General features: G+C 37.2%; 6 protein-coding genes across 6 annotated transcripts; all 6 read right to left on the reverse strand.

Annotated features, from left to right (window-relative positions):
• Nucleotides 1–1,934: 1,934 nt before the first annotated feature.
• Nucleotides 1,935–5,442, reverse strand: LOC135642471 (anthranilate O-methyltransferase 2-like). The gene is made up of 4 exons (XM_065158651.1): nucleotides 5,347–5,442; nucleotides 4,841–5,248; nucleotides 4,302–4,565; nucleotides 1,935–2,525 (listed from the first exon to the last, which is right to left on the reverse strand). The coding sequence occupies exons 1-4, from the start codon at nucleotides 5,425–5,427 to the stop codon at nucleotides 2,115–2,117; spliced, it is 1,164 nt and encodes a 387-aa protein (XP_065014723.1). The 5' UTR covers nucleotides 5,428–5,442; the 3' UTR covers nucleotides 1,935–2,114.
• Nucleotides 5,443–13,953: 8,511 nt separating this feature from the next.
• On the reverse strand, nucleotides 13,954–15,161 carry LOC135642937 (anthranilate O-methyltransferase 3-like). The gene is made up of 3 exons (XM_065159418.1): nucleotides 14,769–15,161; nucleotides 14,408–14,680; nucleotides 13,954–14,301 (listed from the first exon to the last, which is right to left on the reverse strand). Exons 1-3 carry the CDS (start codon nucleotides 15,159–15,161, stop codon nucleotides 13,954–13,956), a joined length of 1,014 nt encoding a protein of 337 aa, XP_065015490.1.
• A 10,841-nt stretch (nucleotides 15,162–26,002) lies between these two features.
• Nucleotides 26,003–27,556, reverse strand: LOC135642739 (anthranilate O-methyltransferase 3-like). The gene is made up of 4 exons (XM_065159136.1): nucleotides 27,401–27,556; nucleotides 26,899–27,308; nucleotides 26,544–26,816; nucleotides 26,003–26,474 (listed from the first exon to the last, which is right to left on the reverse strand). Exons 2-4 carry the CDS (start codon nucleotides 27,292–27,294, stop codon nucleotides 26,088–26,090), a joined length of 1,056 nt encoding a protein of 351 aa, XP_065015208.1. The 5' UTR covers nucleotides 27,295–27,308; nucleotides 27,401–27,556; the 3' UTR covers nucleotides 26,003–26,087.
• A 12,325-nt stretch (nucleotides 27,557–39,881) lies between these two features.
• LOC103974464 (anthranilate O-methyltransferase 2-like) lies at nucleotides 39,882–43,386 on the reverse strand. The gene is made up of 4 exons (XM_065158657.1): nucleotides 43,291–43,386; nucleotides 42,785–43,192; nucleotides 42,246–42,509; nucleotides 39,882–40,469 (listed from the first exon to the last, which is right to left on the reverse strand). Exons 1-4 carry the CDS (start codon nucleotides 43,369–43,371, stop codon nucleotides 40,062–40,064), a joined length of 1,161 nt encoding a protein of 386 aa, XP_065014729.1. The 5' UTR covers nucleotides 43,372–43,386; the 3' UTR covers nucleotides 39,882–40,061.
• Nucleotides 43,387–51,897: 8,511 nt separating this feature from the next.
• On the reverse strand, nucleotides 51,898–53,105 carry LOC135642938 (anthranilate O-methyltransferase 3-like). The gene is made up of 3 exons (XM_065159419.1): nucleotides 52,713–53,105; nucleotides 52,352–52,624; nucleotides 51,898–52,245 (listed from the first exon to the last, which is right to left on the reverse strand). The coding sequence occupies exons 1-3, from the start codon at nucleotides 53,103–53,105 to the stop codon at nucleotides 51,898–51,900; spliced, it is 1,014 nt and encodes a 337-aa protein (XP_065015491.1).
• Nucleotides 53,106–63,932: 10,827 nt separating this feature from the next.
• On the reverse strand, nucleotides 63,933–65,486 carry LOC135642727 (anthranilate O-methyltransferase 3-like). The gene is made up of 4 exons (XM_065159112.1): nucleotides 65,331–65,486; nucleotides 64,829–65,238; nucleotides 64,474–64,746; nucleotides 63,933–64,404 (listed from the first exon to the last, which is right to left on the reverse strand). The coding sequence occupies exons 2-4, from the start codon at nucleotides 65,222–65,224 to the stop codon at nucleotides 64,018–64,020; spliced, it is 1,056 nt and encodes a 351-aa protein (XP_065015184.1). The 5' UTR covers nucleotides 65,225–65,238; nucleotides 65,331–65,486; the 3' UTR covers nucleotides 63,933–64,017.
• Nucleotides 65,487–71,337: the final 5,851 nt, after the last annotated feature.

Raw genomic sequence — 71,337 nt, forward strand, 5'->3', positions numbered from 1 at the left:
TTCAAGAAGATACTCTACAAAGGAGTATGTGATGCTTACTAATGCAGGTGAACCAGAGAGTTACTAAGAAATAGCTGAAAGTGAGCAGAAAAAGAAGTAGTTAGTTGTTATGCAGAAAGAGATGGATGCTCTTCAGAAGAACCATACATATGATTTGGTGCAACTACCAAATGGAGAAGGCCTTGAAGAACAAGTAGGTTTTTAGGTTAAAGACTTAAGAATATTATTCTCAACTAATGTACAAAGCTAGATTGGTTGTGAAAGGCCTTGGTCAAAAGAAAAGTATCGATTTTGAAGAGATTTTTTCTCCTGTTATTAAAATATCTTCTATTCGTGTTGCTCTTGGTATTGCTGCTAGCCAGGACTTGGAGGTTGAGTTGTTAGATGTGAAGATAGCTTTCTTTCATGGTGATTTGGAGGAGGAAATTTATATGAAGCAACCAGAAGGTTTCAAAGTCAAAGGTAAAGAGAACTTTGTCTGCAAGTTGAGGAAGAGCTTGTATGGGCTGAAGTAAGTTTCAAGACAATAGTATAGAAAGTTTGATTCATTTATGACAAAAAATAGATACAAAAGAATGACTTCATATCATTGTGTGTACATTTGGTGAGAATTTTATTATTTTCTTACTATATGTTGATGACATGCTTATTCTTAGGAAAGATATATTTACAATTGATAGGTTGAAGAAGAAACTGAGTGAGTCTTTTGCAATGAAGGACATGGGGCCAACAAAGCAAATACTAGGTATACAGACTTCTCGTGACAGTAAAAATAAGAAATTTTGGTTGTCACAAAAAAAATACATCGAGAAGATATTGGAGAGATACAAAATTAGTTGTTTCTCCTCTTGTAGGTCACTTCAAATTGTGTTCAGAACAGAGTCCGTCAAGTGATGAAGAGAAGGAGAAAATATAAAAAGTTCCTTATGCTTCAATAGTTAGAAGTTTAATGTATGTAATGGTATGTACGAGGTCGGACATCGCATATGCAGTGGGTGTTACTAGTAGATTTCTTGCAAATCCAAACAAAGAGCACTAGACAAGTAGATTTTTAGATACCTCGGAGGGAGCTCTAAGGTTTGTTTAAGCTTTGGAGGTGGATCACCTGTGTTGACAGGTTACACATATGCAAATATAATAAGAGATATTGATACGAGAAAGTCCACTTCATGTTATGTACTTACTTTTGCAGGGGGGCGGTGTCATGACAATCCAAGTTGCAAAGGTATATTGCTCTCTCTACCATAGAGACAGAATATATTGCTGCTATAGAGATATGCAAAGAAATGTTATGGATGAAAGAATTCTTATAAGAATTGGGGCTAAAACAAAAAAACTATGCGGTGCATTATGATAGCCAGAGTGTCATCCATTTGTGTAAGAACACAACTTTTCATTCTAAGTCGAAGTATATAGATGTTAGATCTACAATAGTGTTATCAATCATCTAGTAGTGTTATCATCTCATATTAGATCAGATCTACAGTATATTCTTGCTGTGATTACTTAGGGAGAATTTAGATATTGTGCACAGTGACGTGATCATTTATCCCAGTTATTCTCTTGTGATTGTTACTAGGGTTTTGGACAAGAGATTGAGATTTGTATATTTATTATTCTTATAGTGGATATCTCTAGTTTGTCTCGTGGTTCTTACCCTTCACTTTGGAGGGGTTTTCCATGTAAATCTTGGTGTCATATTTGATTGTGATTTTCATTTAATTTTGTTGCGTGTTACGGCCTGTTAGTATTTATTCCTATATAAAGTTTATTTCTCCTTATATCCAATTAAAGTTTAGATCATATTTGTATATCATTTAATGTGATTATATACACACGAATATACATATGAGGATATAAGAAACTAATTTTTGTGATAGAAAAAGAAAGAAAAAAAATATGTGTTTCTTAATAACTGAAATATCAGTACCCAATGAACGTTTAAAGATAGTCACACGATTTTATTTTATTTTCAGATAATAATAATGCAGTCTATCTCACGAAGAATATTATGGATTTACATGAGTTCAATTATAACGTCTATTGGAAAGAGTTGAACACATGCTGATAAAGAGTAATTAAATGACAAATGTTGCTCCCATGGCATTGCAGGTTCACCAAGCCGCAGCACCATCGCCGTCAGCCTCCTCCTCCTCCTTCTTCTTCTTCTTCTTCAAGGAAATGACAAATAGGTAGTGCTTACTTTTCTGTTGAAGGAGATGCCTGGAGACATTGGCTGCATATATAGAGAATAACTCATCCAGTATGGCATCCCCGAAATGCTCTTCAATCAAGGGTTGAAACGCTGCTCTCACATATCCTGCGACGTTCTTTCCGCTTGCTATACTGTCGAATGCAGCGGAATCATCATCCGAGTCATCAAACGGGTCCCAATTAGCCTCAAAGATCTGTGCTTGTTCTAAATCAAACAGGTCTTCCCTATGGATCACTGCCTTTACTTCTTCCATGGAAGGTGCATAATACGGCAAATTGAAGGTCACCAGTTTGTCCTCCTCTATGATTCCCTGGACAATAATGTCGCCAAACCATCAAGAGGGTATGAAAGGTTAAAGTGCATTCCCTCCAATTTATTTCTTTGGGATTGTGTTTGCTCACTATTTATTTCTTTACACTTGAACTATGTTCTCTTTCTTGTTTCTGTTGGAGCATGACATGGCCATGCTTCTGACCAGATCGATCCAAGTCCACTAAATTTTTATGAGCAAGAAGGGTGCAATGCTGTTTATTTTCCTCTTTCTTCCCCGTTCTACTACTACTTGTGATGATGTAAATATTTGATTCTCCACCTCCCTCACATCCTATCATCTGTAATTAATTGGAGGATGATGGATTTAAACTGTTAAGATTAATTTAAATAGTTAGAATTAGATAAAATAAAAGAAAAAATTAGATTTAAATATATAGATTAGGATAAAAATATTTATTGAGGTATGATAGATTTTTTTATTATTTTAAAAAATTTATATTTTATCTTTTAGTCAATATAAATATGTGCTCTTGGATCAATCCAAAATATCGTAGATTGAAATTACTTATAGTTCCTTCTACTATTCTTTTTCTGAAGTTCTATAGGAAAGTCAACAATATGATATCATAGCCTGATTCAAAGAATATCAATAGAAATATATCGATTAAAAAAGAAGAGAAAGTTGGTATATCAAAAAAAAAAGATGACAGGAGTAGGTGCTCCTAATCAACTTCTCTCTATCTTCAAATATGATAATTATCAATTTTAGGTTGTTAAAATGAAAATTTTATTTATCTCATAAGGATTATGAAATTTGGTAGAATATGATTTTGTTAAGTATGATATATAAGATTCTAATATTATTAAAAATCAAAAATATCATATGAATGAGAATACATAGAAAGATGCAAAAGCCCTCTACATGCTATAATAAATAATAGATAATTCCTTATTTTCCTGAATTATGATGACATCAACATCATTAGAAGCCTGAAAAATATTAAAAAGTGTATTTGGAGGCACAAACAAGGTAAAAATTTTAAAGTTTCAAATTCTTTGACATAAATTCAAAACTCTTATGATGAAAGATTCTAAATCTATTGTTAATTTCTTCTAAAAAATATCTAAATCAAATGAGATATTATGGTGAAAATCTAAAAGATCAATATGTAGTAGAAAAGGTTATATGAAGTTTATCTCAAAATTTGATATGATTTCTACTGATATAGAAGAAGATAAGGATAAAAGTACATTATCTATTGATGAATTAGTGGGTTCTCTTTTAATTCATGAACAAAAAGTGAATAGATCTTCAGATGAAACTTTAGAACATGCTCTTGAAATGAAGATAGATTAGAAGAACGACAGAAAAAAAAAATTCATAAGTCATATCTCAAGGGAGAGATCAAAATAGCTGAGGTCATGATCAATTAAATGAGGGTCAAAGGAACTCAAACAATGGTAACAAAGAAACTCATTGATGTTTTTTATTATTATTTTAAAAAACTTATACTATATATTTTAATCAATATAATTAGGTACTTTATGATCAATCGAAAATACTACAGATTAAAAGTACTTCTAGCTTCTTGTACTATTTTCTTTTCTTTCTAATTTTTTTGTAAAAAGGCCAACATAAACAGCTCTCCTGAAATGAAACCATTTGGTTTGATCTTTTTAATTCTTTTATTTTCTTTTTTGTGTTTTACCATATTCAACTTTGCGGTAAGATAAAGGCCAACCATGCAATAAACATGAACTAGGAAGGATATGAACTGGTACGTGAAGAAGAAGACGAAGAAGAGAAAGGTACCTGTGATACCAAAGCACTCAGGGCTTCGGCTAACAGGCCGTAAAAGTATCCCACATCTCCCGAGGGTGGATAACTCCCTTTCCTTCCTAGAAATGACAATACCATTCTTGCTCCGTAGCTTAGTTCTGCATGACGGCACCTAAGGAACCCTGACAAGTCTCTTTGGTGTTGGTCTTGATATGCTTTAACAACTTCCAGTGGGCTTGTCTCTGCAACATAGATGTTCTTATTGTTGAGTGGAACTCCCTGTTCACCTTCAGGAACCTGATATTTTCAGAATTAAAAGTAAGTTTGCCTTAGCAAACAAAAGTAACATAGGTTTTGTGTGATGTTTCAAGCAGTCTTCCTTTTCTTTATGAGGTTAACCATGCTGATGAAGTGAGCGAGCATTTCAGAGAATTTGTTTAGTTATTGGTAGTTAATTAACCGTACCAATCATGGCCGCTTTAAGAAAGTAAATAATGAAAAAAAACAAAGAAAACAAGTAGAATTCAGATAATAATAGTGTAGCAATTGTCATTTATTAAGAGGAAGGCAACCTGAGAGAGCCAGTTGAGACAACAGGAAGCGTTGAAGAAGTGGACACTTTGACAAGGGAAAAGCCTGCCGTAGAAGGAACCTGGAACTCCCACGACGTAGTATGGCACCAGCAGCTTCCCCTTCTCCTCCTCGACCTTCCTCTTGTAATCTCCCAGAGACCGGAAGACGTGATTGAAGTCATTCCCCGGGAGGTCATTCAAGAAGAACAGGATCTCCGGCATCTCCTGGCGTCCCAGGCTCCGCCGTAGCTTGCCAATCACGTCGAGCACCTCGGAGACCACCTCCAAAGTGTTAGGGCCCGAGGAACAACCTAAGTCGACCACCGCCATCCTCTCGGGGAGCAGCGACATGTAAACCCCTCCTATTGCCTCCTCCAGTATTGGCTTCGCCATGTGAAGTACCTTCTCCTGGGACGCAGTTAGCAAACCAGTGAAAAGATATGCTGACGCCTACGCAAGTGTAAGTTGTTTAAGTTCATGCAAACAGTTGGGGTGTTCAACACTACCTGAAACTTAGAATTGGAGGCGTAGCTGGTTTCCCCAGCTCCTCCGACCATGTGAAGGATTCCTTCTATCCTCTTGCCCATCTCTCTCTCTCTCTCTCTCTCTCTCTCTCTCTCTCTTTTTGAAAACCAAGTTCCGAGCACCATGATTATAAATAGCCTATAAGGACCACTGTGGTTGTGCAGAAGCTGTAACATGCTTCGGAGAATACATAGAAAGCAATAACACCATTTTCTCTGACAACATTAACAAAGTCAAAGGAGATGGAAAATAGTAAATGAATGAACGAAGGTACCACCAAGATGGTTGTTTGTATGTCACTGTCCGTACTAGGTTAAAGGAGATGGTGGCATGGTTGGACGATAGTAAATGAATGCATGGAGGTACCACCAAGACAGCTTCAGAGAAACACATCATCTCCTCTTGTTTCAGCTGTGCTCCTGCTTCGTCGTTATCAGTCTTCGTTGTCATCTTAATAGCTAGGAAAGAAACAGGAACACGCTCTCATCACTCCTTCGATCCCCTTTAATTTGATCTGTGATGGAAGGGACAGATTGTCCTTCTGAAAGTGTCGCCGGGATGTAGAATAAACTTTAAGCAAAAAGAAAATGATAATTTTAATAATTAAAAAAAATATATAAAAAAATTAACGTAATATTATGGTTCGATAACTCTATTAATGCAAGAAATTATTTTCTCTTGATTTAACCCAAACTTAAGTCTAAAATCACTTAGCACACTCTCTCACCTAAATCCATTAAACATTTTTGTCAACCCTCTAGATTTATTAGTGAAAAACCCTTATAAGCATCGTCTCTCTTTCTTACATCAAAATCTTGAGATTAAATATGTATATATTTATAGGAATAAATTCTAATTCTCTAATGATTATTCATAGTCTCTAATTTAAATTATAATCCTCATCCATCAAAAAATTTAAATTTAATTAAAACTCATCTCAAGTAGTTAGAATTTAATTAAAACTCCTCCCAAGCAGTTAAAACCTAATTAGAACTCCTAAAATACTTTCAACCCTAATAATTCCTACCTTGGTGAGTATTTTTTCACTTTTTGCCTTATATACAAAACTAAACCATTGACTTAAAGAATTACTCACATCTATATGAATTGAATTGGTTCATGATCCAACACCAAATTCCAACAAACCTGCTAATGAATCTTATATAGCTGCATCAAGTCAATGATATTACTTGACTCTGAAAAGAGACATTCATCTGACTATTGGATTTTTTTTCCCTTATAATTATCTACATCCTAAAAGTCATAAATATGATCATTTATTTTTTGCATTGCAAATGAAACTTATATGTACTTATCATCCCCTATACATATAATTTATTTTCAGCACTTTGTTATCTTTACTTTTTATTTACATACGATACAACCCTTGATGCAATCTTTCATTTAGTAGGGGCATGAAACCCTTAGTACACCAGTCGCTACAACTCCATAACTACGATTAATAGTATTAATAATAAAAATATTATAAAAATGAAAGCTCCTAAGATTAATAGTAAAAAAGAAATCGCCTAAGATTAATAATAAAAAATATACTTAGAAAGTCGACACAAGATTTAGCATTCTTTGACAACTCCCTACTTATTTCTATGGAAAAAAAATTAAAATTTTCACTATATGAGAAAAATTAGTGCAAGGGATCACTCTAGCTTGAGTTAACCCAAACCCAAGCCAAAAACCCTTAGTACACTCTCTCACATAAATAAGAAATTTTTTTTAATATTTTTAAGAATAAATACTCAAAGTATCTTACCTCTATCTTTCATAAAACACTTAATACTCAATATATATTTATAAGAATAAATCCTGATAACTATACTTCCAGAATCATTAATCCAAATTCTAATCATAATCTATCAAATATTTAAATTTAAGTAAGATAAATTTATTTGTATAGAGGGGTGGGCCAATATTAACACCAAATCATCAGTGATGGAATTGAAAATATTAAATCTTTATCATAATTGGGTCACTGTGTGCTGGAGATAGAACTAATAATGATTTAACATCTTATCTTATCCTAATAAGATTTATGTCTAACACATGGAATAACTTGAGGTTTCGAGAAACAGCTAATTATTTTTTTCCCGCTATCTCTTAAAACTCCACATCATAACACTAATCTTTAAGCTGTTGCAGAATGAAGCTTGCACAACCCCTTCATCTAATTCCCACAGATTGCCAATATTTCCGACCAATTTAGAATACCCGAATTGATCTCAACCAAACCAAAAAAAAATCATGATAGATTCATCCCAATCAATCCCTGACCATTCTGATCCACAGCAGTCTGACTGGGCAAATCCAACTCAGTCGCAAAGTTCATTGTCTTCAACATGCACATCACATCGGGAAAGGCGATCATGACTCTCATCGGTCAAATCTCTTCAGTGTAGGTCGCTCCTAGGTTTTTTAGAAAAATATTCACTTATTAGACATATGTATGGGTATTGATAAGGTCATTAATATTTTATTAGTAAAAAATTAACATATTAAATCCAAACACTTATTAGACATATGCATCTAATGGGTAATACTCTCATATTTATAAACTTTTGATAGTATCTTAACTTAGCCATCGAAAGTGTTTTATTGATTAGACCCTTAGTGAGATTCTTTTTATTAAAAGTAAGATACAGGATACAAGCATATTCTATCTATTGATGAACACTTACATCATGATCGAGATATCAGCACGGCTTGGTTCAGTCCTGAATGTGCAAGGTTGCCAATATGGATACTCGGGTAGCAGAAGCGAGCATTGGGTCGGTTTGACACCTGTCTCCCGAATGCGATCTTCTCTTGTGGTGAGTGGCTTGCTTCTTCATCGTTAGGCTCTTGTACACAGGCCAAAGTTGGGAGAGAGATTTCCTGACTCGACCCCTCTGAAACTTAAATTAGTATTATATGGATAAAGGGATCGAATGTCCGAAGTGCCTCCCCTGATACCGATTAAGGGGTTGACTTTTATACCTACGAATGAGAGTTGATTATACATGATCGATAAATGGCGGCTGACTCCTCGGGCGATGGCTTGTACCTACTGTGCAAGCATTAATCGACCTGCATAGGATCAGCACTGTGCGACGCCATTTCAAATTTTTTCGAAGCGGCTTTATGCTATGTGGTCCCACCTCGTACTATCACGGATAAAACTATAAACATGTTGTTAATGTAATGCTCATATATGTTAGGGACGGTCGAAGGTTTAATAGCTCCATTTTAGTTGGGTTTAGTGGTTGTTTTCGACTTATAAATAAAGATTGTGTCATGTGGACACTTGTAGGAGATTTTGGTTTGTGGACTATTTTGGATCCTTTGTTGTGCGACCATTCAGAGCTTGTAAAATCTGTTTGTAATTTGCATTGGTTATAAAGTGTTTTCTGAAATGATTGCTTGTGGATCCCGAGTGAGGCATTTTCTCTAATTCATTTTCTCTTTTGTAGATCCTAAGGAACCATAGGAGGCTTTGGGGAGATTGACCTTTGTGGACGGACACACAAGGGTGCTGCACGACTTAGGAAAAACCAGCTAAGTCCATGACAGATGATATCAGAGTGGGACAAGCACTAATAGAAACACTTGGTATCCAAATGTAGGGGACCTAACGGGGCTATGTTGAGGGTATCCAACGCGCATGATCGTTCGGGAGAAAATGAGCATGAAAATGTAGGGAATATGAGTCGCTCAAAGGAGCGGGCATCTGAGATTGACATTCAGAGGAATGACTAGCCCTTCATGCAAGAGGCACTACAAGGATAAGCAAGCTTAGAAGAATGCGTAGCGTACAAAAGTTGGAATGGATGAGTTTGAGCTATGGCTTGACGTTAACAACCATACTTGATGGTGCTCAAGGCAAGTGAGGCGCTTAGAAAAGGATGAGATCATGCAAGGTGGAATGGGTTGCTTAGCGACTGAAAGAGTTATGCAAATCTCATAGAGATGAGGAGAATTACTAACTCAAAGAATTCAGTACTAATGCAAGGGCTTGTATGCAGATAATGTAATGTTCGTGGCTATCCCAAGGCGACTGAAACTTGGTGCTATGGAGTATTGAAACTTTTTCTTCAGCATGAGAAGGATATGTGAATAGAAGATTGAATTATGCAATAAGTTCAGCATGTTGCTAAGCCTTGAGGGGTGCAGTAGGAGTTGTATTAACGTAGAGTCACAATCTAGCAAATGCATTTATGGGAGACAAAATAATGCACAGTTTGTTCAGTAAGATGAAGTAGTCCGAGGGGATGGTGGTCTCCAAAACTTTCAAAAAGAAAACAGCGAAGAGAGAAATTGCTCCAACGGGACAGATATCTAGGAGAGATAAGTCTTATATCTCCAAAAGGAAAATCATATGCAGCGGGTCATACATGTTAAGGATGAGTATCTCAAAATAATTTCTTAAAGCTCAGTGTATCGAGAGAGCTGTGTTGAGTTATCGCATAACCTCGATTGAGATAATGCACTGGGGGAATATATTGCGAGATTAAGTGAGAGAGCGATTCAAGACAACATAAATGAAGGCACACTTGGAGTCGATATAGAGATCGGACTCAATGGAGGGCTGACCCATGGAATGGTAGGCGTGAGGACCATCATCAACTCAATGCAAATCGAGGAGCAGAGCAACTTAAGTGTAACTTGGAAAAGTGCCCAAGCCACATAAAGGAGCCGACATAGAAAATGAAACATAAGAAGAAGTGTTGGGTTGATAGCCTATAGCCCATCTCCTCTTTAATCTAACCCTAGATCTAAGAAAGAGGGTGTGGTGGCTATGAAAATAGGGGAGAAAAAACCATCGCAATGAGGTAAAAATTTTTCGCAGCAACTTGATTCAAAAAAGAGGAGAAAATGACAAAAAAATAAGAGAAAGAAAGGGAAGAAGAAAAAGACAATGCAGAGAGATGATTCTCAATCATCCAAGTAGTGTTCTCATCTCAGGTTAGATTAGATCTATAGTAGATTCTTGCTGTAATTACTTAGAGAGAATTTGGATATTGTGCACAGTGACGGAATCCTTGTATCCTACTTATTCTTTTACGATTGTTGCTTGAGTTTTACGCAAAAAGATTTTGAGATTTATATATTCATTATTCTTATAATGGATTATCTCTGATTTATCCCGTGATTTTTTCCCTTCACATTGGAGGGATTTTCCATATAAATCTTGGTATTCTATTTGATTATAATTTCCATTTAATTCCGTAGTATGTTACGACCTACTAGTATTTGTTCGTATTCAAAAGTTTATTTCTTTTTTTATATCCTATCAAGTGGCACAAAGTTTTCCTTGGACAGAGGTCAAGGACATGAACTCTTGCAGAGGCAAGAGCATGATCATATCGTTCCATGGGTCATTTATTCTAATGGAGAAGATTCATCTAGCATGGTGCCAAAGATGAAAGGAGCTTCTGAGTACATGCACCTTATCTAGGAGAAATATTTGATAGAGGTACTATGACGACTCAACTTACGGAGTCAAAGTTTGGTTCAAAAGGCCTTGGCACGAGGCAAGAGGACGCAAAGACGGGTACTCTTAAAAAATATGCCATAGTGCTGCCATTTAAGTTGCCATGAAGGAAGAGGTGCATAGTGGAGATTGTATTGGTAGAGGTAGAGGCCCAGGATACAAACAATGGAGTAATAATTTCAACAAAGTCGGTGGACTTTGGGAGCTACTAAGCGACGGACTGTCCTAGAGCTGTGCTTCATCTGAGTGTGACCCGAGAGCGGGTGGACAAAGGTCGATTGCTAAAGGAGTGAACACAATCAAAGGTGGAAAAGGCCTTGCGATATGTTGGCAGAGGCCATAGGAAGGATCACAATTCAAGTTCATCCCATAAGTATCAGAATGATATGGAGATGTCACCAGGAGACAACATGGATCAGTAGATCATGGTGGAATAGTTTGTGGCAATGCGATACATATAAATCTAGTCCCATGAGAGACTATATCATATAGAGGTATGATCGGGAGCTATTGAGAGCTCCACTTCAGTGAACAATATGATAATAAGAAGGGCTACAGATTTAAGGAGTGAAAGTCATTGTACTACAAAGGTGGGTCTTCCGTGCATGAATTAAATTTTGCATCGGATGAAAGCCTTCGTCATCAGTATATGGAGGCTATGTACCATCGATGGAAAAGTTCGAATGCAAGTACTAATGAGTCGCATGAAGGGACTTGATCATGCAGAGGTATGATCAGAGCGGTTGGAGAGTTAGATTTCTCCAGAGCCCATATTCGCATAAGAGATGCAGTTGTGAGGTGAATGATATTAGGGCCATGTGCATGGTAGTGTCACGATACCGCAGAGATGAGACTTCCATGAAGTCATGGATCCCTTGCTCTCATTAGAGGGAGAGCGCTTGGTCATGAAAGGGGCCGAGGAGGTGGAGGATGTAGAGGTAAAATCTAAGTACCAAGACAAGGCTGAAGGGCAAAGGCCAGAGAACTTTATAAGGCTGGTGTCAATGAGCTTCTCATCAAGATAACCAAAAGTAGAAGACTTCGGGTTAATGTAAGAGTGCACGACCAAGGACAAAGCAGGTAATATGCAATATTGTACATTTGCTACTCAATGGAGTTGATGGCTGGGTTGATAAAGAAGATGGTATAATCCCATAGGCTACCAAAACTATTAAAAACTTACTCAAGTTTGGGTGAAAACTTTCTGTATTCTAAAAATTCGATGGCATTAAAAAAGTGAATCACAGTAACTAACTCAACCCAAGGAGTGCAAACACTTCGAGTATTTCAAAAGTGTAAGCAAAGAGTAGGTGAAAGCTAGTAACTAACTCGATGCATGAAGTACAACCCTCGAGGAGGTAAGCGGAGTTAAGTAATCTTTGCCTTCTCAACTTTTAAGAGAATGTGTGAAACCAAGTATCTCAATTTTCTTATCTATCCAACAAAAGGGATTTGCACATATTCAAAGACTCTTCCAAGAAACCAAATGGAAAACAATAGTTGTTAAATCATCGCCAATAGTGATCAATGCTACTGAGAGTAGATTATCTGCTTTATTTTCCAATAGAATGTCAATCGAAAACAGAAGTGATATGAACCTACTTGGAAGTGACAACTAAATGAAAGAAGAGTTGATGAGCAAATTTTTTGGAGGAAGGACCCAAAAACTTTAAAAGTTTATAAGGTGTTGCTCGTTAAAGCTCCAACAAGCATCCACCTAGTTCAAACAACATGAGGCATTTGAGAGACTGAAGCATAGTTAAGATAATCTTTTCCTTCATATGAAGAATCTGCATGAACCAACAAGGATCAACACAACTCAACCAACCTCACACTAGAGTCAGAGTCATTAGCGAGTTGAAGCAGTATAGTAGATCAAAAGTTCAACTACTCAACAACAATGGTGGAGAGCAGTTGGGAGCCAGGAGGCACATTATAGTTGAAGCAGAAGATTAAAGATTCAGTAAAAGTGATGAGTTGCAATGTCGGCAAAGGCTTCGACGAGGATATCAAAGGAATAAGTGGGGGAGAATGTCACGGACAAAATTACAAATATAGTGTTTAATGTAATGCTCATATATGTCTATGTCTTTTAGTTTATTCATGCTTTGCACAGCATGTAGAGGGACGGTCGAGGCTTAACAGCCATATTTTAGTTAGGTTTGATGGTTATTTTTGATTTGTAAATAAAGGATGTATCATGTGGATACTTATGGGAGATTTTGGTATATAGTGGATCATTTTGGATCCTTTGTTGTGTGACCGTTCAGAGCTTATGACGTTTGTTTGTATTTGCATTGGTTATAAAGTGATTCCTAAAATAATTACTTATGGATCCCAAGTGAGGTAATTTCTCTAATATGTTTTCTCTTTTGTAGGTCCTAAGGGACCATGAGAGATTCGTGGAGGTTGATCTTTACGGACGGACACACAAGGGTGCTGCACGACTTAGGCAAAACCAGTTAAGTTCGTGATAGTACAACCTCGGACAGTGCGGGACAAACAGCCATCCCACTCGAGTTTGAAGTATCATGTTGATGCGATGCACCATATCAATGCTGAGACTTCATGTCGATGCTAACGTGACTGTTGATTGTTGCCATAGGGGTTAGCCCTAGAATTTATCTATCACTATCCTCGAACCAAAACTGAGAGAAGGTATGCAGAATGTATACATTTTTCACATTAAAAAAAAATTCTCCCACTTGGTTTGATGCCTTCAGGGTTTTTTCGGTTACTTTCTAAATAAATGTTTGAGGATGATACTCTCACCTTCCATCTCATGACTTGTAGTGGTTTCGATGAGTACAAGTCGATGGGCCAAGCCATCATGCCAACTGCGAGCCCCCAATCTCGAATGTCCGTGTCCGCGGTGACATGACGACAAGCTATTACTGTTCTTTATGCCAATTTGTTTTCATTCTGCAATCGTAGTAAGTAAAACTAATTCGAAGGCTCACTTCTGTTCGACCGATCTAAATCGAGTCAGATATCTTTTGATTGAGTAGGAGACATACAAATAAGTATCAACATCATGTTCTTATATCTAGAGAGCAACTACAACTTAGATCATATGAATTATCATTGTAATGCATGCAGGCCTTCAAGCTTTCCTCCTCAAGGCAAAGACTAACACGGTGTAGTAGCATTTGTCTTTTGGGAGATGCCTTGCAGTAATACTATCGGCGAGTAGTGAGAATAATGCATGGGGTATGGCATCCCCAAAATGATGTGAAATCAAGGGCTCCATCACTGCCTGTAAAGTGCTTGCCACATTCTTCCCATCGAGTACATTGTCGGAGTCGTCAAACGGATCCCAACTGGACTCGAAGCTCTCCGCTTTCTCTACATCAAAAGAACCTTCCTCCTCTATCACTGACTTCACTTCCTGCATCGAAGCTCCATAAATTGGCAAATTGAAGGTGTCCACTTTGTCTTCTGATATGATTCCCTGAACTCAATAAACAATAACTCGGGTCACTTCTCTTCTTTATCCTTCCTTACGACGCAAGTAATATAATATTCTCACTACTCCGTAAGGTGAAGATTTGACGTACCTGTGAGACCATTGTGTTAAGGGCCTCTGCTAGTAATCCATAAAGATAGCTTAGCTCGTCGTTGGCTGGGTGTTTGTTTCTTCTTCCTAGGAATGTTAATACCATTCCCCATCCGATGCTTAGTTCTACGTAACGAGATTTGAGGAACGTGGAGAAGTCTCTCCGGTGTTGTTCTTGGTATGCTTTCACGACTTGGGGTGGACTGTTCTCCGCAATATAGATGTTGCCCTTGTTCACCGGAACACCCTGCTCACTCTCGAGACCTTGTGGAACCTATGACACATAGTTCATGATCAGTAGTACAACATCAACTCAGTGCAACACCGCATGCATGACATGAGAAAGCACAGTAGTGATCGACCTGAGAGAGCCACATGAGAGAGAAGTTAGAGTGGAAGAAGTGCACAGTGTTACACGGGAAAAGCCTCCCGTTGAAGGAACCGGGAACGCCCACAACGTAATGAGGCACGAGCAGGTCCCCCTTCTCCTCCTCCATCTTCTTCTCATATCTTTCCAAAGACCGGAAGACATTATTGAAGTCATTTCCCGGGAGGTCGTTCAAGAAGAACTGGATCTCCGGTGGCTTCTGCTCCAGCCTTCGACATAGGTCACCGACGATGCCAAGCACCTCAGAGACCACAAGAAAGGTGTTCGGACCCGACGAACAACCGAGGTCGACGACGACCATCCTCTCGGGGAGCGGCGTCCTCCTGTACATCTCTGCTATGGCGGTCTCCAATATGGGCTTCGCCATGTGAAGTACCTTCTCCTGGGCCGCAGTTAGCAAACCAGTGATCAGATATGCTGACGCCTACGCAAGTGTAAGTTGTTCAAGTTCATGCAAACAGTTGGGGTGTTCAACACTACCTGAAACATAGAATTGGAGGCGTAGCTGGTTTCCCCAGCTCCTCCGACCTATGTGAAGGATTCCTTCTATCCTATTGCCCATCTCTCTCTCTCTCTCTCTCTCTCTCTCTCTCTCTCTCTCTCGCTCCCTTTGAAAACCAAGTTCCGAGCACCATGAGTATAAATTGTTGGGAAGAAACCTGTTAATGCGGAATAATTCTTGATATCAAAATGTTAATATCAATCAGCACAGCATAAACAATAGAGCAATAAATCAATCACACAGTGAGACCAAATTTTTTTAACGTGGAAAACCCAATGTGGGAAAAACCAGGACCGTAGTCCACCTCAAACTTCCACTATCAATAATAATGATAACAGGTTTACAGTAGGTCTTCTCTAGAATAACTAGAGGATCAGAATAACATCAAGATCATAGATCTTGGCTCAAGAATAGCATATCTTCATCACGTAGGATTGATCTCCTCAAAAGAGAATTCTAGGTCTCACAGAGTGGATATCATAGGAAAGTACCTTAGATAGGGTAAACTGTAGATCAACACAGTTAGGATTGTAGAGTTTGCTGCAAGGATTCTCCACATAAAATTTGGGCCGAAATTGACAACGTTTTGCCACCGATCGTCAAGCAGAAAAATTCAAAAACCTTACTTTCTCTCTCTACTTTTCTCTGCACGTCGCCGCACGCTGCACGCTCTTTCTCTGATCTCACCCTAATTTCATTCTCTCTAATCTCCAATTAGTTGATTTGGGCTTATGGCCCAAATTGTCCAAGCCCACATATGGACTGGACCCAACAATTCTCCCCCTCCAGCTCATATGATGGGCTATACCAAGCCCGCTCTTTGCCTATATGCTTCAAGCTTCTCCTTAGGCAAAGACTTTGTCAACATATCTGAACCATTATTATTGGTATGCACCTTTTTCAACTGTAATTCTTTCATCTCAAGCACATCACGAATCCAGTGATATCTCACATCAATATGCTTGGATCTAGAATGGTATGTTGAATTCTTGGAGAGGTGAATAGCGCTCTGACTGTCACAGTAAACAGTATATCCTTCCTGTTTCAAGCCCAATTCCTATAGAAACTTTTTCATCCATAAAGCTTCCTTGCAGGCTTCAGTAACTGCTATGTATTCTGCTTCTGTGGTTGATAGGGCAACACACTTTTGTAACTTAGACTGCCAAGAGACTACTCCTCCTGCAAATGTCATCAAGAATCCCGAAGTGGACTTCCTGGAATCAGTATCACCTGCCATGTTTGCATCTGTGTACCCTTCTAACACAGGTTCATCATCACCAAAACATAAACACAACCTGGAAGTACCTCTTAGATATCTTAATATTCATTTCACTGCTGCCCAATGTTCCTTTCCAGGATTTGAGAGAAATCGGCTAACAACTCCAACTGCATGAGCTATATCTGGCCTAGTACAAACCATAGCATACATCAAACTGCCTACTGCAGATGAGTAAGGCACTCTGGATATTTCTTCTTTTTCTTTCTCACTTGTAGGACATTGTTTCGAACTAAGCTTGAAATGACCTGCAAGTGGGGAACAAACTGTTTTGGCTTTACTCATGTTGAATCTTTCAAGAACCTTTTCAATGTAAGTCTCTTGAGATAGCCAAATCTTCCTTTTCTTCCTATCACGAAGAATCTTCATGCCAAGTATTTGTTTCACCGATCCCAAGTCTTTCATGGCAAAAGACTTACTTAGCTCTCTTTTAAGCTTTCCAATTTTTCCAACATCATGGCCAATAATCAGCATATCATCAACATATAGCAGTAAAATAATAAAATCATCATCTGAAAATTTCTTCATAAACACACAATGATCAGATGTAGTTCTATCATACCCTTGGCTCATCATAAAGGAATCAAACTTCTTGTACCACTGTCTAGGTGCCTGTTTGAGTCCATATAAGCTTTTCCTAAGCTTACATACCAGATTTTCTTTTCCCTTGACTTTGAAACCTTTTGGTTGCTCCATGTAAATTTCTTCTTCTAAGTCACCATGAAGAAATGCTGTTTTTACATCAAGTTGCTCAACTTCTAAATTCAAGCGGGCAGCCAAACCAAGAACAACTCGGATAGAGGACATTTTCACAACTGGAGAAAATATTTCTTCAAAGTCAATACCTTTCTTCTGACTAAATCCTTTCACAACTAGTCGTGCCTTGTATCTTTGTTGTGAGCTATTATTTTCAGTCTTCAATTTATAAACCCACTTATTCTTGAGAGCTTTCTTCTCTTTCGGCAGCTTTACCAAGTCATAGGTGTGGTTCTCAAGCAAGGATCTCATCTCTTCTTGCATGGCTTTAACCCACTCACTCTTATTCTCATATAGAATAGCTTCTTGGTAAGTTTCTGGCTCTCCCCCGTCAGTAAGCATAACATACTCATGTGGAGGATATCTGGTAGAGGGTTGTCGCTCTCTAGTTGATCTTCTTAATGGAATCTCAACTGGTGGTGGAGGTGCCTGTTCAGTTGGTTCAGCATCATCAACTGTAGGTGTATCATCACTAGTATTCTCACCATAATCTTCTTGTTCATCTCCCTCATGATCATCATGAACTACAGGTGAAGGAACTGGACCCAAACTCCAAGGAATATAAACAGAGGTTTCTGGCTTCTCAACATTATCACCATCATCAAACAATTGGTCTTCAAGAAACACAACATCTCTGCTTCTAATAATCTTCTTGTTCACTGGATCCCATAATCTGTACTCAAACTCTTCATGACCATATCCCAAGAAGATACATGCTTTTGCCTTATTATCAAGCTTGGACCTCTTATCTTTGGGAATATGAACAAATGCTTTACACCCAAAGACTCTCAAATGATTATAAGATATATCTTTTCCTCTCCATACTCTCTCTGGAACATCACCTTGCAGAGGAACTGATGGAGAAAGATTTATCAGGTCAACTGTAGTTCTCATAGCCTCCCCCCAAAATGACTTTGGTAACTTGGCGTGGGAAAGCATACACCTAATCCTTTCTTCAATGGTTCTGTTCATCCTTTCTGCCACAGTTTTCTCAAGCCTGATACCATGGAACCTGCAATAATTCTCAAAAGGACTCCTGTACTCGCCACCATTATCTGATCGAACACTCTTTAGCTTTCTGCTAGTTTCTCTTTCAACATTAACATGAAACTCCTTGAAAACATCGAGTACCTGGTCTTTAGATTTCAAAGCAAAAACCCAAACTTTTCTAGAATGGTCATCAATAAAAGTAACAAAATAAAGAGCACCTCCAAGAGTTCTAGTTTGCATAGTACAAACATCAGTATGAACTAAATCAATAACATCAGATCTTCTAGATGATGGATATGTCTGAAATGCAACTCTATGTGTTTTTCCAGCTAAGCAATGATCACAAGATTTAAGAGATGTACCTTGCAACTCTGGTAAGAACTGCTTTCTAGCAAGAGTTTGAAGTCCCTTCTCGCTGATATGTCCAAGCCTCTTATGCCAAAGATCTATACTTTCACCTTTTCGAATTGCATTAATCTCTCCTTTGTGTAGCTTAGCTTCCATGATATAAAAAGAGTTAATCTTCTTTCCTTTTGCCACAATTAGAGAACCTTTAGTGAGTTTCCATTTACTTTCACCAAAATAATGTGCAAAGCCCTCATCATCAAGTCTACCTGTAGATATCAAGTTAAGACGAATATTTGGAACATGCCTTACATCTTTGAGTATCAATTTGCTCCCAATACTGGTCTCTAAGCAAATATCTCCAATACTCACAATCTTAGATGTATCATTGTTTCCCATTCTGACATTACCAAAATCACCAGCACTGTAAGATCTAAAGAAATCACCATGAGAAGTAACATGAAATGAAGCACCAGAGTCAATTACCCAATTACTGTCCTGAGCTACAAGGCTTACACACCCATCATCACAGACAATAGTAATATTACCTTCAGCAGCAACTGTATTGATCTCTTTCTCATTTTTCTTCATTTCATTTTGTTCTCGCTTCAAAAACCTACACTCTTTCTTCATATGACCTGGCCTATTACAGTGAAAACATTTGATATCTCTTCTAGACTTGGATCTTCCTCTATAACCATATGGATTTCTGCTATGACTTCTTCCACGTCTTTCTTGTTTTTCAGTAACAAATGCACCAGAAGAAGATTCACCCTATTCTTTCCTTCTTGCATCTTCATTTAGCAAATTGTCTTTAACCATATCTATGGTTAGAGTCCCCTCTGACGTGGAGTTACAAATAGTCATCACATACGTTTCCCAACTTTCTGGTAAAGAGCTGAGAAGTAATAATCTTTGCATCTCATCATCTATATTCATTTTCATAGCAATCAACTTGTTTGCAAGACTCTGAAATAGGCTTATGTGCTCAACAATATTACCACCATCTTTATACTTCAAATTTACAAGCCTTCTGAGGAGAGAAATTCTATTTCCCACTGTCTTTTTCGCAAAGAGATTTTCTAACCTTTGCCAAACAATATCAGCTCTGATTTCATCTGAAATATGCTCATGCAAGTTTATATCCATCCATTTTCTAATATAGGCAATAGCTTTTCTATGTTGAACTTCCCATTCTTCATCATCCATAATAGAAGGTTTATCTTTAACCTTGATAGGCTTATACAAATCTTTGCAATAGAGCAAATCTTCCATCAGACGCTTCCAAGTGGAATAATTTGATGAGTTCAATTTAATCATACCATCTGACTGCTCCATTTCAATCACACAAGAAAACTAGCACCAAACAACCTGATGCTCTGATACCACTTGTTGGGAAGAAACTTGTTAATGCGGAATAATTCTTTTCCCTCTTTGTGTATCAAAATAGGTTCCTCATCAAAATACCAACTTGATATCAAAATGTTAATATCAATTAGCACTGCATAGATAATAGAGCAATAAATCAATCACACAGTGAGACCAAATCTTTTTAACGTGGAAAACCCAATGTGGGAAAAACCACGGGACCGTAGTCCACCTCAAACTTCCACTATCAATAATAATGATAACAGGTTTACAGTAGGTCTTCTCTAGAATAACTAGAGGATCAGAATAACATCAAGATCATAGATCTTGGCTCAAGAATAGCATATCTTCATCAGATCTCCTCAAAAGAGAATTCTAGATCTCACAGAATGGATATCGCAGTAAAGTACCTTAGAGAGGGTAAACTGTAGATCAACACCATTAGGATTGTAGAGTTTGCTGCAAGGATTCTCCACATAAAATTTGGGCCGAAACTGACAACGTTTTGCCACCGATCGTCAAACAGAAAAACTCAAAAACCTTACTTTTTCTTTCTATTTCTCTCTCCTCTTTTCTCTGTACGCCGCCGCGCTGCACGCTCTTTCTCTAATCTGACCCTAATTTCGTTCTCTCTAATCTCCAATTAGTTGATTTGGGCTTATGACCCAAATTATCCAAGCCCACGACTGGACCCAACATAAATAGCTTATAAGAAGGACCACTGTGGTTGTGCAGAAACTGTAACTTACTACGGAGAATACATAGACAGCAAAAACACCATTTTCTGTGACAGTATTAACAAAGTCAAAGGAGATGGAAAATAGTAAATGAATGAACGAAGGTACCACCAAGAAGGTTGTTTGTATGTCACTGTCCGCACTAAGTTAAAGGAGACGGTGGCATGGCTGGACGATAGTAAATGAATGCATGGAGGTACCACCAAGACAGCTTCAGAGAAACACATCATCTCCTCGTGTTTCAGCGTGCTCTGCTTCGTCGTTATCAGTCTTCGTTGGCATCTTAATAGCTAGGAAAGAAACGGGAACACGCTCTCATCACTACTTCGCATCCCCTTTAATTTGACCTGTGATGGAAGGTACAGATTGCCCTTCTGTACAGTTTTCTCGAGGGAGGTCGAGAAAACTTTAGCCAAAAAGAAAAATGATAAGATTAATAATAAAAAAATAAATAAAAAATTAACGTAATACTATGGTTCGATAACTCTATTAATGCAAGAAATTATTTTTTCTTCGATTAACCCAAACTCAAGCCTAAAATCACTTGCACACCCTCTCACTTGTTTTTTCAACCCTTTATAGATTTATTAGAGAAAAACCCCTATAAGCATCGAGTATCTTATTTCTCTTTCTCTCATCAAAATCTTGAGACTAAATATATATTTATAAGAATAAATTTTAATTCTTTAACAATTATTCCTAGTCTCTAATCTAAATTATAATCCTAATCCATCAAGAAATTTAAATTTAATTAAAACTCCTCCCAAGCAGTTAACTTTGTCGACAACACCTAACTTTGTCGACAACAATATTATTATGGGAAATGACCTTTAGTGGTCATCATTTCACTTGCGGGCAGCAGCTACGTTCCTAATGCAAATACTATGGAGTGTCATAGCAAACGACAAGATACATTTGATCTAGATGTTATACTATGGAGTGTCAATGCAAATACTACGTTCCAAATGCAAATACATTTGATCTAGATGTTATATTAGCATTTCAGCCCTTGTAGGATGCTAACATAGTTTTTTTAATTTTAAAGTATCTAATAACTTTATCTAAAATTATAAAATTATCAAATGATTTAATGAGAAACCAATACGATTTATTATTTATATAAAGGTATAATTTTATTTACTTATTTTTAAAGATTATTTTTATATGATTATATTTTTTTATTGTTATCATGATTTAGTGGTTACAGGATAATTTAAATAACCACCTCAATCATGATCTAGTAGTTATAGGGTGATTTCAATAACTACCTTGATCTAGTAGTTATAGGGTGGTTGTCATTAGGTCCTATAAATAGGACCGTAGTTCATGTAGCAAGATATAGAGAAAGAGACAAATAGATAGAGAGTCTGTGTGCACTTGGTATCTTGTAAGTGTACTTGGTATCTTGTAAGTGTTCCTCCTGCTTTTAATACTACAACAGTTTTCTTGAGTCGAAAGGATTCTCTTTACTCGTATCGTAGTATTCTGGTTTTCCTTGCTCCTCCATCCCCAACATTTGTGATATCAGAGCCTAGTTTCAATCTGAACTGGGCATTATGGCTTTCAATGGCAATTCCATGTCTCAACCCCTTATCCCCATCTTCTCGGGCAAAAGTTATGAATTTTGGAGTATCAAGATGAAGACTCTATTCAAGTCTCAAGATCTTTGGGACTTAATAGAGAATGGATATGCAGATCCAGATGACGAAATCAGGCTGACGGAGAATAGAAAGAATGACTCAAAGGCATTGTTCTTCATTCAATAAGCTGTACATGAGACGATCTTCTCAAGAATTGCAGCAGCGACAACCTCAAAGCAAGCTTGGTTGATACTTCAAAATGAATTTCAAGGCTCATCAAGGGTGATTACGGTAAAACTTCAAACCCTCCGTCGTGAGTCTGAAATTTTGTTCATGAAAAGCAATGAATCGGTGCAAGATTTTCTTTCTCGAGTGACTGAAATTGTTAGTCAAATGAAATCTTATGTGAATATCTTCCTGATCATATAATTGTTGCAAAAGTTTTGAGAAGTTTAACTCCGAAATTTGATCATATTGTTGTCGTAATTGAGGAATCAAAAGATTTATCTACTTATTCATTTGATGAACTAATGGGTTCCTTGCAAGCACATGAAGTAAGGTTGAACAGATCACTTGAAAAAAGTGAAGAAAAAGCATTTCAGGTTAAGGAGGAGTCTTCTACTTCAAAAGAAGACAAAAAATCAATAGGAAGAGGACGTGGCAAAGGAGGATTTCGTGGTAGAGGAAATGGAAGAGGAAGAGGACACTTTGATGAACAAGGGCAATCAAATGATGATAAAAAAAATTACAAAAGTGGAATTCGATATCACTATTGTAAAAAGTTTGGTCACATGAAGGCAGATTGCCGGAAAAGAGAAAAGCAAGCAAGCTATGTGGAGAAAAATGAGGAAAATAGTAAGTTGTTTATGACTCATTCACATGTTCATAATATCTCAAATGATATTTGGTTTCTGGATAGTGGATGTTCTAATCATATGTCAGGCATAAAATCAATATTTAGAGATATTGATGAAACTCACAAGTTGAAAGTTAGATTTGGAGATAGCAAGCAAATCTAAGTGGAAGGGAAAGGAACAATTGAGGTGAAGACAAATCAAGGAAAGGTAAAATACCTTGATAATGTTTTCTTTGTTCCTACTTTATCACATAACTTGTTGAGTGTTGGACAATTAGTAAATGATAGATATTCAGTAATATTTGATGATGGTTCATGCACTATTAGAGATAAGAAATCTGGTTTGATTATAGTAAATGTTTGCATGACACAAAACAAGATGTTTCCACTTGATGTGTCAAATATTGAAAGGCATGCGCCTATCACAACTCAAAAGAATGAGTCTAGTTTATGGCATTTAAGATATGGATACCTTAACATTAAAGGTTTAAGGTTGTTAAGTCAAAAAGGAATGATTTTTGGATTGCCTAAGATTAATACACTTGATGTATGTGAAGGATGTATTTATGGCAAACAAAGTAGAAAATCATTTCCTATTGGAAAAGCATGGAGAGCATCTAATTGTCTTGAATTAATTCATGCTGACTTATGTGGACCTATGAATACAAAATCATTTGGTGGAAGTCAATATTTTTTATTGTTTACGGATGATTATAGTCGCATGAGTTGGGTATATTTTTTGAAATTGAAATCTGAAACATTTGATAATTTTCGAAAGTTTAAGGTACTTGTAGAAAGACAAAGTGGTAGATATATAAAGACACTTCGGACAGATAGAGGTGGTGAATTTTTATCTAATGAGTTTAGTTCTTTTTGTGAAGAAAATAGTATTCACAGAGAATTGACAGCACCATATACACCGGAGCAAAATGGTGTAGCTGAGCGTAAGAATCGGACTGTCATTGAAATGGCAAAAAGTTTGCTTAAAGGAAAACATCTTCCAAATCAGTTTTGGGTAGAAGCAATTGCAACAGCAGTTTATTTGTTGAATATTTCACCAATAAAGGCTGTTATGAATCAAACTCCTTTTGAGGCTTGGTATGGTATGAAACCAAGTGTTAGACATCTAAGAATTTTTGGTTGTATTGCTTATGCTTTGGTGAATTCACAAAATCATCACAAGCTTGATGAAAAATCAGAGAAATGCATTTTAATTGGTTATTCTTTACAATCGAAAGCATATCGATTATATAACCCTGTTAGTGGCAAAGTTATTATTAACAGAAATGTTATGTTTGATGAAAGGGCAAGTTGGAATTGGGAGACCAATAAAGGTGAAACACAAATGCAGATTCCAACAGAACTAGACACTCCGCAGAATCAAGTGACAGATCCTGCTCCAACAAATTCATCGTCAACCTCACCCAATAGCAGTTCAGATTCGGATTCCTCAGATGAAACCCCTCCAAGAAATTTCAGATCACTGACAGAAATTTATAACTCAACATTTGCTTTGTTTATTTCAGATCCGACAACTTTTGAGGAAGCAGTTAAAAAAGAGGAATGGAGAAAAGCAATGAAGGAGGAAATCAAGTCAATTGAGAAGAATAAAACTTGGGAGCTAATGGATCTACCGAAAGAAAAGAAAGCGATTGGGTTAAAATGGATGTTCAAAACAAAATTTAAATGCAAATTATTTGGTTTTACTGATACTAATTGTGCAGGGGCTTTAGATGATCAAAAGAGTACTTCAGGCAAGTGGAGCCATAACAATGAAGTATTATGGAACGGATGAACAAGTTGCGGATATCCTCACCAAATCACTTCCAGTCCGAAAGGAAAGCATGTTTATCTTATGTTGCAAATTGGTGTATGTAACTATGAATCAAGGGGGAGTGTTGAGATTTGATTCATAGTTATCTATCTAGATTGTTATCATGATTTAGTGGTTATAGGATAATTTAAATAACCACCTCAATCATGATCTAGTAGTTATAGGGTGATTTCAATAATTACCTTGATCTAGTAGTTATAGGGTGGTTGTCATTAGGTCCTATAAATAGGACCGTAGTTCATGTAGCAAGATATAGAGAAAGAGACAGATAGATAGAGAGTCTGTGTGCACTTGGTATCTTGTAAGTGTTCCTCCTGCTTTTAATACTACAACAGTTTTCTTGAATCGAAAGGATTCTTTTTACTCGTATTGTAGTATTCTGTTTTTCCTTGCTCCTCCATCCCCAACATGGAATGCTAAGTTTTAAGCCCCCGGACTCTGTATATAGTCTACAAGATGGTGGTTTACTGCCCAAGGACAGTGCTCTTTGGTGCAACTCGCAACGACACTCAAAAGGGTGTTCGACGAAATGTCTAGTGTTCCTATTGCGACGCAAAGGACGGAGTCGAACATCAGGCAGCAGCAAAATGGCTGTCATCCTTTTTCTTCAAGAATTGGCAAATACGTTCTGCTTAGTTTTCTCTTTGAGGAGATGCCTCGAAACATTAGCTGCAAATCTCGAGTTGATCTCTTTGGAATTGATCTTGATATATGCTTTTATGACACTCCGGTGGGCTTGTTTCTGCAATGTAGACCTTCTTTTTGTTGAGTGAGACTCCCTGTTCAGTGTCAAGTCCTTGAGGAACCTGACACTTTGGGATCACTAGAGCGAGAATGGATCGATGGATAGATACAATGTGATATCAGATATTAAACAAAATTTTCAATATAATATCCATCCCGAACCATAATTGATTACTCCCTCATTTTTCACTTTCCTAGTTGTGTAATAGAAGTATAAGGGTTGATGGCTTAATAACCTTGTTAAAAAAGAAGTATAAAGTGCAACATAATAGTATGGAGTCGAATGCACATTGCAAGTCCGTCCATCAACCAGCAGCGAGATGGCTTTCATTCTTTTTCTTCAAGGAAATGACAAACACGCTATGCTTAGTTTTCTGCTGAAGGAGGTGCCTCGAAACATTTGCTGCATATCTAGCGAACAGCTCATCGAGAATGGCGTCGCCGAATTGCTCCGAAATCAATGGTTGCACCGCTGCTCTTACGTATTTTGCCACGTTTTTGCCGCTTAGATCACTGTCGAATGCAGCAGAATCATCGTCTGAGTCGTCGAACGCGTCCCAATTAGCCTCGAAAACTTGTGCTTCTTCTACATCGAACAGACCATCACCATGGATGACTGCCTTCACTTCTTCCATGGAAGGCGCATAACGTGGCAGATTGAAGGTTACCAGTTTGTCCTCCTCTATCATTCCCTGGATTTGATACGTAAATAACTCGATGAATCAGTTGTCACGATGTCATCAATCGATGTTACTTCTTACCTCTAACACCAAAGCGTTCAGGGCCTCAGCTAAGAGTCCCCAGAGGTGTCTCATCTGTCCGTAGGTCGGGCAATTACTTTTCCTGCCTCCAAATGAAATCACCAGTCTGCCTTCGTAGCAGAGTTCTGCATGCCGACACCTGAGAAATTCTGAAAGGTCTCTTCGGAATTGCTGTTGATATGCTTTCACAACCTCCGGTGGGCTTGTCTCTGTAATGTAGATGTTCTTGTTGTTGAGTGAGGCACCCCGTTCGGTGTCGAGTCCTTGAGGAACCTGACGTTTCAGGATAGCTAGAATGAGCTATCAGACAGCAGTATCGACTGCTTCGTATACTACCGTTTAAGAGGAGGTCAACCTGAGAGAGCCAGTTGAGAGATCCAGAACAATGGACGAAGTGGACGCTCCGACGTGGGAAAAGCCTGCCGTAGAAGGAGCCCGGCACTCCCACCACGTAGTAGGGCACCAGCAGATTCCCCTTCTCTTGCTCAACCTTCCTCTTGTACTCGCCCAGACACCGGAAAACGTGATTGAAGTCGTTCCCCGGAAGGTCATTTAAGAAGAACTGGATCTCCGGTGGCTCCTGACGTTCCTGCAGACTTCGTCGTAGGTCGCTGACGACGTCGAGCACTTCGGACATCACCACGAAAGTGTTGGGGCCCGAGGAGCAACCTAAGTCGGCGACCACCATCTTCACAGGGTGTAGCGACTTGTAAACCCCTCCTATTGCATCGTCCAGTACTGGCTTCGTCATGAGAAGTGCTTCTCCTGTGACGCAGTCAGCAAACCATGATCGGATGTGGTGAATGCTAGGTATGTATAAGCTTTTAAGTTCATACAAACAGTTCAAGAGGAACCACCTGAAACTTAGAATTGGAGGCATAGCTGGTTTCCCCTGCCCCTCCAACCATGTGAAGGACTTCTTCCACCCTCATGCTCATGCCTTTCCTAAGAACACGATGGTGCATGGAACGCAGAGCTTTTTGCACGCCAGGACGACTATATATGGTCTACAAGAAGGCATTTAACTGACTCATTATCCCATAATCAGAACCACAATTAGTTCTTATTACTTGTAATTTGATTATTCCTGATTCTTTTATAGGACTTTTTGTTAGAGTTAGCTCCAGAAAATTTACCAAAGGCTAATTTTAGTAATCTAACAAAAACAATAAAGTGAAAAGATAAAACGACAAGAACATCAAGAACACCTGATTTATGTGGTTCGGTCAATTGACCTTGACCTACATTCACGATCGAAAGAGGAGCAAATCATTACTATAAAAGAGAGACTATTACAAATGCCTTACGAAGATGTTCTTAGGCCATAAAACACTTGAAAATACAAAACAAGAAAAACCCAAACTATAAGTCCAAACTATTTAACTGAGTGTGGATTTAAACCCAAAGTAAACACTTAGGTTTTTCTTGTAGTGCATCTGACTTCAAAGCCTAGACCCTTATTTATAGTTCCAATAAGAGATAACAAGCATGATTTTCCCGATGTAGGACTATGGGACTTGCCAAACTAATAAATCTCCACCTTGGCATGTCCCAACAAATTTGCTCCACCTTCATCATAAAAGCCCCAACGGACAATCACCAACAATGAACACCAACAAAGTCCAAGCACTGCTTGAACTTGTAAACTGGAAGAGGCTTCGTAAGTATATCAGCTGGATTGTCTTTCGTATAAATTTTCTGAACAAGGACTTTTCCCTCAGTAATAGTATCTCATTTTCATCCAACAATTTTCTTACCGGAAGGCGGCTTCTCAAGATCCCAAGTTCTATTCTGATGGAGAGATTCAATTTCTTCATTCATCGTGATCAACCACTTTGAGGAATTATCATAAGAAACTGCATCTAAGTAGGAAGTAGGCTCACCAACTTCACTTGTTTCTTTTATAACAGACAAAGTATATGCAACCAAATTTACATATCTTTGTGGTGGTCGAATATTTCTCAGTGGTCTATCCTTGGCTATGGAATATTGCTCTTCCTCTAGATCATCTTTATCAGTAGATTCGGGACCATCTATTAGCATTTTTTGAGTAGAAGAGTTCAACTTAAAAGAATCTGAATTACCAATCTCAAGCTCCATCTGCTTCTGCGCACTATCATTTGTACAACTAGTAGATTCCTCTTTGAAAGATAATATAAACAATTCATCAAAAGTAACATATCAAATGATTATAAATTTTAGTGATTTGGGATCAGAACACAATAATTTGTATCCTTTCACCCCAGAAGCATACCCAAGAAGAATACACTTTTTAGCTCGAGGCTCTAATTTTCCTTCATTTACATGCATGTATGTTGGACACCCAAAAAATTTTAAATCAGAGTAATCAGAAGGAGTACCTAACCAAACTTTCTCCAGAGTTTTAAAGTTAAGTACTGCAGAAGGAGCGCGGTTGACAACGTAACAATCTATATTAATCGCTTCTGCCCAAAAGTCATTTGTCAGCCTTGCATTTGAGATCATACACGTTGCTCTCTCCAAGAGTGTTCTGTTCATACGTTCGGCCACACCATTTTGTTGAGGCGTCATCCTAACAGAGCGATGCCGAACGAATCCTTCATTTTTGCAGAATTCATCAAAGTCACCTTCACAAAATTCTATGCCATTATCTATTCGAAGCTGCTTAATATGTTTACCTGTTTGCTTCTCAATCAAAGCATTCCATTGTTTAAAGGTTAGAAAAATATCATTTTTATGCTTTACAAAATAAACCCAAACTTTTCTGGAATAATCGTCAATGAAAGTCAACATATACCTGGCACCACCCTTAGACTGAACATGAGCTGGACCCCAAAGGTCTGAATGAATATAGTCAAGAGTACCTTTTGTTTTGTGAACTATCGGAGAATTGAAGCTGACTATTTTCTGCTTTCCAAAAATGCAGTGTTCATAAAAATCTAGTGGCCTAGTACTCTGTCCACTGTGGTTGTGCAGAAACTGTAACTTACTTCGGAGAATACATAGACAGCAAAAACACCATTTTCTGTGACAGTATTAACAAAGTCAAAGGAGATGGAAAATAGTAAATGAATGAACGAAGGTACCACCAAGAAGGTTGTTTGTATGTCACTGTCCGCACTAAGTTAAAGGAGACGGTGGCATGGCTGGACGATAGTAAATGAATGCATGGAGGTACCACCAAGACAGCTTCAGAGAAACACATCATCTCCTCGTGTTTCAGCGTGCTCTGCTTCGTCGTTATCAGTCTTCGTTGGCATCTTAATAGCTAGGAAAGAAACGGGAACACGCTCTCATCACTACTTCGCATCCCCTTTAATTTGACCTGTGATGGAAGGTACAGATTGCCCTTCTGTACAGTTTTCTCGAGGGAGGTCGAGAAAACTTTAGCCAAAAAGAAAAATGATAAGATTAATAATAAAAAAATATATCAAAAATTAACGTAATACTATGGTTCGATAACTCTATTAATGCAAGAAATTATTTTTTCTTCAGCTAACCCAAACTCAAAGTCTAAAATCACTTAGCACACTCTCTCACCTAAATCCATTAAACCTTTTTTTCAATCCTCTAGATTTATTAGAGAAAAACCCTTATAAGCATCGTCTCTCTTTCTTACATCAAAATCTTGAGATTAAATATATATTTATAGGAATAAATTTTAATTCTTTAATGATTATTCCTAGTCTCTAATCTAAATTATAATCCTCATCCATCAAAAAATTCAAATTTAATTAAAACTCATCTCAAGTAGCTAGAATTTAATTAAAACTCCTCCCAAGCAGTTAAAACCTAATTACAACTCCTAAAATATTTTCGACTCTAATAATTCCTACCTTGGTGAGTATTTTTTCACTTTTTGCCTTATATACAAAACTAAACCATTGACTTAAAGAATTACTCACATCTATATTGTTAGTCTGGCAAGTTTCATAGTCCTACATCGAAAAAATCAGACTTGTTATTTCCTATTAAAACTATAAATAATGGTTTGAGATTTGAAGTCAGATGCACCACAAGTGTTTATTTTGGGTTTAAGTCCATACTCAGTTAAATAGTTTGGGTTTATAGTTGAGGTTTTTCTTGTTTAATATTTTCGAGTGTTTTATGGCCTAGGAACATCTTCCTAAGGCATTTGTAATAGTCTCTTTTATTGTAGTGATTTGCTCCTCTTTTGTTCGTGTAGGTGAAGGTTAATTGACCGAACCATGTAAATCTAGTGTTATTATCATTTCTTTTATTCTTCCGCTTTATTGTCTTTATTGGATTACCAAAAGTACCCTTTGGTAAATATCCTGAGGCTAGCTCTAACATATATGAATTGAATTGGTTCATGATCCAACACCAAATTCCAACAAACCTACTAATGAATCGTATATAGCTGCATTAAGTCAATGATACTACTTGATTCAAAAAAGAGACATTCATCTCACTTATCTTACTATTACTGGATTTTTTCCCGAATAATTATCTACATCCTAAAAATCATAATTATGATCATTTATTTATTGCAAATAAAACTTATTGTTATATGTATTTATCATCCCCTAACTTATTTTCAGCACTTTGATGTCTTTACTATTTATTTCCATATGATACAACCCTTGATGCAATCTTTCATTCAACAGGACCATGAAACCCTTAGTACACCAGTAGCTACAACTCCCTACCTACTATTAATAGTAATAATAATAATAATAATATGTAATAAAAAAGAAAACTCTTAAGATTAATAATAAATAAAAATAAAAAAACCCTAAGATTAATATTAAAAAATATATTTAAAAAGTCGACACAAGATTTAGCATTCTTCCACAACCCCCTACCTATGTTCATGGAAAAAAAATAAATAAATTCTTAACTATATGAGAAAAATTAGTACAAGGGATTACTCTCACTTGAGTTAACCCAAACCGAAGCCAAAAACACTTAGTACACTCCCTCACATAAATAAGAAAAATAAATTTCTTAATATTTTCTAGATCCTCTAGAGAGATACACTCTAAAGTACCTTACCTCTACCTCTCAAATCTTAGGACTCAGTATATATTTATAAGAATAAATCCTGATAACTATACTTCTAGAATCATTAATCCAAATTCTAATCATAATCTATCAAAATATTTAAATTTAAGTAAGATAAATTTATTTGTATAGACTGGTGGGTCAATATTAACACCAAATCATCAGTGATGGAATTGAAATTATTAAATCTTTATCATAATTGGGTCACTATGTGGTGGAGATAGAACTAACAATGATTTAACATCTTATCCTAATAGGATTTATGTCTAACACGTGGATTAACTTGAGGTTTAGAGAAGCAGTTAATCAATTTTGCCCTCTATGTCTGGATTTAGATTCTTAGTTCTCCACATCATGACATTAATCCTTTAAGCTTTTGTGCAATAGTTAAATTGCTCTTCAATTATTGGCTTTCATATTCGGACATGTCTGCACCACAAACAACCGACGCCCACAAAGCTAAGTTCCTTTTTCGAGGAATCACTTTGCATTATTGTGAATGCGTGAATCGTATGTCAAATACTAAATAGTTGCACACCTCATCTCTCACTTTCTAATCCGCCGTTATAGTACAGACCTGATTATCCACTTACCTAAGTCTCTCACTTTCATATCCTTATCTAATAAATACAGACTATTAGATTATATTATTATATTTTAATTAAATAAAATATATTTTAAACATGATTAGATTCTAATTATGGTTATTAATCAATAAAAAAACTTAATTATAATAGTATTTCTTAGGAGATAGATCTTGATCGAAAAAACTCTCCTAATTATTTATCCTACCCTCTTTCTACTCTTATTTATAAATAGACATAACCTTATAAGGACTAAACACATGATGTGTGGATATATGGATAAGTGAATACATGATATCTTCTCTCATCACCTTTTAATCATGTGAACTAGTCATTGAGATGTTATAGATTTTCTCTCATCTCTTCTAAGTTATGTGAACTAATCATTGAAAGATTATATATCTTTTCTCATCATTCTTTTGTCCTTAATCGATTACTCATAGCGGTCCTGTGAAGTTAGGAAGAGAGGAGAAGGCGAGTCTAGTTCTACTTATAGATCGACATTGCTATACCTTTCGGATCCGATAATGGTATACTTGTAGATCAGATAAAAGCTTTTTGAATGACTTTGAAAGGTATATATCATAAATTTGATCTATTGTTATTTGATTTTATATTTTAATATTAATTTTTTTTCTCATAACATAAGGATATATTTTTTTTGCTCACAATCGGTATCAGAGTTATGTTTGTAAAATCAAATATTTTATATCTATTTGTTAGCACCTTTCGATCACGAAAAAGTATTATTTGGTTTTTATTTATGATGCATGAACAATTTATCTATATTGTCAATCTGCTTTTCTATCCCGTTTGTTTTATCACCTGCTTGCAAGTGATGTGAGATACCTCATGCTTGATCGATGGACCATCGTCGACAACCTTCCTGTTGAATCTCGTATTTTGATGATGAAACCACTTGATATGTGTTTACGTTTTAATCTGCGTTTTGAGTGATGCAAGATACTTCGATCAGGATGAGACAATTAAAGCAGGAAAAATCATGTTGTGCTGGAGGAACATGTTAGAAGATTGGACGTCGGGCCGGTGGATCGGTCGATGTATCGACAGAAGGCTTCGGGCCATAGACTCGAGCATTGGGCCAAGAAGAGCGGGTATTGTGCTAAGGATATCGGAGTTGCGGAGTCAACTGACCGATTGGGCAATAGGCCGTAGGAGAGGACGATGCGCCGAAGAATCAGACAAAGCGTCGAGGGACCAATGACATGCCGGACAACTTGGTTAATTGCTTAGGATTAATTGTCTCGATCGAAGTTTTGTTTTACATGTGCAGGATTAACTAAGACATGCAGTAGGAGTTGCGCCGGAGTCAAGACTATGATCACGTTAGGAGTTCGAGAGTTCGATGGAAGTCCGGATGGTCATCAGAGGTTCTACGAGAACAAATCCGAGAAGTCCAGGATCTTGCTAAAAGAAGCTCATCGAAACTCGCCAAGTGGATCGTCGCAAGTCCAGGAGTTTACCGGAAGTCCGCAGGAGCATCACCGAGGGTTCATCGGATGATCGATGGAAGCTCGCCGGAAGAAGCGATTGACGCACCGGAGCAAGTTGCAGTAAATGTCTATCAAATTTCTCGACAACAATCTTTGTTATTGTCACCGTTGCCAAAAGATCCTGAAGCCAAGCTCTGATACTAGTTTGTTAGAGCTAGCCCTAGGAAATTTACTAAAGGGTAATTTTGGTAACCCAACAAAGATATTAAAACGAAAAGATAAAAGCGACAAGAACACCAAATTTACGTGGTTCGGTCAATTGACCTTGACCTATATCCACGGACGAAAGAGGAGCAAATCACTACTATAAAAGAGAGACTATTACAAATGCCTTAGAAAGATATTCATAGGCCATAAAACACCCGAAAATACTAAACAAGAAAAAACCCAAACTATAAGCCCAAACTATTTAATTGAGTGTGGACTTAAACCCAAATCAAACACTTAGGTTTTTCTTGTGGTGCATCTGATTTCAAAGTCCAGACCCTTATTTATAGTTCCAATAAGAGATAACAAGCCTTATTTTCCCGATGTTGGACTATGGGACTTGCCAAACTAACACTTTTCTGTTCATCATCTCAAAGACATATGTCACTGATGATGTGGTTGTGCATTCTTCGAGGGAAATATAACCACAACAGTATCACCAATGTAGATAAAGAATAAAAGGACATTAGAGAGGAGGAGTATCATGGTTAGCCCGTCTCTGAAGAGCTTGCTTGCTAGGTCAGAGGTCAGAAACTTTCAACCCTAGACTTTTAGAATGCTGTAGTGGAGCAACATCCTCCACCGACCGGTAGCATTATTGCACGAAGACCATGGTTAACCTGTCTCTGAAGACCTTGCTTAATAGGTCAGAAACACACCGATTCCAACCCTAGACTTTTAAGAATGCTACGGTGGAGCAACATCCTCCACTGATCGGTAGCATTGTTGCAACAGAGCCTATGACCAACAAAACAAGACGTTTATGATCATATTATGGTGATCAACCACCTCTTTAAGTTTGCTTTCGAGAAGCTTTCAGGTTACTTAGCTCTCAGACTCCATAGCCAGCCATCCTTGTAAGTGACTCGCTAAAATTCAATCGAGGCTCCGCTGTCATGTCGTCAGCACAAGTTACAGGAAACCCTAATGGGATGCCAAGTCGAAGATGAGCGGACCCTTTTTTGTGCACCTTTTGGTGTTCATCGTGTACTATATAGCTAGCAACAAGACAGTAGACGTACATTTCAATGATCCCGGTACTTCCATGAAGGTTGCACCTCCCAACTTAAATCTCGTTGGGCTAAAAGCCCATGAATTCAGTCCATGATGAGCTTTAACAGCCCATAATCCATCCCCTTTAATCTAATCCTAGATCAAATTAGAGGGATGTGGGTGGCTGCGAAAAGAGTAAGAAAAATTATAGCAGCACGATGAGAAAAACTGCAACGAAGATCAAATTGCAGCAACAACTTGGTTCAAAAAAAGGTAGAAAAATAAGAGAAAGAAATGGAGGAAAACAAGGACAACGTAGAGAGACTGTTCTTAATCATATAGTAGTGTTATCATCTTATGTTAGATCAGATCTACAGTAAATTCTTGTTGTGATTACTTGGGGAGAATTTAAATATTATGCATAGTGACGTGATCATTGTATCCCAATTATTCTCTTATGATTGTTGCTAAGACTTTGGGCAAGAGATTGAGAATTGTATATTTATTATTCTTATAGTAGATTATCTCTAGTTTGCCCCGTGGCTTTTACCCTTCACTTTGGAGGGGTTTTCTATGTAAATCTTGGTGTCATATTTGATTGTGATTTTCATTTAATTCTGATGCGTGTTACGGCCTGCAAGTATTTATTTCTATACAAAGTTTATTTCTCTTTATATCCCATCAATTGGTATTAGAGTAGAGTTGTGGTGATTTATTTTTTGTATTCAGAAATGGAGGCCAGTAGTGTTTCTCATATGATTAGCTTGAATGGAAACAATAGGATGATATGGAAACCAAGAATTGAAGATCTCTTGTATTGTAAAGATTTATATGGACCTTTGCAGGGGGATAGTGCAAAACCCACAACTATGACAGATGATGAGTGGAAGAGATTAGATTAAAAAATAATTGGGTTTATTCGATAGTGGCTCTATGATAGTGTCTTTCACCATGTTTCTACTGAAAGTTCTACATATTCTCTTTGGAAAAAGTTGGAAGGTCTCTATGAAAGAAAAACAGTTGGCAACAAAGCTTTCTTGATCAGAAAACTTGTAACCCTAAAATATAAAGAGGGTGCTTCTATTGCTGAGCATTTGAATGAAATGTAGAGTATCACTAACTAGTTATTCTCTATGAAAATATCTCTTGATGATGAGTTGCAAGTAATGTTACTTCTCAATTCATTACTAGAAAGTTGGGAGACACTAGTGGTTTCCCTCAGTAATTTTGCACAATATGGTGTTATCACCATGAGTCAAGTAACAAGTTGTTTATTGAATGAGGAGTTGAGATGAAAGAATTCAACAACATCTTAGAATGATTCACATATACTTATCTCAAAGAACAAAGGAAGGTCAAAGTCTAAGAATAGAAGCAATTCACGTATTGGTAGAAGCAAGTCAATATTAAGAAAAGATATTGTTTACAATAACTATGGTGAGAAAGGATATTACAAGAATCAATATGAGCAACCTAAGAAAAGAAAGAAAGAGAAAAAAGAAGTGGAGTCTATAGAGTCAAAAGATAATATTGCAACTATAGTGCAGGGTAGTGATTATTTGATTTTGTCTTCTTCTGATGATATTTTTTCTTATGTGTGTCAGGATCTTGAGGGAGTAATTAACACATGTGCTTCTTATCATACTACACCACGAATAAAGTTTTTTGCTACATACAGGTCTGGAAATTTTGGTGTTGTCAAGATGGGCAACTATAGCATGGCAAACATCATTGGCATGGGTGATATCTACATAAAGACCAACCTTGGCTACAAGTTGGTGCTTAAGGATATGAGACATATAGTTGATTTGAGGCTGAATTTAATTTCAGTTAGAAGATTAGATGAAGATTATGATAGCAGATTTCACAAAGGGTAATGGAAGCTCAATAAGAGTTCTCTTATTGTAGCTAATGGAAAGAAATGTCACACCTTATACAGTTTATAGGGCAAAGCTTATGATAAGCAACTGAATGTTATAGAGAAAGACTTCAGTATAGAGTTATGACATAGGTGACTGGGACACATGAGCGAGAAGGGGCTGCAAGCTCTTTCAAAGAGAGAGGTATTGTCAGACCTCAGAAATGCATATTTGAACCCTTGTATTAATTGTTTGGCTAGTAAACAATATAGAGTTTCATTTATTAGTCCTACTTTATCTAGAAAAATGTATGTCTTAGACCGTGTTTATACATATGGATGTGGTCATTTGAGAACAAAAACTCCTGGTGGATCTGTTAATGTTCCTAACATCAGTGATGCACTTTATTTTGTCACTTTATAAATAATTTTTCCAGGAAAGTTTGGGCCTATGCTATGAAGACCAAAGATCAAGTTATTAATGTCTTAAAAAAATTTCATACCAGAGTTGAAAGGGAGACAGAAAGGCAATTGAAATGAATAAGATCAGATAATGATGGTGAGTATACAGGATTATTTAATGATTATTGTATATCACATGAGATCCAACAAGAGATGACAGTTCTTGGTACACCTCAGTATAATGCAATTACAGAGAGGATGAACTGCATCATCATGGAAAAAATCAGATGTATGCTTTCATAGGCCAAGCTATTCAAAAAGTTTTAGGATGAGGCTTTGAGGACTGTAGTTGATGTGATCAACTTATCACCATGTACAACCCTAGATGGTGATGTTGTAGAGCATGTATGATCAGGGAAATATGTTTCCTATAGGTATTTGAGAGTGTTTGGTTGTTGTGTATTTGCACATGTTCTCAATAAGAGGTCCAAGTTAGATGGTAAGACTAAATAATGTATTTTTCTTGGCTACTCACATGATCAGTTTGGTTACAAGTTTTAAGATCCAGAAAAGCAAAAGGTATTTAGACGTAGAGATGTAGTCTTCTTAGAGAATCAAACCTTTGAGGATTTGAAGAAGAAGGCACCAACCAAGACTTCTGCAGAAGGATTAGCATATTGTGACCCAGTTACACCTCCAGTATATCAGGGTGATGGGGAGATGTGTAGAAAGATGGTATAGAGCCTGATGTTGATCTACCTATAGGATATGTTAAGCAAGAAGAAGTTAGAGAGGAACTTCCTACATAGCCTCAGTTGAGAAGATCCTCTAGACAACGTCAACCTTCAAGAAGATACTCTACAAAGGAGTATGTGATGCTTACTAATGCAGGTGAACCAGAGAGTTACTAAGAAATAGCTGAAAGTGAGCAGAAAAAGAAGTAGTTAGTTGTTATGCAGAAAGAGATGGATGCTCTTCAGAAGAACCATACATATGATTTGGTGCAACTACCAAATGGAGAAGGCCTTGAAGAACAAGTAGGTTTTTAGGTTAAAGACTTAAGAATATTATTCTCAACTAATGTACAAAGCTAGATTGGTTGTGAAAGGCCTTGGTCAAAAGAAAAGTATCGATTTTGAAGAGATTTTTTCTCCTGTTATTAAAATATCTTCTATTCGTGTTGCTCTTGGTATTGCTGCTAGCCAGGACTTGGAGGTTGAGTTGTTAGATGTGAAGATAGCTTTCTTTCATGGTGATTTGGAGGAGGAAATTTATATGAAGCAACCAGAAGGTTTCAAAGTCAAAGGTAAAGAGAACTTTGTCTGCAAGTTGAGGAAGAGCTTGTATGGGCTGAAGTAAGTTTCAAGACAATAGTATAGAAAGTTTGATTCATTTATGACAAAAAATAGATACAAAAGAATGACTTCATATCATTGTGTGTACATTTGGTGAGAATTTTATTATTTTCTTACTATATGTTGATGACATGCTTATTCTTAGGAAAGATATATTTACAATTGATAGGTTGAAGAAGAAACTGAGTGAGTCTTTTGCAATGAAGGACATGGGGCCAACAAAGCAAATACTAGGTATACAGACTTCTCGTGACAGTAAAAATAAGAAATTTTGGTTGTCACAAAAAAAATACATCGAGAAGATATTGGAGAGATACAAAATTAGTTGTTTCTCCTCTTGTAGGTCACTTCAAATTGTGTTCAGAACAGAGTCCGTCAAGTGATGAAGAGAAGGAGAAAATATAAAAAGTTCCTTATGCTTCAATAGTTAGAAGTTTAATGTATGTAATGGTATGTACGAGGTCGGACATCGCATATGCAGTGGGTGTTACTAGTAGATTTCTTGCAAATCCAAACAAAGAGCACTAGACAAGTAGATTTTTAGATACCTCGGAGGGAGCTCTAAGGTTTGTTTAAGCTTTGGAGGTGGATCACCTGTGTTGACAGGTTACACATATGCAAATATAATAAGAGATATTGATACGAGAAAGTCCACTTCATGTTATGTACTTACTTTTGCAGGGGGGCGGTGTCATGACAATCCAAGTTGCAAAGGTATATTGCTCTCTCTACCATAGAGACAGAATATATTGCTGCTATAGAGATATGCAAAGAAATGTTATGGATGAAAGAATTCTTATAAGAATTGGGGCTAAAACAAAAAAACTATGCGGTGCATTATGATAGCCAGAGTGTCATCCATTTGTGTAAGAACACAACTTTTCATTCTAAGTCGAAGTATATAGATGTTAGATCTACAATAGTGTTATCAATCATCTAGTAGTGTTATCATCTCATATTAGATCAGATCTACAGTATATTCTTGCTGTGATTACTTAGGGAGAATTTAGATATTGTGCACAGTGACGTGATCATTTATCCCAGTTATTCTCTTGTGATTGTTACTAGGGTTTTGGGCAAAAGATTGAGATTTGTATATTTATTATTCTTATAGTGGATATCTGTAGTTTGTCCCGTGGTTCTTACCCTTCACTTTGGAGGGGTTTTCCATGTAAATCTTGATGTCATATTTGATTGTGATTTTTATTTAATTCTGTTGCGTGTTACGACCTACTAGTATTTGTTCCTATATAAAGTTTATTTCTCTTTATATCCAAGTAAAGCTTAGATCATATTTGTGTATCATTTAATGTGATCATATACACACGAATATACACATGAGGATATAAGAAACTAATTTTTGTGATAGAAAAGAAAGAGAAAAATATGTGTTTCTTAATAACTGAAATATGAGTACCCAATGAACTGTTAAAGATAGTCACACGATTTTATTTTATTTTCAGATAATAATAATGCAGTCTATCTCACGAAGAATATTATGGATTTACATGAGCTCAATTATAACGTCTATTGGAAAGAGTTGAACACATGCTGATAAAGAGTAATTAAATGACAAATGTTGCTCCCATGGCATTGCAGGTTCACCAAGCCGCAGCACCATCGCCGTCAGCCTCCTCCTCCTCCTTCTTCTTCTTCTTCAAGGAAATGACAAATAGGTAGTGCTTACTTTTCTGTTGAAGGAGATGCCTGGAGACATTGGCTGCATATATAGAGAATAACTCATCCAGTATGGCATCCCCGAAATGCTCTTCAATCAAGGGTTGAAACGCTGCTCTCACATATCCTGCGACGTTCTTTCCGCTTGCTATACTGTCGAATGCAGCGGAATCATCATCCGAGTCATCAAACGGGTCCCAATTAGCCTCAAAGATCTGTGCTTGTTCTAAATCAAACAGGTCTTCCCTATGGATCACTGCCTTTACTTCTTCCATGGAAGGTGCATAATACGGCAAATTGAAGGTCACCAGTTTGTCCTCCTCTATGATTCCCTGGACAATAATGTCGCCAAACCATCAAGAGGGTATGAAAGGTTAAAGTGCATTCCCTCCAATTTATTTCTTTGGGATTGTGTTTGCTCACTATTTATTTCTTTACACTTGAACTATGTTCTCTTTCTTGTTTCTGTTGGAGCATGACATGGCCATGCTTCTGACCAGATCGATCCAAGTCCACTAAATTTTTATGAGCAAGAAGGGTGCAATGCTGTTTATTTTCCTCTTTCTTCCCCGTTCTACTACTACTTGTGATGATGTAAATATTTGATTCTCCACCTCCCTCACATCCTATCATCTGTAATTAATTGGAGGATGATGGATTTAAACTGTTAAGATTAATTTAAATAGTTAGAATTAGATAAAATAAAAGAAAAAATTAGATTTAAATATATAGATTAGGATAAAAATATTTATTGAGGTATGATAGATTTTTTTATTATTTTAAAAAATTTATATTTTATCTTTTAGTCAATATAAATATGTGCTCTTGGATCAATCCAAAATATCGTAGATTGAAATTACTTATAGTTCCTTCTACTATTCTTTTTCTGAAGTTCTATAGGAAAGTCAACAATATGATATCATAGCCTGATTCAAAGAATATCAATAGAAATATATCGATTAAAAAAGAAGAGAAAGTTGGTATATCAAAAAAAAAAGATGACAGGAGTAGGTGCTCCTAATCAACTTCTCTCTATCTTCAAATATGATAATTATCAATTTTAGGTTGTTAAAATGAAAATTTTATTTATCTCATAAGGATTATGAAATTTGGTAGAATATGATTTTGTTAAGTATGATATATAAGATTCTAATATTATTAAAAATCAAAAATATCATATGAATGAGAATACATAGAAAGATGCAAAAGCCCTCTACATGCTATAATAAATAATAGATAATTCCTTATTTTCCTGAATTATGATGACATCAACATCATTAGAAGCCTGAAAAATATTAAAAAGTGTATTTGGAGGCACAAACAAGGTAAAAATTTTAAAGTTTCAAATTCTTTGACATAAATTCAAAACTCTTATGATGAAAGATTCTAAATCTATTGTTAATTTCTTCTAAAAAATATCTAAATCAAATGAGATATTATGGTGAAAATCTAAAAGATCAATATGTAGTAGAAAAGGTTATATGAAGTTTATCTCAAAATTTGATATGATTTCTACTGATATAGAAGAAGATAAGGATAAAAGTACATTATCTATTGATGAATTAGTGGGTTCTCTTTTAATTCATGAACAAAAAGTGAATAGATCTTCAGATGAAACTTTAGAACATGCTCTTGAAATGAAGATAGATTAGAAGAACGACAGAAAAAAAAAATTCATAAGTCATATCTCAAGGGAGAGATCAAAATAGCTGAGGTCATGATCAATTAAATGAGGGTCAAAGGAACTCAAACAATGGTAACAAAGAAACTCATTGATGTTTTTTATTATTATTTTAAAAAACTTATACTATATATTTTAATCAATATAATTAGGTACTTTATGATCAATCGAAAATACTACAGATTAAAAGTACTTCTAGCTTCTTGTACTATTTTCTTTTCTTTCTAATTTTTTTGTAAAAAGGCCAACATAAACAGCTCTCCTGAAATGAAACCATTTGGTTTGATCTTTTTAATTCTTTTATTTTCTTTTTTGTGTTTTACCATATTCAACTTTGCGGTAAGATAAAGGCCAACCATGCAATAAACATGAACTAGGAAGGATATGAACTGGTACGTGAAGAAGAAGACGAAGAAGAGAAAGGTACCTGTGATACCAAAGCACTCAGGGCTTCGGCTAACAGGCCGTAAAAGTATCCCACATCTCCCGAGGGTGGATAACTCCCTTTCCTTCCTAGAAATGACAATACCATTCTTGCTCCGTAGCTTAGTTCTGCATGACGGCACCTAAGGAACCCTGACAAGTCTCTTTGGTGTTGGTCTTGATATGCTTTAACAACTTCCAGTGGGCTTGTCTCTGCAACATAGATGTTCTTATTGTTGAGTGGAACTCCCTGTTCACCTTCAGGAACCTGATATTTTCAGAATTAAAAGTAAGTTTGCCTTAGCAAACAAAAGTAACATAGGTTTTGTGTGATGTTTCAAGCAGTCTTCCTTTTCTTTATGAGGTTAACCATGCTGATGAAGTGAGCGAGCATTTCAGAGAATTTGTTTAGTTATTGGTAGTTAATTAACCGTACCAATCATGGCCGCTTTAAGAAAGTAAATAATGAAAAAAAACAAAGAAAACAAGTAGAATTCAGATAATAATAGTGTAGCAATTGTCATTTATTAAGAGGAAGGCAACCTGAGAGAGCCAGTTGAGACAACAGGAAGCGTTGAAGAAGTGGACACTTTGACAAGGGAAAAGCCTGCCGTAGAAGGAACCTGGAACTCCCACGACGTAGTATGGCACCAGCAGCTTCCCCTTCTCCTCCTCGACCTTCCTCTTGTAATCTCCCAGAGACCGGAAGACGTGATTGAAGTCATTCCCCGGGAGGTCATTCAAGAAGAACAGGATCTCCGGCATCTCCTGGCGTCCCAGGCTCCGCCGTAGCTTGCCAATCACGTCGAGCACCTCGGAGACCACCTCCAAAGTGTTAGGGCCCGAGGAACAACCTAAGTCGACCACCGCCATCCTCTCGGGGAGCAGCGACATGTAAACCCCTCCTATTGCCTCCTCCAGTATTGGCTTCGCCATGTGAAGTACCTTCTCCTGGGACGCAGTTAGCAAACCAGTGAAAAGATATGCTGACGCCTACGCAAGTGTAAGTTGTTTAAGTTCATGCAAACAGTTGGGGTGTTCAACACTACCTGAAACTTAGAATTGGAGGCGTAGCTGGTTTCCCCAGCTCCTCCGACCATGTGAAGGATTCCTTCTATCCTCTTGCCCATCTCTCTCTCTCTCTCTCTCTCTCTCTCTCTCTCTCTTTTTGAAAACCAAGTTCCGAGCACCATGATTATAAATAGCCTATAAGGACCACTGTGGTTGTGCAGAAGCTGTAACATGCTTCGGAGAATACATAGAAAGCAATAACACCATTTTCTCTGACAACATTAACAAAGTCAAAGGAGATGGAAAATAGTAAATGAATGAACGAAGGTACCACCAAGATGGTTGTTTGTATGTCACTGTCCGTACTAGGTTAAAGGAGATGGTGGCATGGTTGGACGATAGTAAATGAATGCATGGAGGTACCACCAAGACAGCTTCAGAGAAACACATCATCTCCTCTTGTTTCAGCTGTGCTCCTGCTTCGTCGTTATCAGTCTTCGTTGTCATCTTAATAGCTAGGAAAGAAACAGGAACACGCTCTCATCACTCCTTCGATCCCCTTTAATTTGATCTGTGATGGAAGGGACAGATTGTCCTTCTGAAAGTGTCGCCGGGATGTAGAATAAACTTTAAGCAAAAAGAAAATGATAATTTTAATAATTAAAAAAAATATATAAAAAAATTAACGTAATATTATGGTTCGATAACTCTATTAACGCAAGAAATTATTTTCTCTTGATTTAACCCAAACTTAAGTCTAAAATCACTTAGCACACTCTCTCACCTAAATCCATTAAACATTTTTGTCAACCCTCTAGATTTATTAGTGAAAAACCCTTATAAGCATCGTCTCTCTTTCTTACATCAAAATCTTGAGATTAAATATGTATATATTTATAGGAATAAATTCTAATTCTCTAATGATTATTCATAGTCTCTAATTTAAATTATAATCCTCATCCATCAAAAAATTTAAATTTAATTAAAACTCATCTCAAGTAGTTAGAATTTAATTAAAACTCCTCCCAAGCAGTTAAAACCTAATTAGAACTCCTAAAATACTTTCAACCCTAATAATTCCTACCTTGGTGAGTATTTTTTCACTTTTTGCCTTATATACAAAACTAAACCATTGACTTAAAGAATTACTCACATCTATATGAATTGAATTGGTTCATGATCCAACACCAAATTCCAACAAACCTGCTAATGAATCTTATATAGCTGCATCAAGTCAATGATATTACTTGACTCTGAAAAGAGACATTCATCTGACTATTGGATTTTTTTTCCCTTATAATTATCTACATCCTAAAAGTCATAAATATGATCATTTATTTTTTGCATTGCAAATGAAACTTATATGTACTTATCATCCCCTATACATATAATTTATTTTCAGCACTTTGTTATCTTTACTTTTTATTTACATACGATACAACCCTTGATGCAATCTTTCATTTAGTAGGGGCATGAAACCCTTAGTACACCAGTCGCTACAACTCCATAACTACGATTAATAGTATTAATAATAAAAATATTATAAAAAAGAAAGCTCCTAAGATTAATAGTAAAAAAGAAATCGCCTAAGATTAATAATAAAAAATATACTTAGAAAGTCGACACAAGATTTAGCATTCTTTGACAACTCCCTACTTATTTCTATGGAAAAAAAATTAAAATTTTCACTATATGAGAAAAATTAGTGCAAGGGATCACTCTAGCTTGAGTTAACCCAAACCCAAGCCAAAAACCCTTAGTACACTCTCTCACATAAATAAGAAATTTTTTTTAATATTTTTAAGAATAAATACTCAAAGTATCTTACCTCTATCTTTCATAAAACACTTAATACTCAATATATATTTATAAGAATAAATCCTGATAACTATACTTCCAGAATCATTAATCCAAATTCTAATCATAATCTATCAAATATTTAAATTTAAGTAAGATAAATTTATTTGTATAGAGGGGTGGGCCAATATTAACACCAAATCATCAGTGATGGAATTGAAAATATTAAATCTTTATCATAATTGGGTCACTGTGTGCTGGAGATAGAACTAATAATGATTTAACATCTTATCTTATCCTAATAAGATTTATGTCTAACACATGGAATAACTTGAGGTTTCGAGAAACAGCTAATTATTTTTTTCCCGCTATCTCTTAAAACTCCACATCATAACACTAATCTTTAAGCTGTTGCAGAATGAAGCTTGCACAACCCCTTCATCTAATTCCCACAGATTGCCAATATTTCCGACCAATTTAGAATACCCGAATTGATCTCAACCAAACCAAAAAAAAATCATGATAGATTCATCCCAATCAATCCCTGACCATTCTGATCCACAGCAGTCTGACTGGGCAAATCCAACTCAGTCGCAAAGTTCATTGTCTTCAACATGCACATCACATCGGGAAAGGCGATCATGACTCTCATCGGTCAAATCTCTTCAGTGTAGGTCGCTCCTAGGTTTTTTAGAAAAATATTCACTTATTAGACATATGTATGGGTATTGATAAGGTCATTAATATTTTATTAGTAAAAAATTAACATATTAAATCCAAACACTTATTAGACATATGCATCTAATGGGTAATACTCTCATATTTATAAACTTTTGATAGTATCTTAACTTAGCCATCGAAAGTGTTTTATTGATTAGACCCTTAGTGAGATTCTTTTTATTAAAAGTAAGATACAGGATACAAGCATATTCTATCTATTGATGAACACTTACATCATGATCGAGATATCAGCACGGCTTGGTTCAGTCCTGAATGTGCAAGGTTGCCAATATGGATACTCGGGTAGCAGAAGCGAGCATTGGGTCGGTTTGACACCTGTCTCCCGAATGCGATCTTCTCTTGTGGTGAGTGGCTTGCTTCTTCATCGTTAGGCTCTTGTACACAGGCCAAAGTTGGGAGAGAGATTTCCTGACTCGACCCCTCTGAAACTTAAATTAGTATTATATGGATAAAGGGATCGAATGTCCGAAGTGCCTCCCCTGATACCGATTAAGGGGTTGACTTTTATACCTACGAATGAGAGTTGATTATACATGATCGATAAATGGCGGCTGACTCCTCGGGCGATGGCTTGTACCTACTGTGCAAGCATTAATCGACCTGCATAGGATCAGCACTGTGCGACGCCATTTCAAATTTTTTCGAAGCGGCTTTATGCTATGTGGTCCCACCTCGTACTATCACGGATAAAACTATAAACATGTTGTTAATGTAATGCTCATATATGTTAGGGACGGTCGAAGGTTTAATAGCTCCATTTTAGTTGGGTTTAGTGGTTGTTTTCGACTTATAAATAAAGATTGTGTCATGTGGACACTTGTAGGAGATTTTGGTTTGTGGACTATTTTGGATCCTTTGTTGTGCGACCATTCAGAGCTTGTAAAATCTGTTTGTAATTTGCATTGGTTATAAAGTGTTTTCTGAAATGATTGCTTGTGGATCCCGAGTGAGGCATTTTCTCTAATTCATTTTCTCTTTTGTAGATCCTAAGGAACCATAGGAGGCTTTGGGGAGATTGACCTTTGTGGACGGACACACAAGAGTGCTGCACGACTTAGGAAAAACCAGCTAAGTCCATGACAGATGATATCAGAGTGGGACAAGCACTAATAGAAACACTTGGTATCCAAATGTAGGGGACCTAACGGGGCTATGTTGAGGGTATCCAACGCGCATGATCGTTCGGGAGAAAATGAGCATGAAAATGTAGGGAATATGAGTCGCTCAAAGGAGCGGGCATCTGAGATTGACATTCAGAGGAATGACTAGCCCTTCATGCAAGAGGCACTACAAGGATAAGCAAGCTTAGAAGAATGCGTAGCGTACAAAAGTTGGAATGGATGAGTTTGAGCTATGGCTTGACGTTAACAACCATACTTGATGGTGCTCAAGGCAAGTGAGGCGCTTAGAAAAGGATGAGATCATGCAAGGTGGAATGGGTTGCTTAGCGACTGAAAGAGTTATGCAAATCTCATAGAGATGAGGAGAATTACTAACTCAAAGAATTCAGTACTAATGCAAGGGCTTGTATGCAGATAATGTAATGTTCGTGGCTATCCCAAGGCGACTGAAACTTGGTGCTATGGAGTATTGAAACTTTTTCTTCAGCATGAGAAGGATATGTGAATAGAAGGTTGAATTATGCAATAAGTTCAGCATGTTGCTAAGCCTTGAGGGGTGCAGTAGGAGTTGTATTAACGTAGAGTCACAATCTAGCAAATGCATTTATGGGAGACAAAATAATGCACAGTTTGTTCAGTAAGATGAAGTAGTCCGAGGGGATGGTGGTCTCCAAAACTTTCAAAAAGAAAACAGCGAAGAGAGAAGTTGCTCCAACGGGACAGATATCTAGGAGAGATAAGTCTTATATCTCCAAAAGGAAAATCATATGCAGCGGGTCATACATGTTAAGGATGAGTATCTCAAAATAATTTCTTAAAGCTCAGTGTATCGAGAGAGCTGTGTTGAGTTATCGCATAACCTCGATTGAGATAATGCACTGGGGGAATATATTGCGAGATTAAGTGAGAGAGCGATTCAAGACAACATAAATGAAGGCACACTTGGAGTCGATATAGAGATCGGACTCAATGGAGGGCTGACCCATGGAATGGTAGGCGTGAGGACCATCATCAACTCAATGCAAATCGAGGAGCAGAGCAACTTAAGTGTAACTTGGCAAAGTGCCCAAGCCACATAAAGGAGCCGACATAGAAAATGAAACATAAGAAGAAGTGTTGGGTTGATAGCCTATAGCCCATCTCCTCTTTAATCTAACCCTAGATCTAAGAAAGAGGGTGTGGTGGCTATGAAAATAGGGGAGAAAAAACCATCGCAATGAGGTAAAAATTTTTCGCAGCAACTTGATTCAAAAAAGAGGAGAAAATGACAAAAAAATAAGAGAAAGAAAGGGAAGAAGAAAAAGACAATGCAGAGAGATGATTCTCAATCATCCAAGTAGTGTTCTCATCTCAGGTTAGATTAGATCTATAGTAGATTCTTGCTGTAATTACTTAGAGAGAATTTGGATATTGTGCACAGTGACGGAATCCTTGTATCCTACTTATTCTTTTACGATTGTTGCTTGAGTTTTACGCAAAAAGATTTTGAGATTTATATATTCATTATTCTTATAATGGATTATCTCTGATTTATCCCGTGATTTTTTCCCTTCACATTGGAGGGATTTTCCATATAAATCTTGGTATTCTATTTGATTATAATTTCCATTTAATTCCGTAGTATGTTACGACCTACTAGTATTTGTTCGTATTCAAAAGTTTATTTCTTTTTTTATATCCTATCAAGTGGCACAAAGTTTTCCTTGGACAGAGGTCAAGGACATGAACTCTTGCAGAGGCAAGAGCATGATCATATCGTTCCATGGGTCATTTATTCTAATGGAGAAGATTCATCTAGCATGGTGCCAAAGATGAAAGGAGCTTCTGAGTACATGCACCTTATCTAGGAGAAATATTTGATAGAGGTACTATGACGACTCAACTTACGGAGTCAAAGTTTGGTTCAAAAGGCCTTGGCACGAGGCAAGAGGACGCAAAGACGGGTACTCTTAAAAAATATGCCATAGTGCTGCCATTTAAGTTGCCATGAAGGAAGAGGTGCATAGTGGAGATTGTATTGGTAGAGGTAGAGGCCCAGGATACAAACAATGGAGTAATAATTTCAACAAAGTCGGTGGACTTTGGGAGCTACTAAGCGACGGACTGTCCTAGAGCTGTGCTTCATCTGAGTGTGACCCGAGAGCGGGTGGACAAAGGTCGATTGCTAAAGGAGTGAACACAATCAAAGGTGGAAAAGGCCTTGCGATATGTTGGCAGAGGCCATAGGAAGGATCACAATTCAAGTTCATCCCATAAGTATCAGAATGATATGGAGATGTCACCAGGAGACAACATGGTTCAGTAGATCATGGTGGAATAGTTTGTGGCAATGCGATACATATAAATCTAGTCCCATGAGAGACTATATCATATAGAGGTATGATCGGGAGCTATTGAGAGCTCCACTTCAGTGAACAATATGATAATAAGAAGGGCTACAGATTTAAGGAGTGAAAGTCATTGTACTACAAAGGTGGGTCTTCCGTGCATGAATTAAATTTTGCATCGGATGAAAGCCTTCGTCATCAGTATATGGAGGCTATGTACCATCGATGGAAAAGTTCGAATGCAAGTACTAATGAGTCGCATGAAGGGACTTGATCATGCAGAGGTATGATCAGAGCGGTTGGAGAGTTAGATTTCTCCAGAGCCCATATTCGCATAAGAGATGCAGTTGTGAGGTGAATGATATTAGGGCCATGTGCATGGTAGTGTCACGATACCGCAGAGATGAGACTTCCATGAAGTCATGGATCCCTTGCTCTCATTAGAGGGAGAGCGCTTGGTCATGAAAGGGGCCGAGGAGGTGGAGGATGTAGAGGTAAAATCTAAGTACCAAGACAAGGCTGAAGGGCAAAGGCCAGAGAACTTTATAAGGCTGGTGTCAATGAGCTTCTCATCAAGATAACCAAAAGTAGAAGACTTCGGGTTAATGTAAGAGTGCACGACCAAGGACAAAGCAGGTAATATGCAATATTGTACATTTGCTACTCAATGGAGTTGATGGCTGGGTTGATAAAGAAGATGGTATAATCCCATAGGCTACCAAAACTATTAAAAACTTACTCAAGTTTGGGTGAAAACTTTCTGTATTCTAAAAATTCGATGGCATTAAAAAAGTGAATCACAGTAACTAACTCAACCCAAGGAGTGCAAACACTTCGAGTATTTCAAAAGTGTAAGCAAAGAGTAGGTGAAAGCTAGTAACTAACTCGATGCATGAAGTACAACCCTCGAGGAGGTAAGCGGAGTTAAGTAATCTTTGCCTTCTCAACTTTTAAGAGAATGTGTGAAACCAAGTATCTCAATTTTCTTATCTATCCAACAAAAGGGATTTGCACATATTCAAAGACTCTTCCAAGAAACCAAATGGAAAACAATAGTTGTTAAATCATCGCCAATAGTGATCAATGCTACTGAGAGTAGATTATCTGCTTTATTTTCCAATAGAATGTCAATCGAAAACAGAAGTGATATGAACCTACTTGGAAGTGACAACTAAATGAAAGAAGAGTTGATGAGCAAATTTTTTGGAGGAAGGACCCAAAAACTTTAAAAGTTTATAAGGTGTTGCTCGTTAAAGCTCCAACAAGCATCCACCTAGTTCAAACAACATGAGGCATTTGAGAGACTGAAGCATAGTTAAGATAATCTTTTCCTTCATATGAAGAATCTGCATGAACCAACAAGGATCAACACAACTCAACCAACCTCACACTAGAGTCAGAGTCATTAGCGAGTTGAAGCAGTATAGTAGATCAAAAGTTCAACTACTCAACAACAATGGTGGAGAGCAGTTGGGAGCCAGGAGGCACATTATAGTTGAAGCAGAAGATTAAAGATTCAGTAAAAGTGATGAGTTGCAATGTCGGCAAAGGCTTCGACGAGGATATCAAAGGAATAAGTGGGGGAGAATGTCACGGACAAAATTACAAATATAGTGTTTAATGTAATGCTCATATATGTCTATGTCTTTTAGTTTATTCATGCTTTGCACAGCATGTAGAGGGACGGTCGAGGCTTAACAGCCATATTTTAGTTAGGTTTGATGGTTATTTTTGATTTGTAAATAAAGGATGTATCATGTGGATACTTATGGGAGATTTTGGTATATAGTGGATCATTTTGGATCCTTTGTTGTGTGACCGTTCAGAGCTTATGACGTTTGTTTGTATTTGCATTGGTTATAAAGTGATTCCTAAAATAATTACTTATGGATCCCAAGTGAGGTAATTTCTCTAATATGTTTTCTCTTTTGTAGGTCCTAAGGGACCATGAGAGATTCGTGGAGGCTGATCTTTACGGACGGACACACAAGGGTGCTGCACGACTTAGGCAAAACCAGTTAAGTTCGTGATAGTACAACCTCGGACAGTGCGGGACAAACAGCCATCCCACTCGAGTTTGAAGTATCATGTTGATGCGATGCACCATATCAATGCTGAGACTTCATGTCGATGCTAACGTGACTGTTGATTGTTGCCATAGGGGTTAGCCCTAGAATTTATCTATCACTATCCTCGAACCAAAACTGAGAGAAGGTATGCAGAATGTATACATTTTTCACATTAAAAAAAAATTCTCCCACTTGGTTTGATGCCTTCAGGGTTTTTTCGGTTACTTTCTAAATAAATGTTTGAGGATGATACTCTCACCTTCCATCTCATGACTTGTAGTGGTTTCGATGAGTACAAGTCGATGGGCCAAGCCATCATGCCAACTGCGAGCCCCCAATCTCGAATGTCCGTGTCCGCGGTGACATGACGACAAGCTATTACTGTTCTTTATGCCAATTTGTTTTCATTCTGCAATCGTAGTAAGTAAAACTAATTCGAAGGCTCACTTCTGTTCGACCGATCTAAATCGAGTCAGATATCTTTTGATTGAGTAGGAGACATACAAATAAGTATCAACATCATGTTCTTATATCTAGAGAGCAACTACAACTTAGATCATATGAATTATCATTGTAATGCATGCAGGCCTTCAAGCTTTCCTCCTCAAGGCAAAGACTAACACGGTGTAGTAGCATTTGTCTTTTGGGAGATGCCTTGCAGTAATACTATCGGCGAGTAGTGAGAATAATGCATGGGGTATGGCATCCCCAAAATGATGTGAAATCAAGGGCTCCATCACTGCCTGTAAAGTGCTTGCCACATTCTTCCCATCGAGTACATTGTCGGAGTCGTCAAACGGATCCCAACTGGACTCGAAGCTCTCCGCTTTCTCTACATCAAAAGAACCTTCCTCCTCTATCACTGACTTCACTTCCTGCATCGAAGCTCCATAAATTGGCAAATTGAAGGTGTCCACTTTGTCTTCTGATATGATTCCCTGAACTCAATAAACAATAACTCGGGTCACTTCTCTTCTTTATCCTTCCTTACGACGCAAGTAATATAATATTCTCACTACTCCGTAAGGTGAAGATTTGACGTACCTGTGAGACCATTGTGTTAAGGGCCTCTGCTAGTAATCCATAAAGATAGCTTAGCTCGTCGTTGGCTGGGTGTTTGTTTCTTCTTCCTAGGAATGTTAATACCATTCCCCATCCGATGCTTAGTTCTACGTAACGAGATTTGAGGAACGTGGAGAAGTCTCTCCGGTGTTGTTCTTGGTATGCTTTCACGACTTGGGGTGGACTGTTCTCCGCAATATAGATGTTGCCCTTGTTCACCGGAACACCCTGCTCACTCTCGAGACCTTGTGGAACCTATGACACATAGTTCATGATCAGTAGTACAACATCAACTCAGTGCAACACCGCATGCATGACATGAGAAAGCACAGTAGTGATCGACCTGAGAGAGCCACATGAGAGAGAAGTTAGAGTGGAAGAAGTGCACAGTGTTACACGGGAAAAGCCTCCCGTTGAAGGAACCGGGAACGCCCACAACGTAATGAGGCACGAGCAGGTCCCCCTTCTCCTCCTCCATCTTCTTCTCATATCTTTCCAAAGACCGGAAGACATTATTGAAGTCATTTCCCGGGAGGTCGTTCAAGAAGAACTGGATCTCCGGTGGCTTCTGCTCCAGCCTTCGACATAGGTCACCGACGATGCCAAGCACCTCAGAGACCACAAGAAAGGTGTTCGGACCCGACGAACAACCGAGGTCGACGACGACCATCCTCTCGGGGAGCGGCGTCCTCCTGTACATCTCTGCTATGGCGGTCTCCAATATGGGCTTCGCCATGTGAAGTACCTTCTCCTGGGCCGCAGTTAGCAAACCAGTGATCAGATATGCTGACGCCTACGCAAGTGTAAGTTGTTCAAGTTCATGCAAACAGTTGGGGTGTTCAACACTACCTGAAACATAGAATTGGAGGCGTAGCTGGTTTCCCCAGCTCCTCCGACCTATGTGAAGGATTCCTTCTATCCTATTGCCCATCTCTCTCTCTCTCTCTCTCTCTCTCTCTCTCTCGCTCCCTTTGAAAACCAAGTTCCGAGCACCATGAGTATAAATTGTTGGGAAGAAACCTGTTAATGCGGAATAATTCTTGATATCAAAATGTTAATATCAATCAGCATAGCATAAACAATAGAGCAATAAATCAATCACACAGTGAGACCAAATTTTTTTAACGTGGAAAACCCAATGTGGGAAAAACCAGGACCGTAGTCCACCTCAAACTTCCACTATCAATAATAATGATAACAGGTTTACAGTAGGTCTTCTCTAGAATAACTAGAGGATCAGAATAACATCAAGATCATAGATCTTGGCTCAAGAATAGCATATCTTCATCACGTAGGATTGATCTCCTCAAAAGAGAATTCTAGGTCTCACAGAGTGGATATCATAGGAAAGTACCTTAGATAGGGTAAACTGTAGATCAACACAGTTAGGATTGTAGAGTTTGCTGCAAGGATTCTCCACATAAAATTTGGGCCGAAATTGACAACGTTTTGCCACCGATCGTCAAGCAGAAAAATTCAAAAACCTTACTTTCTCTCTCTACTTTTCTCTGCACGTCGCCGCACGCTGCACGCTCTTTCTCTGATCTCACCCTAATTTCATTCTCTCTAATCTCCAATTAGTTGATTTGGGCTTATGGCCCAAATTGTCCAAGCCCACATATGGACTGGACCCAACAATTCTCCCCCTCCAGCTCATATGATGGGCTATACCAAGCCCGCTCTTTGCCTATATGCTTCAAGCTTCTCCTTAGGCAAAGACTTTGTCAACATATCTGAACCATTATTATTGGTATGCACCTTTTTCAACTGTAATTCTTTCATCTCAAGCACATCACGAATCCAGTGATATCTCACATCAATATGCTTGGATCTAGAATGGTATGTTGAATTCTTGGAGAGGTGAATAGCGCTCTGACTGTCACAGTAAACAGTATATCCTTCCTGTTTCAAGCCCAATTCCTATAGAAACTTTTTCATCCATAAAGCTTCCTTGCAGGCTTCAGTAACTGCTATGTATTCTGCTTCTGTGGTTGATAGGGCAACACACTTTTGTAACTTAGACTGCCAAGAGACTACTCCTCCTGCAAATGTCATCAAGAATCCCGAAGTGGACTTCCTGGAATCAGTATCACCTGCCATGTTTGCATCTGTGTACCCTTCTAACACAGGTTCATCATCACCAAAACATAAACACAACCTGGAAGTACCTCTTAGATATCTTAATATTCATTTCACTGCTGCCCAATGTTCCTTTCCAGGATTTGAGAGAAATCGGCTAACAACTCCAACTGCATGAGCTATATCTGGCCTAGTACAAACCATAGCATACATCAAACTGCCTACTGCAGATGAGTAAGGCACTCTGGATATTTCTTCTTTTTCTTTCTCACTTGTAGGACATTGTTTCGAACTAAGCTTGAAATGACCTGCAAGTGGGGAACAAACTGTTTTGGCTTTACTCATGTTGAATCTTTCAAGAACCTTTTCAATGTAAGTCTCTTGAGATAGCCAAATCTTCCTTTTCTTCCTATCACGAAGAATCTTCATGCCAAGTATTTGTTTCACCGATCCCAAGTCTTTCATGGCAAAAGACTTACTTAGCTCTCTTTTAAGCTTTCCAATTTTTCCAACATCATGGCCAATAATCAGCATATCATCAACATATAGCAGTAAAATAATAAAATCATCATCTGAAAATTTCTTCATAAACACACAATGATCAGATGTAGTTCTATCATACCCTTGGCTCATCATAAAGGAATCAAACTTCTTGTACCACTGTCTAGGTGCCTGTTTGAGTCCATATAAGCTTTTCCTAAGCTTACATACCAGATTTTCTTTTCCCTTGACTTTGAAACCTTTTGGTTGCTCCATGTAAATTTCTTCTTCTAAGTCACCATGAAGAAATGCTGTTTTTACATCAAGTTGCTCAACTTCTAAATTCAAGCGGGCAGCCAAACCAAGAACAACTCGGATAGAGGACATTTTCACAACTGGAGAAAATATTTCTTCAAAGTCAATACCTTTCTTCTGACTAAATCCTTTCACAACTAGTCGTGCCTTGTATCTTTGTTGTGAGCTATTATTTTCAGTCTTCAATTTATAAACCCACTTATTCTTGAGAGCTTTCTTCTCTTTCGGCAGCTTTACCAAGTCATAGGTGTGGTTCTCAAGCAAGGATCTCATCTCTTCTTGCATGGCTTTAACCCACTCACTCTTATTCTCATATAGAATAGCTTCTTGGTAAGTTTCTGGCTCTCCCCCGTCAGTAAGCATAACATACTCATGTGGAGGATATCTGGTAGAGGGTTGTCGCTCTCTAGTTGATCTTCTTAATGGAATCTCAACTGGTGGTGGAGGTGCCTGTTCAGTTGGTTCAGCATCATCAACTGTAGGTGTATCATCACTAGTATTCTCACCATAATCTTCTTGTTCATCTCCCTCATGATCATCATGAACTACAGGTGAAGGAACTGGACCCAAACTCCAAGGAATATAAACAGAGGTTTCTGGCTTCTCAACATTATCACCATCATCAAACAATTGGTCTTCAAGAAACACAACATCTCTGCTTCTAATAATCTTCTTGTTCACTGGATCCCATAATCTGTACTCAAACTCTTCATGACCATATCCCAAGAAGATACATGCTTTTGCCTTATTATCAAGCTTGGACCTCTTATCTTTGGGAATATGAACAAATGCTTTACACCCAAAGACTCTCAAATGATTATAAGATATATCTTTTCCTCTCCATACTCTCTCTGGAACATCACCTTGCAGAGGAACTGATGGAGAAAGATTTATCAGGTCAACTGTAGTTCTCATAGCCTCCCCCCAAAATGACTTTGGTAACTTGGCGTGGGAAAGCATACACCTAATCCTTTCTTCAATGGTTCTGTTCATCCTTTCTGCCACAGTTTTCTCAAGCCTGATACCATGGAACCTGCAATAATTCTCAAAAGGACTCCTGTACTCGCCACCATTATCTGATCGAACACTCTTTAGCTTTCTGCTAGTTTCTCTTTCAACATTAACATGAAACTCCTTGAAAACATCGAGTACCTGGTCTTTAGATTTCAAAGCAAAAACCCAAACTTTTCTAGAATGGTCATCAATAAAAGTAACAAAATAAAGAGCACCTCCAAGAGTTCTAGTTTGCATAGTACAAACATCAGTATGAACTAAATCAATAACATCAGATCTTCTAGATGATGGATATGTCTGAAATGCAACTCTATGTGTTTTTCCAGCTAAGCAATGATCACAAGATTTAAGAGATGTACCTTGCAACTCTGGTAAGAACTGCTTTCTAGCAAGAGTTTGAAGTCCCTTCTCGCTGATATGTCCAAGCCTCTTATGCCAAAGATCTATACTTTCACCTTTTCGAATTGCATTAATCTCTCCTTTGTGTAGCTTAGCTTCCATGATATAAAAAGAGTTAATCTTCTTTCCTTTTGCCACAATTAGAGAACCTTTAGTGAGTTTCCATTTACTTTCACCAAAATAATGTGCAAAGCCCTCATCATCAAGTCTACCTGTAGATATCAAGTTAAGACGAATATTTGGAACATGCCTTACATCTTTGAGTATCAATTTGCTCCCAATACTGGTCTCTAAGCAAATATCTCCAATACTCACAATCTTAGATGTATCATTGTTTCCCATTCTGACATTACCAAAATCACCAGCACTGTAAGATCTAAAGAAATCACCATGAGAAGTAACATGAAATGAAGCACCAGAGTCAATTACCCAATTACTGTCCTGAGCTACAAGGCTTACACACCCATCATCACAGACAATAGTAATATTACCTTCAGCAGCAACTGTATTGATCTCTTTCTCATTTTTCTTCATTTCATTTTGTTCTCGCTTCAAAAACCTACACTCTTTCTTCATATGACCTGGCCTATTACAGTGAAAACATTTGATATCTCTTCTAGACTTGGATCTTCCTCTATAACCATATGGATTTCTGCTATGACTTCTTCCACGTCTTTCTTGTTTTTCAGTAACAAATGCACCAGAAGAAGATTCACCCTATTCTTTCCTTCTTGCATCTTCATTTAGCAAATTGTCTTTAACCATATCTATGGTTAGAGTCCCCTCTGACGTGGAGTTACAAATAGTCATCACATACGTTTCCCAACTTTCTGGTAAAGAGCTGAGAAGTAATAATCTTTGCATCTCATCATCTATATTCATTTTCATAGCAATCAACTTGTTTGCAAGACTCTAAAATAGGCTTATGTGCTCAACAATATTACCACCATCTTTATACTTCAAATTTACAAGCCTTCTGAGGAGAGAAATTCTATTTCCCACTGTCTTTTTCGCAAAGAGATTTTCTAACCTTTGCCAAACAATATCAGCTCTGATTTCATCTGAAATATGCTCATGCAAGTTTATATCCATCCATTTTCTAATATAGGCAATAGCTTTTCTATGTTGAACTTCCCATTCTTCATCATCCATAATAGAAGGTTTATCTTTAACCTTGATAGGCTTATACAAATCTTTGCAATAGAGCAAATCTTCCATCAGACGCTTCCAAGTGGAATAATTTGATGAGTTCAATTTAATCATACCATCTGACTGCTCCATTTCAATCACACAAGAAAACTAGCACCAAACAACCTGATGCTCTGATACCACTTGTTGGGAAGAAACTTGTTAATGCGGAATAATTCTTTTCCCTCTTTGTGTATCAAAATAGGTTCCTCATCAAAATACCAACTTGATATCAAAATGTTAATATCAATTAGCACTGCATAGATAATAGAGCAATAAATCAATCACACAGTGAGACCAAATCTTTTTAACGTGGAAAACCCAATGTGGGAAAAACCACGGGACCGTAGTCCACCTCAAACTTCCACTATCAATAATAATGATAACAGGTTTACAGTAGGTCTTCTCTAGAATAACTAGAGGATCAGAATAACATCAAGATCATAGATCTTGGCTCAAGAATAGCATATCTTCATCAGATCTCCTCAAAAGAGAATTCTAGATCTCACAGAATGGATATCGCAGTAAAGTACCTTAGAGAGGGTAAACTGTAGATCAACACCATTAGGATTGTAGAGTTTGCTGCAAGGATTCTCCACATAAAATTTGGGCCAAAACTGACAACGTTTTGCCACCGATCGTCAAACAGAAAAACTCAAAAACCTTATTTTTTCTTTCTATTTCTCTCTCCTCTTTTCTCTGTACGCCGCCGCGCTGCACGCTCTTTCTCTAATCTGACCCTAATTTCGTTCTCTCTAATCTCCAATTAGTTGATTTGGGCTTATGACCCAAATTATCCAAGCCCAGGGACCCAACATAAATAGCTTATAAGAAGGACCACCGTGGTTGTGCAGAAACTGTAACATGCTTCGGAGAATACATAGAAAGCAATAACACCATTTTCTGTGACTATTAACAAAGTCAAAGGAGATGGAAAATAGTAAATGAATGAACGAAGGTACCACCAAGATGGTTGTTTGTATGTCACTGTCCGCACTAAGTTAAAGGAGATGGTGGCATGGCTGGACGATAGTAAATGAATGCATGGAGGTGCCACCAAGACAGCTTCAGAGAAACACATCATCTCCTCGTGTTTCAGCGTGCTCTGCTTCGTCGTTATCAGTCTTCGTTGGCATCTTAATAGCTAGGAAAGAAACGGGAACACGCTCTCATCACTACTTCGCATCCCCTTTAATTTGACCTGTGATGGAAGGTACAGATTGCCCTTCTGTACAGTTTTCTCGAGGGAGGTCGAGAAAACTTTAGCCAAAAAGAAAAATGATAAGATTAATAATAAAAAAATAAATAAAAAATTAACGTAATACTATGGTTCGATAACTCTATTAATGCAAAAAATTATTTTTTCTTCGATTAACCCAAACTCAAGCCTAAAATCACTTGCACACCCTCTCACTTGTTTTTTCAACCCTTTATAGATTTATTAGAGAAAAACCCCTATAAGCATCGAGTATCTTATTTCTCTTTCTCTCATCAAAATCTTGAGACTAAATATATATTTATAAGAATAAATTTTAATTCTTTAACAATTATTCCTAGTCTCTAATCTAAATTATAATCCTAATCCATCAAGAAATTTAAATTTAATTAAAACTCCTCCCAAGCAGTTAACTTTGTCGACAACACCTAACTTTGTCGACAACAATATTATTATGGGAAATGACCTTTAGTGGTCATCATTTCACTTGCGGGCAGCAGCTACGTTCCTAATGCAAATACTATGGAGTGTCATAGCAAACGACAAGATACATTTGATCTAGATGTTATACTATGGAGTGTCAATGCAAATACTACGTTCCAAATGCAAATACATTTGATCTAGATGTTATATTAGCATTTCAGCCCTTGTAGGATGCTAACATAGTTTTTTTAATTTTAAAGTATCTAATAACTTTATCTAAAATTATAAAATTATCAAATGATTTAATGAGAAACCAATACGATTTATTATTTATATAAAGGTATAATTTTATTTACTTATTTTTAAAGATTATTTTTATATGATTATATTTTTTTATTGTTATCATGATTTAGTGGTTACAGGATAATTTAAATAACCACCTCAATCATGATCTAGTAGTTATAGGGTGATTTCAATAACTACCTTGATCTAGTAGTTATAGGGTGGTTGTCATTAGGTCCTATAAATAGGACCGTAGTTCATGTAGCAAGATATAGAGAAAGAGACAAATAGATAGAGAGTCTGTGTGCACTTGGTATCTTGTAAGTGTACTTGGTATCTTGTAAGTGTTCCTCCTGCTTTTAATACTACAACAGTTTTCTTGAGTCGAAAGGATTCTCTTTACTCGTATCGTAGTATTCTGGTTTTCCTTGCTCCTCCATCCCCAACATTTGTGATATCAGAGCCTAGTTTCAATCTGAACTGGGCATTATGGCTTTCAATGGCAATTCCATGTCTCAACCCCTTATCCCCATCTTCTCGGGCAAAAGTTATGAATTTTGGAGTATCAAGATGAAGACTCTATTCAAGTCTCAAGATCTTTGGGACTTAATAGAGAATGGATATGCAGATCCAGATGACGAAATCAGGCTGACGGAGAATAGAAAGAATGACTCAAAGGCATTGTTCTTCATTCAATAAGCTGTACATGAGACGATCTTCTCAAGAATTGCAGCAGCGACAACCTCAAAGCAAGCTTGGTTGATACTTCAAAATGAATTTCAAGGCTCATCAAGGGTGATTACGGTAAAACTTCAAACCCTCCGTCGTGAGTTTGAAATTTTGTTCATGAAAAGCAATGAATCAGTGCAAGATTTTCTTTCTCGAGTGACTGAAATTGTTAGTCAAATGAAATCTTATGTGAATATCTTCCTGATCATATAATTGTTGCAAAAGTTTTGAGAAGTTTAACTCCGAAATTTGATCATATTGTTGCCGTAATTGAGGAATCAAAAGATTTATCTACTTATTCATTTGATGAACTAATGGGTTCCTTGCAAGCACATGAAGTAAGGTTGAACAGATCACTTGAAAAAAGTGAAGAAAAAGCATTTCAGGTTAAGGAGGAGTCTTCTACTTCAAAAGAAGACAAAAAATCAATAGGAAGAGGACGTGGCAAAGGAGGATTTCGTGGTAGAGGAAATGGAAGAGGAAGAGGACACTTTGATGAACAAGGGCAATCAAATGATGATAAAAAAAATTACAAAAGTGGAATTCGATATCACTATTGTAAAAAGTTTGGTCACATGAAGGCAGATTGCCGGAAAAGAGAAAAGCAAGCAAGCTATGTGGAGAAAAATGAGGAAAATAGTAAGTTGTTTATGACTCATTCACATGTTCATAATATCTCAAATGATATTTGGTTTCTGGATAGTGGATGTTCTAATCATATGTCAGGCATAAAATCAATATTTAGAGATATTGATGAAACTCACAAGTTGAAAGTTAGATTTGGAGATAGCAAGCAAATCTAAGTGGAAGGGAAAGGAACAATTGAGGTGAAGACAAATCAAGGAAAGGTAAAATACCTTGATAATGTTTTCTTTGTTCCTACTTTATCACATAACTTGTTGAGTGTTGGACAATTAGTAAATGATAGATATTCAGTAATATTTGATGATGGTTCATGCACTATTAGAGATAAGAAATCTGGTTTGATTATAGTAAATGTTTGCATGACACAAAACAAGATGTTTCCACTTGATGTGTCAAATATTGAAAGGCATGCGCCTATCACAACTCAAAAGAATGAGTCTAGTTTATGGCATTTAAGATATGGATACCTTAACATTAAAGGTTTAAGGTTGTTAAGTCAAAAAGGAATGATTTTTGGATTGCCTAAGATTAATACACTTGATGTATGTGAAGGATGTATTTATGGCAAACAAAGTAGAAAATCATTTCCTATTGGAAAAGCATGGAGAGCATCTAATTGTCTTGAATTAATTCATGCTGACTTATGTGAACCTATGAATACAAAATCATTTGGTGGAAGTCAATATTTTTTATTGTTTACGGATGATTATAGTCGCATGAGTTGGGTATATTTTTTGAAATTGAAATCTGAAACATTTGATAATTTTCGAAAGTTTAAGGTACTTGTAGAAAGACAAAGTGGTAGATATATAAAAACACTTCGGACAGATAGAGGTGGTGAATTTTTATCTAATGAGTTTAGTTCTTTTTGTGAAGAAAATAGTATTCACAGAGAATTGACAGCACCATATACACCGGAGCAAAATGGTGTAGCTGAGCGTAAGAATCGGACTGTCATTGAAATGGCAAAAAGTTTGCTTAAAGGAAAACATCTTCCAAATCAGTTTTGGGTAGAAGCAATTGCAACAGCAGTTTATTTGTTGAATATTTCACCAATAAAGGCTGTTATGAATCAAACTCCTTTTGAGGCTTGGTATGGTATGAAACCAAGTGTTAGACATCTAAGAATTTTTGGTTGTATTGCTTATGCTTTGGTGAATTCACAAAATCATCACAAGCTTGATGAAAAATCAGAGAAATGCATTTTAATTGGTTATTCTTTACAATCGAAAGCATATCGATTATATAACCCTGTTAGTGGCAAAGTTATTATTAACAGAAATGTTATGTTTGATGAAAGGGCAAGTTGGAATTGGGAGACCAATAAAGGTGAAACACAAATGCAGATTCCAACAGAACTAGACACTCCGCAGAATCAAGTGACAGATCCTGCTCCAACAAATTCATCGTCAACCTCACCCAATAGCAGTTCAAATTCGGATTCCTCAGATGAAACCCCTCCAAGAAATTTCAGATCACTGACAGAAATTTATAACTCAACATTTGCTTTGTTTATTTCAGATCCGACAACTTTTGAGGAAGCAGTTAAAAAAGAGGAATGGAGAAAAGCAATGAAGGAGGAAATCAAGTCAATTGAGAAGAATAAAACTTGGGAGCTAATGGATCTACCGAAAGAAAAGAAAGCGATTGGGTTAAAATGGATGTTCAAAACAAAATTTAAATGCAAATTATTTGGTTTTACTGATACTAATTGTGCAGGGGCTTTAGATGATCAAAAGAGTACTTCAGGCAAGTGGAGCCATAACAATGAAGTATTATGGAACGGATGAACAAGTTGCGGATATCCTCACCAAATCACTTCCAGTCCGAAAGGAAAGCATGTTTATCTTATGTTGCAAATTGGTGTATGTAACTATGAATCAAGGGGGAGTGTTGAGATTTGATTCATAGTTATCTATCTAGATTGTTATCATGATTTAGTGGTTATAGGATAATTTAAATAACCACCTCAATCATGATCTAGTAGTTATAGGGTGATTTCAATAATTACCTTGATCTAGTAGTTATAGGGTGGTTGTCATTAGGTCCTATAAATAGGACCGTAGTTCATGTAGCAAGATATAGAGAAAGAGACAGATAGATAGAGAGTCTGTGTGCACTTGGTATCTTGTAAGTGTTCCTCCTGCTTTTAATACTACAACAGTTTTCTTGAATCGAAAGGATTCTTTTTACTCGTATTGTAGTATTCTGTTTTTCCTTGCTCCTCCATCCCCAACATGGAATGCTAAGTTTTAAGCCCCCGGACTCTGTATATAGTCTACAAGATGGTGGTTTACTGCCCAAGGACAGTGCTCTTTGGTGCAACTCGCAACGACACTCAAAAGGGTGTTCGACGAAATGTCTAGTGTTCCTATTGCGACGCAAAGGACGGAGTCGAACATCAGGCAGCAGCAAAATGGCTGTCATCCTTTTTCTTCAAGAATTGGCAAATACGTTCTGCTTAGTTTTCTCTTTGAGGAGATGCCTCGAAACATTAGCTGCAAATCTCGAGTTGATCTCTTTGGAATTGATCTTGATATATGCTTTTATGACACTCCGGTGGGCTTGTTTCTGCAATGTAGACCTTCTTTTTGTTGAGTGAGACTCCCTGTTCAGTGTCAAGTCCTTGAGGAACCTGACACTTTGGGATCACTAGAGCGAGAATGGATCGATGGATAGATACAATGTGATATCAGATATTAAACAAAATTTTCAATATAATATCCATCCCGAACCATAATTGATTACTCCCTCATTTTTCACTTTCCTAGTTGTGTAATAGAAGTATAAGGGTTGATGGCTTAATAACCTTGTTAAAAAAGAAGTATAAAGTGCAACATAATAGTATGGAGTCGAATGCACATTGCAAGTCCGTCCATCAACCAGCAGCGAGATGGCTTTCATTCTTTTTCTTCAAGGAAATGACAAACACGCTATGCTTAGTTTTCTGCTGAAGGAGGTGCCTCGAAACATTTGCTGCATATCTAGCGAACAGCTCATCGAGAATGGCGTCGCCGAATTGCTCCGAAATCAATGGTTGCACCGCTGCTCTTACGTATTTTGCCACGTTTTTGCCGCTTAGATCACTGTCGAATGCAGCAGAATCATCGTCTGAGTCGTCGAACGCGTCCCAATTAGCCTCGAAAACTTGTGCTTCTTCTACATCGAACAGACCATCACCATGGATGACTGCCTTCACTTCTTCCATGGAAGGCGCATAACGTGGCAGATTGAAGGTTACCAGTTTGTCCTCCTCTATCATTCCCTGGATTTGATACGTAAATAACTCGATGAATCAGTTGTCACGATGTCATCAATCGATGTTACTTCTTACCTCTAACACCAAAGCGTTCAGGGCCTCAGCTAAGAGTCCCCAGAGGTGTCTCATCTGTCCGTAGGTCGGGCAATTACTTTTCCTGCCTCCAAATGAAATCACCAGTCTGCCTTCGTAGCAGAGTTCTGCATGCCGACACCTGAGAAATTCTGAAAGGTCTCTTCGGAATTGCTGTTGATATGCTTTCACAACCTCCGGTGGGCTTGTCTCTGTAATGTAGATGTTCTTGTTGTTGAGTGAGGCACCCCGTTCGGTGTCGAGTCCTTGAGGAACCTGACGTTTCAGGATAGCTAGAATGAGCTATCAGACAGCAGTATCGACTGCTTCGTATACTACCGTTTAAGAGGAGGTCAACCTGAGAGAGCCAGTTGAGAGATCCAGAACAATGGACGAAGTGGACGCTCCGACGTGGGAAAAGCCTGCCGTAGAAGGAGCCCGGCACTCCCACCACGTAGTAGGGCACCAGCAGATTCCCCTTCTCTTGCTCGACCTTCCTCTTGTACTCGCCCAGACACCGGAAAACGTGATTGAAGTCGTTCCCCGGAAGGTCATTTAAGAAGAACTGGATCTCCGGTGGCTCCTGACGTTCCTGCAGACTTCGTCGTAGGTCGCTGACGACGTCGAGCACTTCGGACATCACCACGAAAGTGTTGGGGCCCGAGGAGCAACCTAAGTCGGCGACCACCATCTTCACAGGGTGTAGCGACTTGTAAACCCCTCCTATTGCATCGTCCAGTACTGGCTTCGTCATGAGAAGTGCTTCTCCTGTGACGCAGTCAGCAAACCATGATCGGATGTGGTGAATGCTAGGTATGTATAAGCTTTTAAGTTCATACAAACAGTTCAAGAGGAACCACCTGAAACTTAGAATTGGAGGCATAGCTGGTTTCCCCTGCCCCTCCAACCATGTGAAGGACTTCTTCCACCCTCATGCTCATGCCTTTCCTAAGAACACGATGGTGCATGGAACGCAGAGCTTTTTGCACGCCAGGACGACTATATATGGTCTACAAGAAGGCATTTAACTGACTCATTATCCCATAATCAGAACCACAATTAGTTCTTATTACTTGTAATTTGATTATTCCTGATTCTTTTATAGGACTTTTTGTTAGAGTTAGCTCCAGAAAATTTACCAAAGGCTAATTTTAGTAATCTAACAAAAACAATAAAGTGAAAAGATAAAACGACAAGAACATCAAGAACACCTGATTTATGTGGTTCGGTCAATTGACCTTGACCTACATTCACGATCGAAAGAGGAGCAAATCATTACTATAAAAGAGAGACTATTACAAATGCCTTACGAAGATGTTCTTAGGCCATAAAACACTTGAAAATACAAAACAAGAAAAACCCAAACTATAAGTCCAAACTATTTAACTGAGTGTGGATTTAAACCCAAAGTAAACACTTAGGTTTTTCTTGTAGTGCATCTGACTTCAAAGCCTAGACCCTTATTTATAGTTCCAATAAGAGATAACAAGCATGATTTTCCCGATGTAGGACTATGGGACTTGCCAAACTAATAAATCTCCACCTTGGCATGTCCCAACAAATTTGCTCCACCTTCATCATAAAAGCCCCAACGGACAATCACCAACAATGAACACCAACAAAGTCCAAGCACTGCTTGAACTTGTAAACTGGAAGAGGCTTCGTAAGTATATCAGCTGGATTGTCTTTCGTATAAATTTTCTGAACAAGGACTTTTCCCTCAGTAATAGTATCTCATTTTCATCCAACAATTTTCTTACCGGAAGGCGGCTTCTCAAGATCCCAAGTTCTATTCTGATGGAGAGATTCAATTTCTTCATTCATCGTGATCAACCACTTTGAGGAATTATCATAAGAAACTGCATCTAAGTAGGAAGTAGGCTCACCAACTTCACTTGTTTCTTTTATAACAGACAAAGTATATGCAACCAAATTTACATATCTTTGTGGTGGTCGAATATTTCTCAGTGGTCTATCCTTGGCTATGGAATATTGCTCTTCCTCTAGATCATCTTTATCAGTAGATTCGGGACCATCTATTAGCATTTTTTGAGTAGAAGAGTTCAACTTAAAAGAATCTGAATTACCAATCTCAAGCTCCATCTGCTTCTGCGCACTATCATTTGTACAACTAGTAGATTCCTCTTTGAAAGATAATATAAACAATTCATCAAAAGTAACATATCAAATGATTATAAATTTTAGTGATTTGGGATCAGAACACAATAATTTGTATCCTTTCACCCCAGAAGCATACCCAAGAAGAATACACTTTTTAGCTCGAGGCTCTAATTTTCCTTCATTTACATGCATGTATGTTGGACACCCAAAAAATTTTAAATCAGAGTAATCAGAAGGAGTACCTAACCAAACTTTCTCCAGAGTTTTAAAGTTAAGTACTGCAGAAGGAGCGCGGTTGACAACGTAACAATCTATATTAATCGCTTCTGCCCAAAAGTCATTTGTCAGTCTTGCATTTGAGATCATACACGTTGCTCTCTCCAAGAGTGTTCTGTTCATACGTTCGGCCACACCATTTTGTTGAGGCGTCATCCTAACAGAGCGATGCCGAACGAATCCTTCATTTTTGCAGAATTCATCAAAGTCACCTTCACAAAATTCTATGCCATTATCTATTCGAAGCTGCTTAATATGTTTACCTGTTTGCTTCTCAATCAAAGCATTCCATTGTTTAAAGGTTAGAAAAATATCATTTTTATGCTTTACAAAATAAACCCAAACTTTTCTGGAATAATCGTCAATGAAAGTCAACATATACCTGGCACCACCCTTAGACTGAACATGAGCTGGACCCCAAAGGTCTGAATGAATATAGTCAAGAGTACCTTTTGTTTTGTGAACTATCGGAGAATTGAAGCTGACTATTTTCTGCTTTCCAAAAATGCAGTGTTCATAAAAATCTAGTGGCCTAGTACTCTGTCCACTGTGGTTGTGCAGAAACTGTAACTTACTTCGGAGAATACATAGACAGCAAAAACACCATTTTCTGTGACAGTATTAACAAAGTCAAAGGAGATGGAAAATAGTAAATGAATGAACGAAGGTACCACCAAGAAGGTTGTTTGTATGTCACTGTCCGCACTAAGTTAAAGGAGACGGTGGCATGGCTGGACGATAGTAAATGAATGCATGGAGGTACCACCAAGACAGCTTCAGAGAAACACATCATCTCCTCGTGTTTCAGCGTGCTCTGCTTCGTCGTTATCAGTCTTCGTTGGCATCTTAATAGCTAGGAAAGAAACGGGAACACGCTCTCATCACTACTTCGCATCCCCTTTAATTTGACCTGTGATGGAAGGTACAGATTGCCCTTCTGTACAGTTTTCTCGAGGGAGGTCGAGAAAACTTTAGCCAAAAAGAAAAATGATAAGATTAATAATAAAAAAACATATCAAAAATTAACGTAATACTATGGTTCGATAACTCTATTAATGCAAGAAATTATTTTTTCTTCAGCTAACCCAAACTCAAAGTCTAAAATCACTTAGCACACTCTCTCACCTAAATCCATTAAACCTTTTTTTCAATCCTCTAGATTTATTAGAGAAAAACCCTTATAAGCATCGTCTCTCTTTCTTACATCAAAATCTTGAGATTAAATATATATTTATAGGAATAAATTTTAATTCTTTAATGATTATTCCTAGTCTCTAATCTAAATTATAATCCTCATCCATCAAAAAATTCAAATTTAATTAAAACTCATCTCAAGTAGCTAGAATTTAATTAAAACTCCTCCCAAGCAGTTAAAACCTAATTACAACTCCTAAAATATTTTCGACTCTAATAATTCCTACCTTGGTGAGTATTTTTTCACTTTTTGCCTTATATACAAAACTAAACCATTGACTTAAAGAATTACTCACATCTATATTGTTAGTCTGGCAAGTTTCATAGTCCTACATCGAAAAAATCAGACTTGTTATTTCCTATTAAAACTATAAATAATGGTTTGAGATTTGAAGTCAGATGCACCACAAGTGTTTATTTTGGGTTTAAGTCCATACTCAGTTAAATAGTTTGGGTTTATAGTTGAGGTTTTTCTTGTTTAATATTTTCGAGTGTTTTATGGCCTAGGAACATCTTCCTAAGGCATTTGTAATAGTCTCTTTTATTGTAGTGATTTGCTCCTCTTTTGTTCGTGTAGGTGAAGGTTAATTGACCGAACCATGTAAATCTAGTGTTATTATCATTTCTTTTATTCTTCCGCTTTATTGTCTTTATTGGATTACCAAAAGTACCCTTTGGTAAATATCCTGAGGCTAGCTCTAACATATATGAATTGAATTGGTTCATGATCCAACACCAAATTCCAACAAACCTACTAATGAATCGTATATAGCTGCATTAAGTCAATGATACTACTTGATTCAAAAAAGAGACATTCATCTCACTTATCTTACTATTACTGGATTTTTTCCCGAATAATTATCTACATCCTAAAAATCATAATTATGATCATTTATTTATTGCAAATAAAACTTATTGTTATATGTATTTATCATCCCCTAACTTATTTTCAGCACTTTGATGTCTTTACTATTTATTTCCATATGATACAACCCTTGATGCAATCTTTCATTCAACAGGACCATGAAACCCTTAGTACACCAGTAGCTACAACTCCCTACCTACTATTAATAGTAATAATAATAATAATAATATGTAATAAAAAAGAAAACTCTTAAGATTAATAATAAATAAAAATAAAAAAACCCTAAGATTAATATTAAAAAATATATTTAAAAAGTCGACACAAGATTTAGCATTCTTCCACAACCCCCTACCTATGTTCATGGAAAAAAAATAAATAAATTCTTAACTATATGAGAAAAATTAGTACAAGGGATTACTCTCACTTGAGTTAACCCAAACCGAAGCCAAAAACACTTAGTACACTCCCTCACATAAATAAGAAAAATAAATTTCTTAATATTTTCTAGATCCTCTAGAGAGATACACTCTAAAGTACCTTACCTCTACCTCTCAAATCTTAGGACTCAGTATATATTTATAAGAATAAATCCTGATAACTATACTTCTAGAATCATTAATCCAAATTCTAATCATAATCTATCAAAATATTTAAATTTAAGTAAGATAAATTTATTTGTATAGACTGGTGGGTCAATATTAACACCAAATCATCAGTGATGGAATTGAAATTATTAAATCTTTATCATAATTGGGTCACTATGTGGTGGAGATAGAACTAACAATGATTTAACATCTTATCCTAATAGGATTTATGTCTAACACGTGGATTAACTTGAGGTTTAGAGAAGCAGTTAATCAATTTTGCCCTCTATGTCTGGATTTAGATTCTTAGTTCTCCACATCATGACATTAATCCTTTAAGCTTTTGTGCAATAGTTAAATTGCTCTTCAATTATTGGCTTTCATATTCGGACATGTCTGCACCACAAACAACCGACGCCCACAAAGCTAAGTTCCTTTTTCGAGGAATCACTTTGCATTATTGTGAATGCGTGAATCGTATGTCAAATACTAAATAGTTGCACACCTCATCTCTCACTTTCTAATCCGCCGTTATAGTACAGACCTGATTATCCACTTACCTAAGTCTCTCACTTTCATATCCTTATCTAATAAATACAGACTATTAGATTATATTATTATATTTTAATTAAATAAAATATATTTTAAACATGATTAGATTCTAATTATGGTTATTAATCAATAAAAAAACTTAATTATAATAGTATTTCTTAGGAGATAGATCTTGATCGAAAAAACTCTCCTAATTATTTATCCTACCCTCTTTCTACTCTTATTTATAAATAGACGTAACCTTATAAGGACTAAACACATGATGTGTGGATATATGGATAAGTGAATACATGATATCTTCTCTCATCACCTTTTAATCATGTGAACTAGTCATTGAGATGTTATAGATTTTCTCTCATCTCTTCTAAGTTATGTGAACTAATCATTGAAAGATTATATATCTTTTCTCATCATTCTTTTGTCCTTAATCGATTACTCATAGCGGTCCTGTGAAGTTAGGAAGAGAGGAGAAGGCGAGTCTAGTTCTACTTATAGATCGACATTGCTATACCTTTCGGATCCGATAATGGTATACTTCTAGATCAGATAAAAGCTTTTTGAATGACTTTGAAAGGTATATATCATAAATTTGATCTATTGTTATTTGATTTTATATTTTAATATTAATTTTTTTTCTCATAACATAAGGATATATTTTTTTTGCTCACAATCGGTATCAGAGTTATGTTTGTAAAATCAAATATTTTATATCTATTTGTTAGCACCTTTCGATCACGAAAAAGTATTATTTGGTTTTTATTTATGATGCATGAACAATTTATCTATATTGTCAATCTGCTTTTCTATCCCGTTTGTTTTATCACCTGCTTGCAAGTGATGTGAGATACCTCATGCTTGATCGATGGACCATCGTCGACAACCTTCCTGTTGAATCTCGTATTTTGATGATGAAACCACTTGATATGTGTTTACGTTTTAATCTGCGTTTTGAGTGATGCAAGATACTTCGATCAGGATGAGACAATTAAAGCAGGAAAAATCATGTTGTGCTGGAGGAACATGTTAGAAGATTGGACGTCGGGCCGGTGGATCGGTCGATGTATCGACAGAAGGCTTCGGGCCATAGACTCGAGCATTGGGCCAAGAAGAGCGGGTATTGTGCTAAGGATATCGGAGTTGCGGAGTCAACTGACCGATTGGGCAATAGGCCGTAGGAGAGGACGATGCGCCGAAGAATCAGACAAAGCGTCGAGGGACCAATGACATGCCGGACAACTTGGTTAATTGCTTAGGATTAATTGTCTCGATCGAAGT

This window comes from Musa acuminata, chromosome BXJ3-7, assembly GCF_036884655.1.
Source record: "Musa acuminata AAA Group cultivar baxijiao chromosome BXJ3-7, Cavendish_Baxijiao_AAA, whole genome shotgun sequence".
Classification (NCBI taxonomy): Eukaryota; Viridiplantae; Streptophyta; class Magnoliopsida; order Zingiberales; family Musaceae; genus Musa; species Musa acuminata.

Excerpts from the sequence above, each read along its gene's own strand:
- LOC135642739 (XM_065159136.1), bottom strand. The coding sequence starts at position 27,294 with ATGACGAAGCCAGTACTGGACGATGCAATAGGAGGGGTTTACAAGTCG. Across the intron at positions 26,817-26,898 it reads CTCTCAACTGGCTCTCTCAG|GTTCCTCAAGGACTCGACAC; the intron begins GTTGACCTCCTC and ends CTGAAACGTCAG. Across the intron at positions 26,475-26,543 it reads TGAACGCTTTGGTGTTAGAG|GGAATGATAGAGGAGGACAA; the intron begins GTAAGAAGTAAC and ends TATCAAATCCAG.
- LOC103974464 (XM_065158657.1), bottom strand. The coding sequence starts at position 43,371 with ATGGGCAAGAGGATAGAAGGAATCCTTCACATGGTCGGAGGAGCTGGG. Across the intron at positions 42,510-42,784 it reads GTCTCAACTGGCTCTCTCAG|GTTCCTGAAGGTGAACAGGG; the intron begins GTTGCCTTCCTC and ends TGAAAATATCAG. Across the intron at positions 40,470-42,245 it reads TGAGTGCTTTGGTATCACAG|GGAATCATAGAGGAGGACAA; the intron begins GTACCTTTCTCT and ends ATTATTGTCCAG.
- LOC135642727 (XM_065159112.1), bottom strand. The coding sequence starts at position 65,224 with ATGACGAAGCCAGTACTGGACGATGCAATAGGAGGGGTTTACAAGTCG. Across the intron at positions 64,747-64,828 it reads CTCTCAACTGGCTCTCTCAG|GTTCCTCAAGGACTCGACAC; the intron begins GTTGACCTCCTC and ends CTGAAACGTCAG. Across the intron at positions 64,405-64,473 it reads TGAACGCTTTGGTGTTAGAG|GGAATGATAGAGGAGGACAA; the intron begins GTAAGAAGTAAC and ends TATCAAATCCAG.
- LOC135642937 (XM_065159418.1), bottom strand. The coding sequence starts at position 15,161 with ATGGCGAAGCCCATATTGGAGACCGCCATAGCAGAGATGTACAGGAGG. Across the intron at positions 14,681-14,768 it reads CTCTCATGTGGCTCTCTCAG|GTTCCACAAGGTCTCGAGAG; the intron begins GTCGATCACTAC and ends TATGTGTCATAG. Across the intron at positions 14,302-14,407 it reads TTAACACAATGGTCTCACAG|GGAATCATATCAGAAGACAA; the intron begins GTACGTCAAATC and ends TATTGAGTTCAG.
- LOC135642471 (XM_065158651.1), bottom strand. The coding sequence starts at position 5,427 with ATGGGCAAGAGGATAGAAGGAATCCTTCACATGGTCGGAGGAGCTGGG. Across the intron at positions 5,249-5,346 it reads CCTCCAATTCTAAGTTTCAG|GAGAAGGTACTTCACATGGC; the intron begins GTAGTGTTGAAC and ends ACTGCGTCCCAG. Across the intron at positions 2,526-4,301 it reads TGAGTGCTTTGGTATCACAG|GGAATCATAGAGGAGGACAA; the intron begins GTACCTTTCTCT and ends ATTATTGTCCAG.
- LOC135642938 (XM_065159419.1), bottom strand. The coding sequence starts at position 53,105 with ATGGCGAAGCCCATATTGGAGACCGCCATAGCAGAGATGTACAGGAGG. Across the intron at positions 52,625-52,712 it reads CTCTCATGTGGCTCTCTCAG|GTTCCACAAGGTCTCGAGAG; the intron begins GTCGATCACTAC and ends TATGTGTCATAG. Across the intron at positions 52,246-52,351 it reads TTAACACAATGGTCTCACAG|GGAATCATATCAGAAGACAA; the intron begins GTACGTCAAATC and ends TATTGAGTTCAG.